General features: G+C 39.2%; 1 protein-coding gene across 8 annotated transcripts; it reads left to right on the top strand.

The window, feature by feature from the left end:
• Positions 1 to 19,786: 19,786 nt before the first annotated feature.
• LOC116904522 (solute carrier organic anion transporter family member 1A3) lies at positions 19,787 to 59,149 on the top strand. Of its 8 annotated transcripts, XM_032907305.1 has the most exons (15): positions 19,835 to 19,894; positions 21,802 to 21,887; positions 22,719 to 22,860; positions 27,440 to 27,572; positions 32,620 to 32,726; positions 33,143 to 33,289; positions 33,727 to 33,825; positions 34,886 to 35,107; positions 43,514 to 43,678; positions 44,446 to 44,641; positions 46,039 to 46,204; positions 48,298 to 48,470; positions 51,815 to 51,879; positions 52,962 to 53,079; positions 58,306 to 58,525. In XM_032907305.1, the coding sequence occupies exons 3-15, from the start codon at positions 22,728 to 22,730 to the stop codon at positions 58,523 to 58,525; spliced, it is 1,944 nt and encodes a 647-aa protein (XP_032763196.1). In that variant the 5' UTR covers positions 19,835 to 19,894; positions 21,802 to 21,887; positions 22,719 to 22,727. The 8 variants fall into 8 exon arrangements, with proteins under 8 accessions (XP_032763203.1, XP_032763195.1, XP_032763196.1 ...); XM_032907312.1 differs by lacking the exon at positions 27,440 to 27,572 and having other exon boundaries at positions 19,787 to 19,894; positions 58,306 to 58,921; XM_032907304.1 differs by lacking the exon at positions 21,802 to 21,887 and having other exon boundaries at positions 19,788 to 19,894; positions 58,306 to 59,149.
• The last annotated feature ends 12,940 nt before the right edge of the window (positions 59,150 to 72,089 follow it).

Raw genomic sequence — 72,089 nt, 5'->3', positions numbered from 1 at the left:
GAGCAAGGAGAATTTAATAGCAACAAAAGGGATGGAGTTGGAATCCTGACATATGCAATAATCTGAGAAATACTACTATACTGGTATTCCATGCTGGATCCCCAAGTGCATGCCAGGCACTCTACTCCACTTCAAAACTTGAAAAAAATATGGAGATTTAGTACTTGAGGGCTTCATCCCCTCTAACTGTAAGTTCAGTTTCCAAGCTCTTGCGTCATCATAAAGGAAAAAGAGATCATTAGCTGTGCTTGAAGGTTGGAAATGAATGGATATTGGGAGACTTTGCCATGCATAGAACATGTGAGATGAATCTCAGTGATGAGCAGGAATTTAAGGGAGAGAGGCCAGAGAAAAGTATGCAAGGCTGTAGGGCTGGCGTATGCGAAACATCTACCCACATGGCAAACACTAGCTTGATGAGTTGCTTGGCAACAGTGAAAGTAAGGCTAAGACAGTCAAGGACCCAGTCAGTGAGCAGCACACAGGCACAAGTAAGTTTTCATACGATTAACCCACAGGTCAGACCTTTCAATATTTTAGATTGTGACTTATGATCAGTGAAGTTTGTATCTGTCACAGTCATAGTTATACTCACAAATATACATATAGCTTGGATTATGCTATGGCGGGATAGAGTTTGTCCCTGCACGTATATTGTATTATTCATCTATCTTAAAACACACGGAGTAATCAATAACCTGAAGGGACTGATGGTCACTGAGAAGCTGGGATCTGAAGTTTGAAACTCAATTGGAAGTTTTAAGTAAAAGTAGGAAAATTTTATATATATATTATATATATATAATCATATACTCATATACATTAAGTAAAAGTCTTTTAAAAATAATAGAATTGAAACTAAAGGCAAAAGTACCAGATTTCCAGATTATGGGCTTTTTCTCAGATGAGGACACTGATGCTCACGTTAACAAAAGGAGGTGGAATGGGTAAGATCTTGAAGACTGGTCTCTATTTGTGTTGCAGCAAAACTAGTCTTAGGATAATGCTTTGATCTGCATTCCTTTCCAGTTAAAGAGCAACAGCTGAATGAATGGATATGAAAATAAGCCGGTGTTGGCAAAAACAGTGAGTTCAGGTTGTGATACATGGATGGGAACACCTTGTGCATGCCTGATGAAAATGCTGACCTGGTAAATTGATAGTCATCCAACATGATGATTGGTTGCCAAGAGCCATCCAAGAGAGGCTAAAAATTAGCCAGTGATCTTCCTAGGATGGTTTCACCAGAGATTGTTAATCTATGATAGATTTACTTCTCTAGGTAAGGCCAAGGAGATTATATCTGAGGAATGATTAATATGCATTTCTGTTATTATTAAATATATAACAAGCACCAGGTATTGACCCACCCTTTTGAGCAGATTTCTGTAGACCTACATAGATATACTATCTTGTAGTGATACTATACAGACAAGTTGATAATGATTCTATAAAATTTCTGATATGATTCAAATTATTTTAGGAAGAAAGTCTCTAGAGATGGTCTTAGTTGCTGGAAAGATGTAATAAAGATAGAACAAAAATAGAATGTGCCCACTCCTCATAATAGTAAGTAAATGATTCATAATAGGAAATAAAATGAGCTTTCATAATAAAAGGAGAATTAGATGGGACAATTTTGTGTTCAAGGAGAAACATTTAGGTTCCAGGATAAATTCACGGGTGTGCACTCTGATAAGGCAAGACCATGTAAAAACTGTTGCTTTTAATGAGTATATTATAATGAAACACTGCTTTAAACTTAATATCAACATCCTTCTGTAACTCCCATTCTTGTAGCACTTTATGCCTAAGAAGATTTAAAAGATGAGAGAAAAGAGATAAAATTGTTGGTTGAATGGTTTGTATTGGGGAGTTTTGTTCCATCCATCCATCCATCCATCCATCCATCCATCCATCCATCCATCCATCCTTCCATTCGTGTATGTCTGTTTGTCTCTATGTTTGTGTGTAGGTATATATGTATGTATGTAAGCATGCATGAATACTTGTGGAGTTGATTGTGACAGAGAGTAGAGCCTAGCTAGAGTGTGGGTTTATGAATGTTTGAATGTATATGTAGCTGTACATATTTGTCTGTATATAGAATCTTAATTTTTTCCTTTTCTTCCTGTCTTGTTCACAAAGAGTTAACCACCTTAGCCAGAGAGAGCTTCTGGCTGCTTCATCAGAGAAAGGAGCACCAGCAATAAATCTTTTTCCTTAATTCCCTGCTGCTAAACTCCATGTGTTAATCACCAGATACTAGTGGTTATTGAAGCATAAGTCAAAATAAAATAAAATATAAAAAATAATAAATAAAAAGTTAATAAAGAGTTAAGGTTTTAACACTTAATGAAGCCCAGAACAATAAAAGTTAAGTTCTTAGCACAGAGGGGTAAGAAAGAGTTAAGTTTCCCTAGCGCTTATTTTAGCATAGAGAGGTAAAGCACAGAGAATGTTTAATAAAGCAGGGAGTTAAAGAGAAAAGAAGCCTGTGACTTTTTTAGCCATAAAATAAACTTTTAGAAGTTACTAGCAGTCATTCAGTATAGTCAGAGAGTTAGAAGGCCAGAGACCATCGGTCTTTAAGGCCATGTCCGACCCCGTGTCCCACTTCCAGCCTATTCCTTGAACCTGGGCCAGGCAGGTTCAAGGGAATGGATGGATTTAATCCTCACAATGTGAGTTAACAAAGGGAGTTAGACTGAAGAGTGAGCTACAGAGATGTGAGCATTTTTTGTACTAGCCACAAAAGTAAAGTATGGGCACAGTGAAGAGGCACACAGAGATAAATGAGTTGGAAGAACAGAAAATAATGAAAATCAGAAAGAAGAAAGTTCCTCGTATAGTCAAATGTTAGAATAATATGGTATTAATATGGTGAAACAAGAAACACACACACACACACACACACACACACACACACACACACACACACACACACACACACACACACACGGGGAGGGGGATACCCTGATATCTCATTTCAGCACCCAGATTCAACAGTCATAAAGGCAAAGAAACATGCTATGAGACAAGTTGAAAATCAATATAATTTTAATTCTGAAACTGTAGCTACTTGCATGGAAATTATGAAGTGGGGCCTGGAAAGCTGTCCAAGTGTCTAGGGGCACCTGTTCTTCTTGTAGAACCATGGTGGGTAGCTTAGGATTGTCTGTAACTCCAGCTTCAACATAATCGATGCCTCCTTCCAGTCTCTGAGGGTATCCTCACAAACGTACACATAGATACACACACACACATACACAATGCTTTTTGTAGTTTGGTTTTTGATTGTTTGTTTGGGAGGTTTTGTTTTGTTTTGTTTTGTCTTTTTGAGACAGGGAAGTGGAATACTGAAAGGTACAGAAGGTATTAAATATCTTTTGCATCACAAATGTTCAGGGTTCATGAGGAAAGGCAAATGTTTTTTTTTCTTTCTGTAATTACTTTTAAAATACTGAGTTAAGTATGCCCAAAATCAAGTTTTAAAGAACATGTTTGAAATACATATGGTAAACAGTTGGAGGAAGATCTACAAATAAGGAGGTAAAAAAAGGAGCAGACGCAACAACCTTCTGTTTCATGAGGTAAGAGGAGAATCCCTTTGTGTAAGCACATGGAGCTTGGGCATCATGGGAGAAGATGCGAAAATCAAAATGAAGGCAACAGAGTAACATCTGCAGCGTTGTAGAGTGAACCCCATGGAGTTATAGAGCAGAGATCCAACAGAGGTCATTCCACAGCTCTTCTACATGTGACTCCAAATACTAATAGATTTTGCAGAAAGAACAGAGTTATTTCTGGTTGGAGAATCAGGGGTACAGTGCATCCTGAAGTCTGTTTTTCCTTTTTAAGTCTTGTTAGTAAAATTAATATAGGCATTCTATTCAGATTCTCTATCAATCGACCTAGCAAAGGAAGGTCGTATGTCAAATTTCCATTTTATCTGAGTGCTGTAACTTTTCATGATGATTGCTCCTAGTGCCTTGCATAGGTAGCTGAATGAGAAGGCTGCTAAAAATATCTAAGAAAAGAGTAGAGAGAGGGATAAATGTTAACCAAAGGATTGTTCATACAACTCAATTGCTTTTGTAATTTTCTTAAAGATAGAGGATTTTCATTTGTTTGTTTTTAATTGAAGACAGCATATCAATCTTTCCCCTGTAGCAGTTGACATTGCCATTGTATGAGGCATACATTGCTAACTTTGTTATCATTGCACTAGTACCTTTAACATTATTAGATCATAAAGTGATTTCTTAGTGGAGACTCATTTTAGCCTTTTTTTTTTTTTTTTTTTTTTTTTTTTTTTTTTTTTTTAGCAGAAGTCAGCCCTAGAGATTGGCAGGATGTTTTCAAAGGTGGTGTTTTGGGTTAGCCAGATGAAGGTTGCAATGTGAGGTGTCTATGGGGTCTCATAAAAACAACAACACTAATGACTGATGTTTGTTCTAAGGTGCTGTCTTGGCTACCTTCTATTGCTCCCATAAGATACAATGACCAAGGCAATTATAAAGAAGAACATTTAATTGGCTTATTTAAAGTTTTAGAGTTTTAGCATGACCACCATGGTAGGTAGCATGGTTACATGAAGTCAGGTATGGTACTGGAGCAGTAGTTGAGATCACATATGTTGAGACATCAAGAAGGCTGAGAATCACCTGGGAATGGCATGAACACTTCAAAACCACTTCCCATGACACACCTCTTCTAACAAGGCCACATCTCCTTATCCTTCCCAAATAGTTCTATTAATTGATGACCATTCAAGTATATGAGTGTATATGAGCCATTATCACTCAAACTATCACAGGTGAAAAGTTTATCAATATATAAAGTACCTTTTATTCCAATTTTGTCCATTAACACTGCAATTGTCTCTTTCTATCCTATGGCTCCCTTTCATATGTTCCTCTTCCAGGAACTATGGGCCTGCTCGATCTGCTTCCTTTTCCCTCAGTGTATAGATGATCACCTCCATACAGCCTATCCCTCTTCAATAGCTAATCTGACAACTGATTCATTCCTCAATATTCTCAGCTCCAGGTTTTTCACCAAAAATCACTTTCAAAGCTCAGTTCTGGTCTCCCCAAATCACCTATCTTAGATTCTCTCTCACTCAACACATACACATCTCACCTTGCCAATCTCTACTCCTTACATCTGCCTTGAAGAAAATCCACAGTGCTTTAAGTTTAAGGCATTCTTCTTTCTTTTTCCAATCTTTTACCTTGCAGAGCTACATAGGCCTTCTCATCGTCATACTTCTAAAGCGTATAAATAACCTTTAGAATTGATCTTGTCTCCTGTCTCTCCAAAACTCCAAAGAACACCATCCACAACTGAAGAACACCATCCACAACTGGCTGCCTTGTGCATGCACTCCTGCCTCAGTTTCTCTGCTCATCACTAAGTCTATTAAACTAATTCTAGGATCTACCGACACAACCTATTCTCACTTAGTCCATCTCTCTCTCAGTCTCTAAGTTATAAAGGACCTTAACCCCTTCCATGGTCTCAGATTCTAAAAATTCTATAAAGATTCTATAAAATTCTCTTCTCAAAATCTTGTCACATACATTTCTTTCCTGTACAGACAATAATTGCCCCAATATTAACAGCCGTTAAAGCCACCCTTTCATTCTTTAGGACTCATCTCACATACATGCATGCTACCCTACTACATAACCCAGACAACAGCACACCTAATCTACAATCCTCCTTTAACACCAGACATTAGTTTTTACTTACATCAAATATTCCACTCTAATACTAAATCCATTCTTTCCTTTCTCCAAATAAACCCGACTCTCACTCCAGCAGATAAGACCTTTTTTTTTTTTTTTTACAAAACAGCACACCCAAAATTGCAATATTTAAATGCAAGTTATAAGAAAATGCTTTAAGATCTGAGGATAAATAAATCTTTAAAAGCTTAATATGTGGATTTGAAAAAATGATTATTTGGTCTGAGAAAGTAATTAAGGCATATGAAAGGTGGTTTCAGATTTCTTCTCATCATTCTATGCTATTATTTGGGTCCCCAAATTTTTACCCTGATTTAAAAACATAAATTTACTAACTTTTCTACACGTAAATTTCAATACAGATAAAAATACCAATGGTAATGCTAGAATTTAAATCTTTACCTCTTTTTATAAACCTAAAATTTTTATAAGCTTCAGAAAATTAACTTAAATATGACTCCAGATAAGGACTCCTATCCGCCAACAGACTTATTGTACCCACATGTCTGTTTGTGAGATTCGGATGTTTTCCCCTTTCCTGGTCTTGGCACTCCCCCAACTACCAAGACCACAGCTGACAAAATTACATCCAAGATAATTTCGCCCTCAACTTCTTTACTGTAACAGTCTCTAGTCCATCTCTTCCCCACAGATTTCAAATCAATGCAGATTGCTCCAACTCCAGCCCCAGTGCTGGCCCCACCTGTTTCCTCTGATTTTATATCCTGGTCCAGCCTTACAAATTTCTCTTACCTAGCCTCAGATATTCCAACAGAACCTGACCATCAAGTGATATAACTCGACCCTCCCCAGATTGACCAACATTCCTGTTTCCTTAAGTCCCAAGAACTATGCCTCCAATGTCGGTAGGGAGTAGCCAGAGAGAATGATTCTCACTTATCCAACAACCATTAACCCTAGGAAACAGCTTTCCTAAGGTTTAGGGTGTTGCTACTTCAATGGCTTTTCAGAAATTTGTTTTCCTTCTGTAAATTAAAACTAGCCTCAGATATTCCAACAGAACCAGGACCATCAAGGGTGATATAACTGTTGTACACCACCCCAGCAATTGACCAACATTAGCAACTGTTTCAAGTTTAGGTCCCAAGAACACAAGTTAACATTGGGTCCAACTGTTGTACACAAGTTAACACAGGGTGGGAGCAACTGTTGTACACAAGTTAACAGAGAGAATGATTAACACAGGGTCACTCCTATCCAACAACAGCATCAAGGTTTAACACAGGGTGCATAGCAACTGTTGTACACAAGTTAACACAGGGTGGAGCATAGCAACTGTTGTACACAAGTTAAGAATGGATTTGTTTTCCTTCTGTAAATAAAAAAAAACAAAATACAGGGGAATGAAGGGCTCTAGTTAAAAGGGTAGACATAGCAACTGTTGCACATAGCAACTGTTAACAGGAGTTAACCAGGGTGGAGCATAGCAACTGTTGTACACAAGTTAACACAGGGTAGAGCATAGCAACTGTTAGCAACTCCTATACACAAGTTAACACAGGGTAGAGCATAGCAACTGTTGTACACAAGTTAACACAGGGTAGAGCATAGCAACTGTTGTACACAAGTTAACACAGGGTGGAGCATAGCAACTGTTGTACACAAGTTAACACAGGGGTGGAGCATAGCAACTCCTATACACAAGTTAACACAGGGTAGAGCATAGCAACTGTTGTACACAAGTTAACACGGGGTGGAGCATAGCAACTGTTGTACACAAGTTAACACAGGGTGGAGTATAGTAACTGTTGTACACAGGGTTTACACTTTTAACCTTTTTCTTCACCCTTGCTAAATGCTGTTATATTCCTAAATCTAACCTACAAGATCTATTCCTTTATTTTTCCATTGACTCATTTCTGAAGAAAAAAAACACCAAGGTCTAACAATCAAAGTTATTTATCTTGCTAATATGTCTTATCAGGGTTTACCAACTCACTCTGTCGCAGATTTCTAATTTTTCTCCCATCCCTGCAAAAATACCCCCATTTGCCTTCCTGAATTTCTTTCCTGCTCCTGTTGCAGTTGATGCCCTTCTTCCCCACACAGGCAACAAAGCTCCCTTGTGCTAAGAGTTTTATGTCTATGTGTATCCTGTACTGACCAGGGGTTCAATATTCCTTTCAAAAATTTTGTTATTTGCTCATGAGAATCATTCTTTTGTTTGTTTCTAATAAATATAGTGAAATATATTATCCAGATTTATAAAAGGATTAGCAGCTACACTTCTACACATTTGGTATCAACTCCATCCAAATAATTAGCTGGGTATACTTTAATGTGGAAAATTCATGTTCCCTAAAAAGTCAATAAAGGTATATTTACTTCTGACAACTTTTTAACTTTTTTTAAGATTTGAAAGTCTCTGAGATGATTCAACATGGATTCAAAACAGACTGATAAAATACCTTTTTGGAGAATTTTCTATCTAGATTGATTAGAAATTTTCTTTGTGATTCAACAGTGCTTAATAAAATTAGAGAGCTTACCATTCTCCAAAAAGGAGTAATTATCTTAAACAAAGGAAACAGCTTTCCTAAGGTTTAGGGTGTTGCTACTTCAATGGCTTTTCAGAACATTTGTTCTCCTTCTGTAAACACAGATGTTATGATTTTAGGAGTGCAATGAAATCCTCTGTTGGAAAATTAACTACAAAGCCAAAGTACTTGGCCCCTACTACATAGGACACTTGCAGGAATCTTGGCCTCATGGGAAGCAACCCGAGGAAGAGGCAGAGTAAATACTTTGATGAAGGGGAGGGAGAGAATGAACATTTAGTGAAGGTGAGAGATGGACCTTTCATGTGAAATGTGGGAAGAGATTATGCAAGAGGAGATTGCAAAGACAGACAAATATGATATCAAAACTGTGGGTACATTTTACATTGGTTTTCTAAGGTTTTGGTTTAAAGGGAACTGACAAGGAAGTTTCTTAAAGTTATTAATGACTGTGTCAGAAGGGGCAGAGACAGGAGTATCCTGGGAAGCCCACAGAGCACCTATCTTGGGTATGAAGCAGCAAAATATCCTGTCTCAATCAAACAAAAAGTGAGGACCAATACTGGATGTAGTCCTCTGTTCTGCACATATGAACATGTTCAAATACCCAAACACATACACAAACATGCATAGAAACTCAAAGTTGAGGAAGATAGATTCGTATAAATGTCAAATGAGCATCCTCATGGAGTGACGACCAAGTACTTGGTATTCACATAGCGTGGAGCAACATATGGCAGCTACATTTAACCCCAGTATTTGGAAATCAGATTCCTGGTGCCATGCTGCAAATATGACAGAAGAAGCTTCTGGAATGGTAACAAGGCTTCATTAGACACACAGATAAAACCGATGCATCTAATAAGAAGGTCCATAGTCTTATATTATATTATCCAGTGGAACTGTGGAGAGCCAGCAAAGAGAATTCAGCTGCCCTTGTAGAACCTGAGGGAACATTCTCTGCCCCTCCTGTGTCTGCGAGTGTGCTCACCTTTGACACACTCCACACCTTAAAACTGTGATTATTCCAGAGATATCCAAGAACCTCAATGATATTAAGTGGGTGCCCTTCACCCACACTGAGCACAATTGAATTCAAATCCTCCATGCAGTAAGGATCCTTGTTACAGAAAACTTCCAAGATATCCAACAGTAAAAGTGTAGTTCATGCTGACTCTTAGTCATGGATTGTATTTTTGTTTTTTTGTTTTTTGTTTTGTTTTGTTTTTTTAAAGAAAAGCAAGGTGTGAAATTCAACCTCCAGCACCAACTGGAATCAGAGATGCGTCAAGCTGGAATACTGCCCCTTTAATTCTTTGTGGGATCTCACCTTCATAAACCCCGTGGTCATTCTCCTTAAATGAAAATAAATATGTGCCTCTGTTTCCTATAATGAGCGGGAGGCACTGGCGTGTCATGCTGTGTCCAATGGGAGATAGTTCCTTATCAAGGACTGCTCACTCTTATTTCAAAGCCAATCCTGAAGTAGTGTGAAGTTTGTAAGATGTCAAAATTGAGAAGCAGAAGGTTCTTAACAACAAAAGGAATAAAATTTTACAGATGTTTATATGACTACAGGCAATAGAGATGAACATTTATTAGAAACTTGCTGTATACAGGACCATGTCATGATGCTGTGTAAGATCAGGTTTACTTTAACCTTACAACTCTTCTCCTACCTACCCCTCTGTAGTGCTGAGGTTGGGAAGGTTTATACTGCCTTCATCAATTCTTTCCAAAAAGACTCATTTTTATTTGTTTGTTTGTTTGTTTGTTTGTTTATGTGTCTGTGCACTTGTGTGCAGGTTCCCATGGAAGCCAGAAGCAGGATTTCACATCCATAGCTGGAGTGCTACATGTTTCAGGGCTACTTGATGTGAGTGGCAGTGTCCAGTGTGCAGTTCTCTGGCAAAGAAGTAAAAGCTCTTAACTAACAGACATCCAGCTTCTCCACCATTTATAACAGGAAAAACAAATCCCCAATTATACTCACAGGAAACAGCATAGAAATTACCAAAGGCGATTTAAAATAATTTAACTATAAACCCATTCATAAAATCCTGGCTTACCACTTACACATAGACACATGCTCCTTAGAAGGGCGAGACTGAAACACTTGGTAAGAGTCTACAGGGGTAAATATTGACTTTGCTCCTTAGATGGTTGTTTGACCCCTCAGTACTTTAAATGCTCTTATCTTTAAAGGTAAGTGACAGTACTCATGCCACAAGGCTTTAGGAGAATTGAATGAACAGGTGTGGCAAACGTTTCCAGAATAAAATATAAAATATGTAAAGCATATGTCAAGTTGATGTTTATTATTTATTATCTATAATTTCCCGTGATGTCCAACTTTATCCAAATAATGTGTTATCTAAATGAGACCAGAGCTTCTGAACTATGCAAGGAGCTATCATCTGATCAGAGTCAGAATAGCCCTGAGGACACTTAAGTCTATTAAGCCTCATCAAATAACTACCATTGCTTGGATGTTGCTTGCACACCCATTTTATAAAATCCATTAGGTATATTTAATTCTTACTGAGGATTATGTTTGTCTTTGTTGATGTTCATCTTGTTTCATGTTCCTTGGCATCTGCAGACTAACGTTCCCAGGTTCTATGCTCATCAAATTCTGTTAGGTTGCATTACTGGGGAATTTTTGTGTGACACTGGAATTGTGAAGAAGACAAGAAACATCAGGATCTTCCTAGCTTCCAGTGGTGGCTTTATGTCCTTGAGGACTCGAGCCTCTGCATCTCAGCTCTTTACCTTTCTGATACAGCCTTTAGCCAATTTGCCTTTCTAATTCTTCTTAAGCCTTTGTGAATTTTTCCCCCCACATTAAATCCTTCTAGTATATGTCACAAACTCGTCAGTATTTTGAGAAAGATAGATGTTGTTTGCAGCTGTAGCTAGAGAAATTGAGTTGCCTGTTCAAAGACATGCAGTTAGTTTGCAAAGAGATCTTTAGATTTGTGCTTGTTTTAAACTATGAGTGGTTAAACTATTGTACTGCACCTGAATGGCACTCATTTCATATGCTCATGAAAATGGTCTTCTTCAATCCTTTTGTTCCCTCTGAAATTAAGTGCACCATGGCCAAAGCTATTCATTGCCACTTAATGATTTTCTCTTCCAGTGGCTTCTGAGACCACCCAAGCACAAGTACAAACTATTCATCTTCCGATACCTAATACCTGCTACTGTGCTTGGAATTTAGTAAAGCCTTAATAAATATGTATGGAGTGAGTAGACAATAATTAGTACCATTGGCAGGTCTTAGATAGTTCCTACCTTTTTTATTTACAGCCTAAGAATTTCCCTTCCTACTTCCACTTTAAGCAAGTTGTACTTCAGCCTACATGGCTTCTTTCTATCCAGTGTACTCTATGGACTCACTCACTCACTCACTCACTCACTCACTCACTCACTCACTCTGTCTGTCTGTCTGTCTGTCTGTCTGTCCGTCCGTCCATCCATCCATCCATCCATCCATCCATCCATCCATCCATCCATCCATCCATCCATCCATCCATCCATCTATCTATCTATCTATCCATCTATCCATCTATCTATCCATATCTATCATCTATCTATCCATCTATCTATCTCTCTCTCTCTCATCTCTCTCTCTCTCTCTCTCTCTCTCTCTCTAAAAAATTTATCTTTATTTCCCAGAAGAAGTGTAGATTCCAGAGATTCGTATTCAAGCAATTTTCTCTGGAAACTGAAGTTTCTCAAACAACTTCCCTTTTCTCTATAATAGCACAGCTTGTCTCATTCCTTGTTGACTCTTGGTGCTTTATGTGTTGACTGGAACACTAGGTGTTCGGTAACTAATGTTGTAACTGCAAAGCAATGAAGAGAACTAGGGACATACAAGGTCACTCAGTTGTGACTTGGATTGGGAAGTTTGATAAAGGTTTTATAAACTTAGGACAATGTTGGATTGCATGTTAAATGAACATTCCTCAGAGAAATTTCATACATTATTGCTGTGGATATGCCTGAGAAATCATACTAGAAGGTCAAAGTAGATTTTCTTAAAAAGAAATCTGAAATTAAAATACTTTGATGGTAATGATAAATATCCTACTTTCAAAATACAAGGCAAAAAGGTTGGTGAGAATGGTACAGTTGAATAGAAATAAATCAATCACATATAAATACTTATATGTATATATCACCTATACAGAGGGGGGCATTTTTGTCCATACATAATAAATACTTAAATACTATGTTTAGATCTCTGCTTAGGTGTTTGGTCTTTTCCCTAAACCTTACATTTTAAAATCTTGAATTGTTGGATTTATCCCCTTATCATGGACTTGTTTGCTGTTTTTCCTTAGGTTGTTTTGTGATTTAAATTCTGAGTCTCCCTAAGTTTCTGTTAATCAATATTGTCCCAGAGTGATTCTCTTCTTGGGGCTCCAGGGAGTGTTGGAATGCAAAGAACTCAGGAAAGAAGCCTGGTCACACAGCCTTTATTGGCTCAGTAAAATGGAAGCTTAGTTAGTACAAACACAATGAATGTTTTCGTGTTTTATTATTTATTTATTATTTACTTTTTCACTTATTTATGTTTGTTTATTTATTTACATGCATTAGATCCTATCTACAATTTCCCCTGCTTCCATTACTCCCAGTCTCACTTTCCCTCTCTCTAAGATCCACTCCTCCTTTGATTCCTTTAAAAAAAAGGCCTGCAGGCATAAATTTTTTGTAACTTACTTTTAATAGGTGTTCAACCTCTCCTATAGCCCACCACTCAGCAGAGGTAGTGGAAGAGAAAAGCTATTAGAGTAGGGGGAAAGTGGACTTGCTCAGCAATAGTTCTTTGGAGGTGAGCTTGATCTTCTTGGGCAACAGTTCAGTCCCATAGCAAACACTAAATAGGATTTAGTAGCTGCAGACCAGTCCTCTAGGCAGGCAGACACCAGGCATGAACCAGCAGCTACAGTCTAGTCCTTTTAGAAAGCAGACACCAGGCAGCTGTAGTTTAATCCTGAAGAAACTAGCAGGTGTGCCAACCAGACTGAGGTGAGGCTGTGGAAGTGGGAAACTGCCACAAGAATCTTGTTACCAGTTCTTGGGAAAGTTTCTCTCAGTGGCTACATTACCACAGGTTGAATTCAACAACATGATGTAAGGTGAACCAATACGTGCATATCTTTAGCAAATAGCGAGGCAGAGCAAACCAAATCAATGCTCAGTGTTTCTCTCCCACTGTCTGTGAGGTCATATTTATACTCTTTATCAAGAGTCCTTTCATGTATTTATTATATCTAAACATTCTTTCGCCTGTGTCTGCTTTAGGAAAACAGTCTTCTACCTGTTTGCTTTAGCGATACATCCTTTCACCTGTCTACTCCAGCAAAACATCATTTAATATAACTAATTTTGCAAAGAACTAGAAGTTTCCACTTCACAGGCCTTCCAGCAGCAGAAGGGAATTACAAATAACAATAAGGTTAGGTAGAAATCCTCATATTAAGGCTGGACAAGGTGATCCAATCAGATGAAAAGTGTCTCTAGTTCAAGCAGGGTCAGAGACACCTCTCACTTCTGCTCTGGGTGTTCCCATAAGAATACCAAGCTACACAGCCTTGACACATATGCAGAGGTTCTAGTTCATACCCACACAGGATCCACGATTATTGTTCCACTCTCTAAGAGCTGCTGTGAACCTTGTGTGATCTATTCTGAGGGTCATATTCTCCTGGTGTCCTTCACCCCTCTATTCTGAGGGTCATTGCCTACCATTTTGGGTCTCTGTATCCAGTTGATGTATGATGGTTAATGACAATTAGGGGATGATCTATGCCTCTGGCAGAATACCATTGGGAATCCATTGACCTTTTTTTGACAATAGTATTTTGTTCTATCCTGGTTCTTTGGGATGACTAGCCTCTGGCTCCTGTCCATGCCCATAGTGTCAGGCATGGACTCCTTCTCATGAAGTGAGTCTCAAGTTGAACCAGTCATGTGTTGGCCACTCCCACAAGTTCTGCACCACCATAATACCAGCACATCTTATAGGAAGGACATATTGTAGGTAGAAGGTTTTGTAGTAGGGTTGATGTCCTAGGCCCACTACTGGGAGTCTTGCCTAATACAGAAGGTGGGCAGTTCATGTTCCATACCCAGTATTACTTTGGAGGCTTCATCATATCCACTCTCATAGATTCCATGGAATTTCTACTGCACTAGGTTTCTACATTCCCTCTGCCCCAGTGACCAATTTTGCAGTCGTCTCTCCCACTACTCCATCCCTTTACTTCCCTGCCTGAACCTTCCTGTTCCTTTCTCTACCTGCCTTCAGTGTATCTGCAAAATATATTCTATTTCCCCTTCTCAAGGAGATCCATACATCCCCTCTTGAGACCTCTTTGTTACTTAGCCTCTTTGCTCTATGGATTACAGCATAGATATCCTTCACTTAACCACTAATGTCTACATATAAGTGAATACATATCATGGATTGTATGAAGTTGGTACCAGGGACTGGGGTATTGCTGTGATAGGTCTGACCATGCTTTTGTTTGGAAGAATATGGATTTGGGGTCTTTGGATTTGGAAAGTAGTGGAATGCTTTAAATGGGACTTAATGGGCTATCCTAGTAAGAATGCGGAAGTCTTTGTTACTGAGAGTGATTTGAATTGTGCAGGCCTGGCCAAGAGGTTTCAGAGAAGAATTATGTACTGTGAAGACTGCTTTTGTGGTATTTTGGTGAAGAATGTGGCTGCCTTTTGCCCTGGTCTGAAGAGTTGGCCTGAGGCTAAGGTGAAAAGACTCAGATTAATTAAAATGACAAAAGAAGTCTCAGAAACACCCATTGTAGATTTTATTCTCTGATTAAGTCTCATGAAGAGCATTTTAATGAAAAAAGGGAAGATGAAAAAGGAAAAATATAAAATATATGGTTCGAGTATTAAAGGGACACCAGGAAGTGAAATAGAGCTGAATCCTGTGTCCAAGGATATTAAATTGAATTAAGGAAGTGATGGCCTTGGGGCAAGATCCCACCCAGCTAAGTTAGCTCCAGGCAACTAAGTACAAACCTTTACTCCCAGGAGACAGGCATACAGATCTCTAAATTCAAGGTCAATCTACAGAACCAGACGTGGAGAACCAAGCTTAGGCAGTGAAGGAGTCAGAAATGAGGAAGCTGGTGATAATATAATAGAACAAGGGGGCCATGTTCCAGCTCCTGCAAGCAACAGAACTCAGCAGCTTCATTCATGTGTCTCTGGCTCTATATTCAAGAGGAGAAGGAGACTACTAGGAAAATTGATGCTGACTAACTGGAGCTAAGAAAGAGACCAACGTCACTGAGGTGAAATCTTCTGGGACGTGTTTTCTGAGAGCACAAAAAAGCTGTGTTCCAGAGATAGTCAAGGTTGTACCTCAAGATGCAGCTGTGCTAGGTAATGTGTAAGAGTCACCCAGGTGGCACTGGTTTTGAAGGCATGAAGGCGTCATGAAGAGCAGTTGAGGCTGGGCACTGTGAGAGGCCGTGGAAGGCTATTGGTGAAGGTGCACCCGTAGTTGCAATTGACAGCCCAGGACTGAAGGGGTCATGCAAAGGAGTTGAGGCTTGGCACCATGAAGAGAGCCTGTGAAAGGCAACTGGTGAAACCTAGTTGCAGCAGAAGACCCCAGTGTATTGGAGATGCCAGGACCATGGGATGATCACCAAGAACAGCTGAGGCAGTGGAGTGGATCAACCTGAGTGCTACAGAGGGCAGAACTGGAGAAGTGAAGTCAGCCCTTTGGAGGATCATGTGTGGATCCAAGACATTGAAAAAAGCTGTAACATTGAAGCTGCCTTGGAGACCCAAAAAGGTTAATGATGCCAGAGTCACGGGCTATCTGCTGAGGAAAGCTGCTAACAGGGAGTGGAACCAGCTCAAGAGAAAGAAATTTGTTGTAGTAACAAAGATGAAAAAGGAGTTGAAGATCTGAAGACTGCTTTGACATCAGACATGGAGATGGCCGAGTTTGAAGTTTGCCCAGCTGGTTGCCTGTCTTAATTAGGGGATTACAGTTAAGTGATTGGATTGATCTCAGGAGAGACTTTGAACTTTGGACGTTTAACATTGTTGATACTGCTATAGACTGTGGCAGCTTTGGAAGTTGGACTAAATGTACTTTTTAATTATGTTATGTTTAGGTATGGCCTCCATAGACTCATTTGTTTGAACAAGCCTATGGAGGCCAGGGAGTGGAATGTGATGGGTTGCATATGCTTGGCCCAGTGGCATGATTAGATGTGGCCTTGTTGGAGGAAGTGTATCACTGTTGGGTGGGCTTGGAGACCCTCCTCCTAGCTGCCTGAGGATGCTCAGTCTGTTCCTGGCTTCCTTTGGGTGAAGATGTAGAACTCAGCTCCTCCTGCACCAGGCCTGCCTGGAGGCTGAGATACTCCTGCCTTGATGATAATGGACTGAACCTCTGAACCTGGAAGCCAGCCCTAATTAAATGTTGTCCTTCATAAAACTTACATTGGTCATGCTGTCTGTTCATAGCAATAAGACCCCAAGTAAGACAGGTATCTTTCCGGATCTGGGTTATCTCACACACGATGATTTTCTAGTACATCCATTTGCCTGCAAATTTTATGATGTCATTGTTTTTAAGAGCTGAGTACTACTCCATTTTGTAAATATGCCACATTTTCTTCTTGCATCTTTCGGTTGAGGAATATCTAGGCTTTTTCCACTTTCTGCCTCTAATGAGTAAAACAGCTATGAACATAGTTGAGCAAATGCTTTGTGGTAGGATGATGCATCCCTAGGGGAATAAATACCCCATTCTTCTGCCCCCATGTCCTCGCCAGCGGGGACCCAGTTATTCAGGGTCCCGAAGAGGCTTTCTACCTGTGGGCCAAAATGGGGGTGAAGAGAAGAAGGAGACCAAGCAAAAGTTCTGTTGTCAAGGTCTCTTGTAAATCCTGGATTTCTAGTGTAAGATCCCCCAATTCCTGCTGTAGGTGTAAGATCTGTTTAAGCCCAGTAATTTGTGCTTGAAGTGCAGTCTTAGTCTGAGTCAGTTCCTCAACTACTGCGACCGGTAGAGGTGCAGGTGGGGCTGACAATATAGGGGGTAGATAAGGTGGGAGGCAGACAGGCCCAGACCTCCGAGTGAAGAAGATCTGAGTCTCCTGTGGCTCGGGACCATATCTCTCTTTCTCATACCTGGCAGCTTCCTCCTCTAATTCGGCCTCGGAGGCGGGATCTAGACCTGACTCAGAGCATTTGTTTTTCCCAGAAAATTCTTTAAGAGAAGGATAAATGGTCTTTGAATTTTTGGACATCTTGGGGTCTTCTAGAGAGCATGAGGCTTTGGATGAGGGATTTCCCTCACCCCCAGGCATATTAATAACAATGGAAGGGCAGGGAGAATGCGGCTCCCCGTTTTCTTTTTCATTGTTAGATGAAGCCGGCCTGGAGGCTTGTAAGAAGTCCTCTGCGACAGCTAGGAGGCGGGCACTCTCGCCTCCTTCCTCAGCATCTATTATAATGTCTCTAATGATACCCCAGTAACTGAAAAAAGCCGCGGACACTGGGTCGCTGGCTTTCAAAAGCCTATTAATCTCCTGACCAACCTTATTCCAAGTATGGGGGTGAATATCGGGGCCACTTAAAATTAACCAAGGACATTTTTCATCTATGAAACAAAAAAATTTGATTAAATCCTTTTTCTTAACTCTTATTCCTCTCTCCCTGAGTAAACGCTGATTTTCTTATGAAACAAGCCTCCTTAGACAATACCTTCCCCCATGGCAATTGGGCGACAATTATTCGACCGGTCCTTACCTCCCTCTCCAGCGACGCTTGGGGAGCGACCCTGAAGAGTCCTCGATTCTGCAGCTCTCTTATCTCCGTCGTCCTGTAGTCGGTTTTGCTTGGGGTCCCTGTGTTGCCACTTGTCGCCAGCGGGGACAGTTATTCAGGGTCGAAGAGGCCAAAAAGGTCCCTGTGGGCCAAAATGGTGGTGAAGAGAAGAAGGAGAGCAAGCAAAAGTTCTGTTGTCAAGGTCTCGTTTATTGGGATGAACATTGCAGCTTTTAAGGCTTTCAGGTAGGGGGAGTGACCTTTGTGAAATATGAAGGAGGGGGAGATGAGGGTATAGGCAGTGATAGCTGGAGGCAAAGAAGTCAGGCGATGAGGTCAGTTGGTGGAGACACTGGGTGTTGACTGAGGAGATAACTGGTATCTGCTCAAGCTGAGGCATCCTTGAATGTTATACTCCTGTGCCGTAAATTCATGGGAGAGGCTTTATCCAACAATCTTAAGACTTATGGCAGTCATCTAAGGGTGAGTCTCTGTGGCCAAACAGCCCAGAGTCACCCTAGCCACTTTGAGCCAAGCAGTCAAAAAGCGGCTAGGCCCAAATCCAATATGGCTCTGCACCCCCAATAAGTCTGCTCTCCAAATCTATTCCTGGGTGTGTTCTTGCCTGGGTGCTCATTGCCAACCAAGATCCTGCAATGTATTTACCCATGACCAGCTAAATATTCTTCCCTCTAGTTCATCCCATTGCACAACCGACCTGGTTAACCCAAGACAGAAAGCAGAAATGGGATGGCATGTCCTCCCGATGTTGTACTTAAGGCAGGTACAGAGAAGCCCAGATTTTCACTTGGATGCAAAGAATTCGAACTCACCTCTTCAAAATTAGGAATTAAACACTTTACCCATTGAACCACACTCACAGTTGCGCTGCACGGTTTGACATCAACTTGACACAGACTAGAGTCATTTGCAGACCAATGTAACCTCTGTGGCCTTTTCTTGATTGATGACTGATGTGGGGACCCAGCTCAGTGTGGAGGGATCATCCCTAGGCAGGAAGTCCTGGAATCTGGAAGTCCTGGAAGAAGTAGGCTGAGCAAGTCATTAGGAGCAAAGAGATAAGCAGTATTCTATTCCTTCATGGTCTCTGAATTGGCTCCTGTATCCAGGTTCCTGCTTTGAATTTCTGACCTGACTTCCCTCAGTAATGAACTGTGTTATTGAACTGTAAAACAAGCCTTGTCCCCACCAAGTTGCTTTTGGTTCTTGTGCTTTATCACAGCAATAGAAACCTTGACTAGGACATCTTACCTACTGAAACTTACCTAGTTTTGCTTTGCTTTGTTTTTTAACGAATTATTTGTTACAGTTCAGTAAATAATTTAACAACTGTCCCCATACTGAGTTGCCTTCCTTAGCCCTGATGTAAGGATCTGTTTCTAGTTTGATTGTAACTTATTACATACGCTGTGTTGATACCTCTGGGGTGGAGGATGGGGCAGCACTGCTTTTTTGAAGGGAAATGAAGAGGAATGGATCATCTATCAGAGAAGGGAGGTTGAGGAGATGGACTGTGAAGAGTGGAGGGAGGGAACACTGTTGTTGGGATGTAATGCATGAGAGAAAATGTAAAAAAACTAGTTCAGTGTCAGAATCGAAAAAGTCACATTTCAGTAAATAATTTAGCTGCTTTCTCTTTTTTTGAAAAGTTAGCAGTGGAATTTTAAAGTACAGACATCCTTAAGTAGTCAGAAGATCAACATGGGAGACCTTGAAAAGGGGGCTGCAACCCATGGGGCCGGATGCTTTGCCAAGATCAAGGTATAGATTGTTTCTATGTACGCATGTGTATACTCACGGAAGTCTTTTTAAGCGAGCACTGGAAGTGACTATAATATTATCCAGTTTACATGAAGTTTTCCAAGAGGAAAACCATTTTAATAGATGTGTGGTTAATTTCTTGACTTAAAGAAATTAATTTAATATTAGGGATATCAAACCAGGATTATTCATCCAGAAAAGTTAAAGAGCTTTAGAAGGTATTAAAGAAGAATGTGCTTTAATATTTTTAAGTTATGTATTATGTTCTGCTAGAACTTAGTCTGAGGTTAGAGGTCAAACTAATACTCGGCCTTTAGGGGCTCCCAATAGAAGGTCAGAGGTCACAGATAGGAAACAGTTCCCTGCAGAAGAACTCTATTAATATGCAAAGACTTTATGAATCAATGAGAAGGATAAATATTTTCTTCAAGGTTTGGCAATACAACAATCATTCTTTTGTAAGAAAATTGCTTATTCTTTTAGCTGTATTGTTTGTTGGTTTTCAGTATTTTAGATACAATTATTATTCTCATAGCTCCAAAGTCATTTTTACATCACAAAATGAGAACTTATATTAACCCAGGAATTTTGAGTATCTGTCTAGTTTTAGAGAGTCCTGCAAACGTTCCTCTCTAAGATGTTCCTTATAAGTTATCATATTAAAAGTTCATTTTCTCAATTATACAATTTACCTATGAAAAGCTCATTTTATGTTATTATATTGGTGTTATGGAAAAATGCTAAAACAGTTCTTTTAAAAGACAGAAGTTAGAGGCAACTACTTAAAACCAATCAAATTTCCCTCCTTCCTTGAATTTAGAACTATCTAGAATGTTAGAGTGGTCAAAAGAAATACAATACCATACTGAAACTCCTGCTGCTTAAATTTATAAATATGATAGGAAAAGTTTTCCAGGAGAGGAAAAATTATGACCTTCATGGCCTTCAGTTATACATATATTGGCGACGTCACCAGACACAAATATTTGGTTCTAACCCAATGTTTACAGAGATGGTCCTGGTTAAGCTACATGGGTCAAAAAAAATGTAAAGCAAAATTCATGAACCTTAGAAAAAGACAGCTAGGTATAAGGGTCTTGATAGGGAAGAGAGGGGGAGAGGAGAGGAGGCAATGGATAATCAGAGCATATCATCTATATATGAAATTAGAAAACAGCAAATTTAATAAACTTTCTAAAAGAAAATGAAGGGGAATTTCCTAAGGGGCCTGGGGAGCTCCCTTGATTGATAACGGAGGCCGGAGGGCCTGAGTTCAGGCCACAATGCCTACATGAAAACTATTCCTATGTGTGGAGTCACATAACTTTGATTCCAGGGTGAGGAGGTAGGAGTCAGGCTGATAAATATACAACACTCACTGAAGAGCCAGCCTTGCCTCCTAGGTGAATTCCAGGCTGGTGAGAGTCCTTGCTGAAACAAATAAAAAAGTACAAAGCTTGAGGAATTATACCTGAGATTGTCTTCTGGTCTCCCTATGTACATACGCAAACATGAACTCATCCTGCATGCACATCTACACACACACGCGCGCACGCGCGCACACACACACATGCTTATCTGGTAAGAAACTTATCTAGTAAGCCTGAAAAGTCTGCTCTGAAGGGGTTTGCTGCAGACTCTAGAGTGCTGAGGTAAAACGTCAGTAGGATTCGCTATATAAATACTGGTGTTAGGTAGCACTGGGTCTGGATGAGCATGGCCACTGGTATCTTTTACTTTCTGAGAAGTCATGGGCTTGCTTTCTTCTGCAAAATGTAAGTGTATCAAGTGTTCTCTCAATTAAGATTCTTAATTTTGATAGATTTTTCTTTAAATATAAGAGCTGAATTATAAAATTCATGGGAAAGTTAAAAATTAAATTAAATTAAATTCATGTCCTCTTAAAGATTTACAGTGAGAGAAAAGAACATCACTGCCAGTGGAATTTGGAATTAGAAGTCAAAAGTGTATACTTTGAACCATACTGAACTTGGTATTCACTTTTTTCAATTTTTTTTGCATGTGTTTCTACTCAAGTTTATTCAAATTATTTGGTTCTTGTGACAATAGGTTTACAAGTAAGAAATAGTAATCCAATACAGTATTATATGCATATAATTTCGGGTGAGATAGTACAGAAATTCCAGTAGCTGGTTGATGACAAATGGACAATAAGTTGAGGAAACCAGGAAGCTAATTCACTACATCACTCAAGGTGAGTTGTAGGTGAACTATTAGTTATTAGTTACATCATTCAAGGTGAGTTATCATTCATCGGCAGGTAATGAGGATTCTTAACTGTACACAGCTATGCTGTCTAAAAGAATGCAGAGAAAGAGGACAAAGTGATAAACTGGCCCAGGACCTCCAGAGACCTGTCATTCCTGCTTAGAGAACATAGTAGGCTTGCTGCCGACCCAATGCCTTGATGTAATTCTGGGTTCTCTTCCTCCCGTTCCTTAACTGGACAGCACGTGTCCTACAGGTAACAGTGTAGTGCTGAAGCAAACCAATAGCTGTGTCTTACATAGAACAAGTCCATGTCACAACTCCATGTCTTTCTGTATGAATAACACACACTGATAAAAGATCAAAGCCATACCTATCAACAACACAACTGCTTACCTGTCATTCTAACTGCATGGCCAGAGCGAGGATAGCATGGTGGAGGAGAGATTACACTTTAAGGTTTCTTGGATATTCAAGGGATGTTTATGTTGGACACAGTCATCCATCTTATAGATGGCAATTTTGCCAGTAGATGACAGATACATAATCAGAAATCAAAGTTTTCTTTTTTTCCTTAAACATTGTTTCTTTTTAGGTGTTTCTGATGACATTAACATGTGCATATGTATCCAAATCGCTATCAGGAACTTTCATGAGTTCCATGCTCACACAAATAGAGAGACAATTCGGTATCCCCACAGCTATAGTTGGATTCATCAATGGGAGCTTTGAGATAGGTGAGTTAAATTTATATTTATTTATACTCATATATATTTATTTTATAGATAAATAAAATAAATATAAAATATTTATAAATATATATAAAATAAAAATACATGTATAAAATTTGGTAGTGAAGTAGCCACTTATGTAAATATCCTTATGACGGCACCTAATTTGTACAACATACACTGACATTGTACCTTTTTATGATAAGTAGAAGATAGACTATTAATATCTACTTCTGTCATTTGATAAGTCAAAAAGTGGTAAAGACTTTCCCTTTGTATTTTATTGTATTCTTTTTCTGTTACAAGTTTGTTTTATTGGATATTTTCCTTATTTACATTTCAAATGTTATCCCCTTACCTGGTTTTCGCTATGGAAAACCCCTGTCTGAGACCCCCCTGTCTGATGATCCCCCCTCCCCCTGCTTCTATGAGGGTGCTCCCCAGCCCACCCACCCACTCCCTCTCTCCTCCCCACCCTGGCATTCCCCTATACTGGGGCATCAAGCCTTCACAGGACCAAGAGCCTCTCCTCCCATTGTTACCTGACAAGGCCATTCTCCGTTACATATGTGGCTGGAACCATGGGTTGCTCCATGTGTACTCTTTAATTAGTGGTTTAGTCCCTGGAAGTTCTGGGGTGTTTGGTTGGTTGATATTGTTCTTCCTAAGGGGTTGCAAATCCCTTCACCTCCTTCAGTCCTTTCTCTAACTCCTCCACTGAGGACTCCATTCACAGTTCAATGTTTGGTTGCGAGCATCTGCCTCTGTATTTGTCTTGTTCACTCTTGCTGCTCTGATGTAATAATGCCATTCAATGTAATCATTCATAGAGTTTCCTTTTGTACCTTTCTAGAGGAATAAATCACATATTTTTCTAAGTATATTTTAGTTTTTAGAAAAATTCATTAAAAGCTCAAACATAAATTCAATCCATAAATTGAACAAGAAGTTTACAATAGAGACATTTAAATGTGTTCCCATTAAGACTAGACATTCATTATCTGTCACTAGCTTTATAACGTTTTGCAATATGTCCTAAGTTGTAAATTCCTGCTTTCCAATTCAGAAGCAATTAACTCATGATACTTGAAGATTGGCAGAATTTTCACTGCAATTTTTATATCAGAGAGAGTTTAATAGTAGTCCTATTTTAAAGGGCTTAATAATTTTAGGAATTCTTATAGGGTCATCATTAAGAATTAAGAAATCATCTATTTGTCTATATAGCATCACTATAAGACAGAACACCTTTGTCAATCTGCTGAAATCTGTCCAATAGGGCGTGCTATATACCTAGTGACATATACATATGCATACATTATATACATAATATTAATAGCAGAAAACTTTCTGAAAATGTAGTCTCTTCAGCCTTGCCTAGAAGGGTTCATCCATCTCAGTTTACATTTCAAAAGTTATCCCCTTACCTGGTATCCCTTATGGGAAACCCCTGTCTCATACCCCCTCCCACTGCTTCTATGAGGGTGCTCCCTTGCCCACCCACCCTCTCCTCCTCTCCTCCCCACACTGGCATTCCCCTACACTGGGGCATGGAGCCTTCACAGGACCCAGGGCCTCTCCTCCCATTGTTGCCTGACAAGGCCATCCTCTGCTACATATGAGGCTGGAGTCATGGGTACCCCCATGTGTACTCTTCATGGTGAAACCATCTCAGGAAGATCACCTGCCTCTCCAATATGAATCCTGGCATCCCTTTAATTGCTTTTAATGTGTTTAATAAAAATGGAAAGGAAAATTAGGATTGAGCAGAAGCTCACCCACACTAAGGATGCTCCATTCTGTCTTCTGGGGTCAAGCTCCTTATTGCTTCCCATTTCACCGGTGTTCTAGGCTTTCAGTGGAGTTAGGATGAATGCCTCACACAGACCTTTCACAGATTCTGCTAGTGTTCTATCAGTTAGGTTCAGCAAATATGGTCCGCTGACTTTCCAAGGTTCTACCAGACATACTGTGCTAGGGAAGGAAGTTTCTGGAAGGAGTAAAGGTTTTCTAGAGAAGAGACATGGACAGGTGAATATGGAAGGAAATTGTGGAGGGCAAAACAACAAATCATTTCTGTGGAGGTGGAGTTAGCCCAGTTTTATGGCAAGATGGAAGTCATTGCTACACAGGAATGAGAAATGAGTAAAGACTGGGGCTTGTGGGTATGTCTTTTATAACTCAGATGGCAGAGTGCCGGTATAGGGTTAGAAGTAGATATTAATCTTTCTATGCTCAAGGACTCATCATGAAAACCCACTGATACTTCAGGATAATAATCAGTTGCACAGAATTAAACTATATAGGTAAAGAGGAAGCTAGTTACATCAGATAAAATTGTCAGAACATTGAAACAGCCCATTAGACAGGAAGATTTGTGCTTTTAACCATCAAGGTGAATATTATCTAGTTCTGATTTTTAAGTAGTTATTGTCTCCATGATAGTTTGCAATATTTGCAACAACCACAATGTCATATACCACTATTTATAATTCTAATGGTGAAATATTTGTGACTGCTCATGTCACTACTGCTCCTTCCTTTACAGAAGTGCTAACACCAAGTTAATTATTATTGAAAATAATTCTCATCCAAGTTTATGGACAACTTTAATTTCTTGGAAAACACAAAATTCTGTGAACTTAATGGATTACAGACTAAAGGTTAAAAAATCTCATTAAAAGAAAATTATTAACTATTTACATCACCAGTCTCTATGACAGGTAACTTAAGGAAAAGTCTTATGTAGAGACAATTATGCGAGAAAGTAATCCACACTGGCTAGTGAAAATAGCATTTGCTGGGCATTCTGCTGGCAGTTTTGCAGCAACCTGCCAGCTTGGTCAATAATTTACCTCTCTCCATATCTTTGCACCATTATTTGAGGACATAGCAAGGCAGTACAAAAGTTAAACTCAGCTGCCAAGTAACTGAGGGGCAGAGCCTAGAAGGAATGCTAACAATCGTCCCCTTTAGTTTAATTGCAAAAAGGAAAAACTAAACCAGGACAGTAGTGAAGCAGGAATAGGATCATTTCGATCTTTAGCTATGTCCTGCCTACTTTGGGGCTACATGCCTCTGAGTAGCCTAAGAAAATGGGTCTAGTCTTAGGACAGCTGGCTATTTCCTTGTTGTCCAGGGTCTGTGGCGCCATCTGTAGAGAGAATGAATGGGTCCAGTAGAAGCATCTGTGTCTGTGAGAGTAGATTGGAGTATCTGTGGGTTGCTTCTTTGGATGTCTCCTGGATGTAGATTTTTGAGTAAATGGCCAGTCTTGAAAAGATACACACACACACACACACACACACACACACACACACACACACACACACACACACACACACACACACACATGCACACACACACACACACACACACACACACACACACACACACACACACACACACACATGCACACACATACACACACATGCACATTCACACACATACACATATGCACACACACACACACACACACACACATACAGAGACTATATAGATATACTAGAGGTAGAGAATGAAGTTAAGTAGGTTAACTCCTATATGTACATTTGAAACCCTTAGTTCTTGGTGGCTGGGATGAGGGGAGTCCCAATCCCAGGAACAGGAGGGGAATCCCACCCTGGAGTAGGTCACAGGTAGGAACTCAGGCTATTGGTTGGCAGATGTACTTATCTGGATGGAGTCTGTCTGTCTATGAGAGGTAGATCTGAGGGGGTTTCCTGTTGCTTATAGGTTTACAAAAGAGATAAATTTGTTGAAAACATGAGCTTGTTTTAAGGTGAGCTTAGGAAGGCAACTCACCAGCCACCATCTCCTCCCCTCTAGGGGCTGTTTTGCCTTGAGTCTGGTTATGGGTCTTAGAAGAAACCATTGGTGGGCTTTGAGAAACATCAATATTGTCTTGTCTGGCATTTCCCTCAGCAAAAGTCACTGCTGGTTTATCAGACACTGAGGGATTAATTTCCTCATGTGAAAAGGGCATTATTTCAAGGGGTGGGGCTGAGGGTACTACTTTGTCAAATGGGGTAAACTTTTGAGAATCTGAAAATTCAAAATTCTGAACTTTAACAGGGTCCTCCCACACATCCCATCCCAACTCATTGGATCCCATTATTTACCAATTAATGCCCTTACTTTAATTGCTGACACCCTCTGAGGCTGAGACTTGATTTTTCAAAGTAATTCAGTCAACTTTATAATGAGGTCTTCAGTTTGATTTTCTGCAATTGACCTCTGTGGCTGCTGGAAAGAGATTCTCTTCACGGGCACACTTGGAAACCTTTAGATTGTTTGCTTGCATGTGGAGCCATTCGACTTTACCATACAGTTCATTCTTTTCCTTCATTAAAATTTCCAGAGATACTAAGAGCAACAAGCCAGCAAAATCATTTTCTGATTTTTCCCTCAACATGTAGAAAGTTTTGTACACCAAATCACCTAAATCATGAAGACAATCAAATGCATTAGCTTCTTTAAGTTTGAAATGTAGTTTCAACCACAGGACTTCTACATGCTGGAGAAGCTGTTGACTAAGAGCTGCTAATACTTTACTGAAACGTACGTTCTCATTCCCTCCTCCCAGGAAATCTTTTGTTGATTATATTCGTGAGTTATTTTGGAATGAAACTGCACAGACCTATCGTGATTGGTGTTGGATGTGCAGTTATGGGTCTGGGTTGCTTCATAATATCACTACCTCATTTCCTCATGGGCCGGTGAGTATTCAACTTTAACCTACAGGAAATGAGATTCAGAATTTCCTTTCTGGGAGGATAGCTCTCCTAGCTCCATAGCCTGAATGACTACTTGAGTAAGTCCTTTGCCACCTCAGTCAATTGCCTTTGATCCAAATATTTTGCCAAGTTTTTGGTACACTTTTATTCTTGCTATTTTTCTCTTGCCCCTTTCCTTTCTGCTGTTGCTATTTGAGCATCGGCATCTTAGATTTCATTCATACCTTACAATTTTCTATTTTTAACATCTTGCCTTCTCATCTCTTTGGTATTCCTGGGAAATTTAACTTTGTCATCCAATCTCTTGAATATATAATTCATATCATTGAATATAATTGAATATATAATTCATATCATCATATTTTAAAACTTTTATTGTCAAGCATACTTCTCTATCTAATATATCTCTTCTGAGGGAACATCTTGTTATGTTCTCAAGAATTCAGTATCTTTTCCTGTGGGACTCTTCATCTATTTTCATTGTCTCTGGCTCCTTCTTCAAATGTAGGTTCTTTTTCTTTGATTTACTGTAATAGGGTGTCTCCCATAATGGCCTTGGTTATTTATTCATACTTAAGGGAGAATATTTAAGAAGATATGGATGATCAACAAGTGATTGAGCAGGGCCTGGTTAGTGATTGAGAAAGATTGGATTTTGAGCTGTTTTGGAAATGTGCGTAACTAACTTTTCATCCTGGGTGGGAATTGTCTGCTCTTGCTGAAGGGTTAGAGATTGGCTAACCTGAAAAAAATGGAATATAATCTTTTAGTATTGATAGTTTTAAAAACATAATGACTTTTATTTTCAGCCTCTGTATCCTCAGAGTATCCGTTTGGATCCTCCTGAACCTCTGAGCATTTCCAGCCGGAGAGATGAAGAGCAAGCCTGAGGATTTAGCTATTCCTTATGTGCACTTTAACGCTCATTTTAGACTTAGTTCTGTGTGCCCAGCTGGGCCCTGCAATGGGAGAATCTTCATGCAGCTTTCCAAGGAGGCCTAGAAGATACTCTGTTGTGCCCTGTAGCATGGTTATATTTCCCCTTCACCTTCTGAGGCAGTGGCTGTTCACATATTCACAACCCAATCTCAAAATTTTATGGACCTTAAACCTCATTCAATCTCTCATTTGCATTTTTAAAATTTTTTAGCTATTTTTTATTTTGTGTATATTCTGTTGGTCGAGCGTGTGTGTGTGTGTGTGTGTGTGTGTGTGCACGCTTTCTTGTTAGGTCAGGCAATACTCTCAGGAGTCAATTCTCTCTGACTATCCTATAGGACCTGGGGTGGAAGCTTGCATTCAAGATCTTTACCCATGGAGTTATCTGGTATTCAAGAGACCATCCATTTCTTCACTCTTTTCTTTTTTCCTTTTTTCCTTTCTTCCTTCTTTCCTTTTTCCCTTTCCTTTCTCCCTCCTTCCCTCCCTCCCTTTCTTCCTTAGCTCATAGTGCCCTTAAACTCACTATGTAATAAAGAACAATCATGACCTTCTGATCCTCTTGTCTACACTGTCTGACTGCTGGGATTACAGGGATTTTCCACTATGTCCGGTTTTTATGAATGCTCAGGATCAAAGCTAGGATTGGCAATTATAGCAGTTTTAGCTCCCACCCATCAGCCTCTCTTCTCCATCCCCAGATCAATTCCTCCCACTGATAAGAAAAGGGCCAGCCTTGCACAGTCATTAATCAAATATGGCATAACAAGCTACAATAAGAGCAGGCACACATTCTCACATCAAGGCAACACAGAAAGGGGGAAGCAGTCCTAAAGTCAGGCAAAAGAGTCAGACAATCCCTGCTCCTACTGTTGGAAATCTCATAAGAACACCGAGCTACACAACCCTAACATATACACAGAAGTCCTAGGTTAGGCACAATCAGGCTCCCTGACTTCTATGAGCCCATTTGAATCCCAATCAGTTGATTCTGTGGACGATGTTCTTATGGTTTCCTTGAACCCCTCTGGCTTATCCAATCCTTCCTTCCATTTCCCCCAAAGACTCCCTGAATTCTTATTATTTGGTTGTGGGACTCTGCATCTGCCCCCATCAGTTCCCGGATGAAGTCCCTCTGGTCTCTCTGATGATGATTACGCTAGGCTGAAATCCCTATATATCCTACAGGCACGATAGATTATAGGTTGGAAGATATTTTCTAGTTCATTCCATTTGCCTATGAATTTCATGAAGTCGTTATTTTTGATAGCTGAATAGTACTCCATTGTGTAGATGTACCACGTTTTCTGTATTCATTCCTCTGTTGAAGGTCATCTGGTTTCTTTCCAGCTTCTGGCTATTATAAATAAGGCTGCTATGAACATAGTGGAGCATGTGTCTTTGTTGTATGTTGGAGCACCTTTTGGGTATATGCCCAGGAGAAGTATAGCTGGGTCCTCAGGTAGTGCAATATCCAATATTCTGAGGAACCTCCAGACTGATTTCCAGAGAGGTTGTACCAGTTTGCATCCTGAGTGAGGTAACCCAATCACAGAAAAACACAAATGGTATGCACTCACTGATAAGTGGATATTAGCCCCAAAACTTGAATTACCCAAGATGCAATCCACAGACCACATGAAACTCAAGAAGAAGGATGACCAAAATGTGGATGTTTCACTCCTTCTTTTTTAAAAAGGGGAACAAAAATATTCATAGGAGCTGATAGGCAGGCAAAGTTTAGAGCAGTGACTGAAGGAATGGCCATTCAGAGCCTGCCCCACATGTGGCCCATATATATATATATATATATATACAGCCACCAAAACTAGATAAGATGGATGCAGTTAAGAAGTGCATACTGACAGGAAAGGATATAGATCTCTCCTGAGAGACACAACCAAAACATGTCAAATACAGAGGCAAGTGCTGGCAGCAAAGCACTGAACTGAGAACAGGACCCCCATTGGAGGTATAGAGAAAGGATTGAAAGAGCTAAAGGGGTTTGCAATCCCACAAGAACAACAATGCCAACCAACCAGAGCTTCCAGGGACTAAACAACTCCCCAAAGACTACACATGGACTGACCCATGGCTCCAACTGCATATGTAGCAGAGGATGGCCTTGCTGGGCACCAATGGAAGGAGAAGCCCTTGGTCCTGCCAAGGTTGGACCCCCAGTGTAGGTGAATGTCGGGGGGAGTGGTAAGGGTAGATGGTGAGGGGAACACCCTTATAAAAGGTGAGAGGGAGGGGATAGGGGGCTTATGGACAGGAAACTAGAATGGGGAATAACATTTGAAATGTAAATAAAAAGTATCCAATTTAAAAAAGAGAGAGAAAAAAATTGTAGGTTGGAGGATTTGTGGCTGAGTTGGTAATTCTATGCCTCCACTTGAGTCCTTGTCTGGTTGAACCCTACTTTTTACTGCCATTTTATTGTCAATTGGGAAAATAAATGGACCTCGAATGAACAACTGAATTTAAAGTGGATATTGAACCAAATGAAGGCTATTTTATCTTCTCAAGCGTTTTTGAAGGGAACAGAAAGTCTGTGAATAGAATCTATCTATCTATCTATCTATCTATCTATCTATCTATCTATCTATCTATCTATCTATCATATCTATATCTATATATCTAATCATCTATGTATTTTTCTTTATTTTCTATTCAAATCAATGTCATGAAATATTTGGCAATTATTGCATTTTTCCATCGGCCAAAAGAGGTAATTCTTTGAAGCTGACCTTTTCTCCCACTATCATGAATTGAGAGACATAGGCCTTTGCCCACCACTTCTCTGGCCACCATTTTGGGGACATCCAGAGAGGTTTTATAAGGAAGAATTATTCTGAGTTGTTTGCTATATCGTGCAGAATAGAAATTAGAATGTTGGCGAATACAGCTCCCAACTACTGCAGACTTGAGCTGCCCAGGCTCATGCTTTCCTCTGGGTGTCTCTCCTCTAACCAAGGTGAGCAATGTATCCAGCATATTCTCTGATGCAGAGACTTAGATGGACAAATTTTTCTACCTCTCTTGCATTTAGTCATTTTCTTTCCTGCTCCTTGGTGATGTGCTCAAGTGAAATTAATATAGTTTGTTAGTAATTTTAGTCCCATGGCTCTATGTAGTCAGGTGATAGTTTCTGTCACCTCTTGTTATGAATATGTAGAGTTTTTCCTCTGTCAAAGTTATTGAACATATGAAAGAATGATTGTTTCAATTCACAGAAAGGAAGGTTAGGGCTAAAGCTCAGAGAACCCAGGGTAGGTGTCTTGCTTTGTGTTTGTGTCTTTCTAAAGCTTTGTCTTCTTAATTCTACATTATTGAGTTTTTCTTTTTCTTTTGTCTCTGTTCTTTATGTCATGACAGTTATATCTAGGAAATGGTAATTTAGAAATCACCATGAGGTGCCATTAGAGAATCTGAAAGTTTTGTCAACCTATGTGTACTTCAGAGCTAACGAACCATAAAGTGACAAGTTTTTGGTGATTATCAAGTTTTTGCTTTTGGTAATATTGATTACTTCTTTTTATCATCCAGGTTGTTTTGTTATTTTTGACAGAGGCTATCTTAAAGCTCAGCCTGGCCTCTGAATTGCAGAGTTGAGGGTGGCCTTGAACTTCTGATGCTCTTGTCTTCACCTCTCAAGTGCTAGGGCAACTGGCATGAGACACCACGCCCATTTCATACAGTTTTAGAGTTTAAAACTAGAGCTATATGTCCAAGCTATTGACATTGATTTCGGCCTATTTGTGTGTGTGTGTGTGTGTGTGTGTGTGTGTGTGTGTGTGTGTGTGTGTGTGTGTGTGTGTGTGTATCAGGGGACACTATGCTGCGGTCATTATCTCCTTCCACTTTCATGGGGGTTTCCGGGATTGAACTCAGGTCATGAGGTGCAGCACGTACTTTACTTGGCGCATCATCTCACTGGTCCTGCCTTACGATTCCTGATGATTAGACTGACTGCTCTGGAGATCACTGGTTCTAGATGCCCTGTTTTCAGGGAAGCAGGAGTCAGTAATGTGCAGATGCTCTCCTTGTGGTCAGCTCCTCACTGTGAATGTTTCCTGTGTCCACACAGATATGAATATGAAACAACGATTTTACCTACAAGCAACTTGTCCTCAAACAGCTTCTTGTGTATGGAGAACCAAACACAGACCTTAAATCCAACGCAAGACCCAGCAGGTTGACTCCTGCTTCTCATTGCTTTCAGCTCAGAGACTCAGACACAGAATGTTCTTTTATGAAGGGTTTTAATATGACACTGGGTTTAGTAGACATGTGAGACAAATGAACACAATTTATTTCCCTCTTCATGGAAGGGAGATGTCTAATAACCTAGACTACTCTTCCTCCTGAGACTGCTTATACTTATTAGAATCCTTTGCTTCTTAATCAACATTCTGATAGTTAGTCCCACATGGGAAAAAGACTTAGAAGGATGGATTTAGACCCAGGCTGTGATCTATATGGTTGGTCTTATGTGGTTTTCTGTTGCTGTAATGAAACACTAACTTGAAAATTTATTTACAGAAAAATTTGAACTGTCAGTAACACTTGGTTGACAAATACTCATGAAGCTTTCTATTGTTTTAATGCAGAGTGTATGAAAGAAGTGAAATCACTAATGTGGATATATGTACTGGTAGGAAATATTATACGTGGAATTGGTGAAACTCCCATCATGCCCTTGGGTGTTTCCTACATAGAAGACTTTGCCAAATCTGAAAACTCTCCTTTATACATTGGTAAGTTTCAAAATCAGGGTAGAAATCAATTATTTATTCTTACCATTGCTTTATGGTTTCCAGAATAGTGGGCAGAGTACTATGGCACAGTTGGTTATAAGACTGTTCAAATGATTGGAGCTTCTTCCTCAATGTTTGAAGTAACCAATGTATGTATATATAACATACCTATGCATATGTATATGCATATGTACATGTCTCATAGATACTAAGGTTATTTTTTACATGTTGAATATATAAAAACACCTGAAGTAGGGTAGTATGTAGCCAAATGATAGAGTACTTTTCTAGGTTCTTTGGTTTGATACCCAGATCTGCAAACGGAGGAAAAGCAATCTAAGATTAAAAATAGTTCAATGTCAAGGCCTTTTTGTGTGTGTGCACAAGCAAAAATTCTTTGTATGGTTATGTAATGTCCTGTCTCTGTTTACTTCCAGGAATTTTAGAAACAGGAAAGATGGTTGGCCCATTATTTGGACTTTTGTTGGGATCCTTCTGTGCAAGCATTTATGTAGACACAGGGTCTGTGAATACAGGTAACAATGCATTTTGTTTATACAGTCCAGTGCCTGGGTGTGGGAGAATGCTCAGGAATGCTATAACACTGGCTCCTTTGATCTTCAGTTAGGTAAATTATCACCACTTACAGATGGCAGACCTAAGAGGAGCAGAGGTAAGGGTAAAGTGCCTCATTCTGATTGAAGATCTTCCATTCTCCCATTGTATTTCAGCTGCATATTTTGTTTCAAAAGATTTACTCACATGGGTTTTATTCAATGAGGTAGACACTGTGGATGACACAACAGACCTTTTAGTTATGTGGTGAGCACAACATTATAAAGGTTGCACACAACAGGCAGAAATATTGAATTAGTGCTCTCAATTATATCACCAAACAGTGCTATATAAAATTAGTATTTTCAAAAATAAATACACAGAATGTAAAATATATGAGGATACCATGAAATTCACTATATATATATATATATATGTGTGTGTGTGTGTGTGTACATATACATATATATATGTAGGGATGGGGTGGGTAGTTCACTGTGTGTGTGGGTGCTTATCGAGGTCAGAAGAGGGTATCAGATCTCTTGAAATCAGAGTAATAGGCAGTGCTAAGTTTCCATGTGGGTTCTGAGAATAAAGCTCACGACTTCTGAGAGAGCAACAATGACTTTTAGCCATGTAATTGTCTCTGCAACCCCCTTCCTCACCTACTGTGATATGTTGAGACAAGACTACAGCAGGGTAAAGCTATTCTTAAAAATGTCTCAAATAAATATTGTTTCTGTCTTTTTGAAATTTAGGTTTCAATAATATTCAATGTAGTACTCTGGAACCTTTCCTTCTTATTTAATTTTAACTTCACCCTATTGATCAACCTCAGACATTTTTTCTAAATGTCTGAATTAGCCAAGCAGAGTGGTAGATGTCAGTACTCCCAGGATGTGGTTATCACATGCTCAAGTCTCAAAAAAGAACAAGAACAAATTGTGACTAGATTACAATGATTAAGAACGTCAATAATTTTCTTCAGCTTACACAGGAAAGAATGATGCCAGCTAACGCAGTATCCGTATTTCTTCACAGATGACCTGACCATAACTCCCACAGATATACGCTGGGTCGGTGCTTGGTGGATCGGCTTTTTGGTCTGTGCAGGAGTGAATATCCTGATTAGCATTCCCTTTTTCTTTTTTCCCAAAACACTCCCAAAGGAAGGATTACAGGAAAATGTGGATGGAACTGAAAATGCCAAAGAGGAGAAGCACAGAGAAAAGGCCAAGGAAGAAAAACGAGGAATCACTAAAGGCAAACATGGAAACTAAACTCTGTTTGGTTTAGATGGATCTGTGGTTTGTGGACACTTGTCACCTGTACTGAGATAAGACAGCTTGTCAGTAATCATCCCTACTGTGTTAGATGTCTTCCTCTTCCCCAGTCACCACTTGGAAACAACTGACATGATAGGGAACCTGACTTACCCTAAATTAAACTTTATAGAAATTTCAAGTCAGTCTGAACACTCAATAAGCAAATATTTTTTCCTATCTGTTTTGACAATCCTGTTTTACAGTAAATATTAGTCCAAGTTAAAAAATAACTGGAATAACTGGAAATAGATATCCAAGCTGTAGATAGTGGCGAAGGAAAACCTGTTTGATAAAGAAAATGTTAGTTCAGCTATGAGCATCCTTGAAAACAAGACTGGAAGGAAAAACATGACAGTTGACATAATCCTTGGTATGGAAGGTGTGCAATAGTTTACAGGGCAATTGTTGTTCCCTTAGAACAGACTGTTGTACAGTGAGCAGGAAGGTTCCTAAGCAGCCATGCAGAGTAGAGATGCTTCTGTGAGAAGCTAGGGTGGGACCTTGGAGTGCTCAACGACACACGTTCTTAAAACTTGGCACTGCTTCCACACTGGTGTGTGTTGAGACCTGATTACTGTTCTCCAGAGATCAGAGATAGTGCTTAAGGGATGTGGTTTGAGCTCTGGAATTCTGACAGTGTATAGTTGGAAGATGGGAGGGGCCAGCGAATTCTATCACTCATATCCTCCAACACCACTGTGCACTGAATGGTCACTTATCTGCCTTAAACACTAGAGACCATGGCTGAGCAGCCAAGCCACACTGGAAGACAGTGCAGAGGCTTGAAATTTCTCAGACTCATGGTCATGTGACCATTTCTCCTGAAAGGGGAAATATTGACTCTACTGTGTGACTTCGGGCTACCAGGTCAACCTAAACTTCAAAACTAGGAAAGAGCTTAGCAGAGAGTAAGACATAGAGAAGACACTTGTGAGCTGTGGAGACTCGATTAGGAGGTCAGGGATTTCAACAGTCATGAGTGAGTTCCAAAGCTCCCAGGAATACAGACTGCAACCATCTCACTCATAGCGATGGCTTTTGCCATTACAGTCCATTTCTTTTCATTAAACTGTTCCGCCTCCACTTCTAAATGGTGTCTTCTTGATTCTTTTCTCTCAATAAAATTTTAGACAATTTATTAAGGCAAATATAAAATTAGAAAATCAAGACAGAAGACAGGAAGACATGAAAAGGAAAGAGACCATGAAGAGTGAATTTCAGCCAACCCATTTAGCAGAGACAGGCTACAAACTGGGCTCAGCTTTTTAAACAGGGAGAAGCTTTAGTTAAGTTGCTTAGAAGGTGAATACAGCAACTTCATCAGCAGCACTCCTTACAATGCAACCTTCATATTGAGATGCTTGCTTTCATCACGAGGTGCTTCTAATGCATGGTCTGCTGTGAAGCTCTGCTGAGAAGCTGAGGTTGTCTGGGCAGCAGCATAGTTGCTGGAGCTCTCCAAAGGTTTTTTAGCTTATCCGTTCTTGCCTAAAGGAGTGACAGCATCAGTTTCTGAACTCAAACTTCATCAAATTGAGTCCTTTGTAATTTTCAAAGAACAGACTAGGTACTCTAGCGAGTGGTGGATTATTAATAGAGGGAAAGGGGAGAAAAAGAAATGAAAGTGTGCGTGTGGCCACAGACTTGAATCCATCTCCTCATAGTTTGGCTTGCTGCACACTTGTTTTCCAGTTCTTTTTTAAATTTAACCATTATATTTGTTTACATATCAAATGTTATCCCCTTCCTTGTATCCCTTCCACAAACCTCCACCCCTTCTCCCTCCCCTTTGCCTCAAGGAGGGTGCTCCCCCATCCACTCATCCACTCCTGCCTCACCTCTCTAGCATCCCCCTTCTCTGGGGTCCTCAAGCCTGCACAGGATTAAGCACTTCCCTTCTCACAGATGCCTGATGAGGCAGTCCTCCACTACATATGTAGTAAGAGCCATGGACCAGCTCATGTATGCTCTCCGGTTGTTGGTTTAGTTCTCTGGGAGCTCCAAGGGATCCAGTTTTCAGCTCTTTCAGTCCATCCCCTAACTCTTCCCTTAGGATCCCTAGGCTCAGTCCAATGGTTGGATGTGAGTATCTGCATCTGTCTTAGTCAGATGCTGGCAGAGCCTGTCAGAGGACAGCCATACCATGCTCCTGTCTGTAAGCACATCTTGGCATCAGCAGTAGTGTCAGGGTTTGGTGTCTGCACATGAAATGGATTTCAGGGTGACGTGATCTCTGGATGGCCTGTCCTTCAGCCTCTGTTCCATTTTTGTCCTTGCACATCCTTTGGACAGGAACAGTTCTAGGTTAAAAAATTTGAAAAAGATGGGTGGCCCTATCCCTCAACTTGGGGCCATGCCTATCTATGGGAGGTGGTCTCCTCAGGTTCTATCTCCCTGCTATTGGGTATTTTGGTTAATGTCATCCCCATAGCATACTGGGAGCCCCTTGCATCCCTAGCATCTGGGACTTTCTAGTGGTTCGCCAAGATTGCCCTCCCTGACAGCTACTTATTTCTATTTATTCTCCTGGCCCTCTGGACCCGTCTCCTGTCTTTTCCCATACCTGATCCTGCCCCCATCCTTTTCCTCTCTCTTACTCAAGTCCCTACCTCCCTCTGCCTCCCGTAATTATTTTGCCTCTCCGTCTAAGTCTGTTTGAAGTATCTACCCATTAGCCTTCCTTCTTGTTAAGCTTCATATGGTCTATGTGTTGTATTATGGTTATTTTGAGTTTGGGGCTAATATCCAATTATCAGTGAATATATAGCATGTATATCCTTTGGGTCTGTGTTTCCTCACTCAGGATATTTTCTAGTTCCATCCATTTGCCTACAAAATTTGTGAAGTCATCCATTTTAATAGCTGAGTAGTATTCCATTGTGTAAGTGCATCACATTTTCTGTAACCATTCTTCTGTTGAGGGACATCTGGGTTGTTTCCAGCTTCTGTAAATAAAGTTGCTACAAACATGTGTCCTTGTAATATGTGGGAGCATCTTTTTGATATATGCCCAGAAGTGGTAAAGCTGTATCTTTAGGTAGAAGTATTTTCAATTTTCTGAAGAGCCTGAAGATTGATTTCCATAGTGGTGGTTGTACCAGTTTGCAACCCTACCAGCAATGGAGGAGTGTTCCTCTTTCTCCACAGCCTTTCCAGCATTTGCTCTCACCTGAGTTTTTGATCTTAGCCATTCTGATTGGTGTAAGGTGGAATCTCAGGGTTGTTTTGATTTGCATTTTCTTGATGACTTGTACATTTCTTTAGGTGCTTTTTGACCATTCAAGATTCCTTAGCTGAGAATTCTTTGTTTAGCTCTGTACCCCAGTTTTCAATTAGTTTATTTGATTTTTTGGAGTCTAGCTTCTTGAGTTCTTTTTATTTTCAATATTAGCCCTCTATGTGATGTACGATTGATAAAGATCTTTTCTCAATGCATAGGTTGCTGTTTGTCCTATTGACAGTGTCCTTTGCCTTACAGAAACTTTTCAGTTTCATGAGGTCCTATTTGTTGATTATTGATCTTAGAGCCTGAGCCATTGATGTTCTATTCAGGAAATTTCCCCCTGTGACAATGTGTTCAAGGCTCTTTTCCACTTTCTCTTCTATTATATTCAGCATATTTGGTTTTATGTAGAGATATTTGATCCACTTGGACTGGAGCCTTGTACAAGGATATAAAAATGTATCAATTTGCATTCTTCTACATTCAGACCACCCGTTAAACCAGCACCATTTGTTGAAATGCTGACATTTTCCCACAATATGGTTTTAGCTTCTTTGTCAAAGATCAAGTGACTATAGGTGTGTGGGTTTATTTCTCGGTCTTTAATTCCATTCTATTGTTCTGCCTATCTGTCTCTGTACCAATACCATGTGGTTTTTTATCACTATTGCTGTTTAGTACACAGCTTGAAGTCAGGGATGGTGATTCCTCCAGAAGTTCTTTTATTGTTGAGGACTGTTTTAGTATTCTGGAGTTTTGCTATTCCAGAAGAAGTTGAGAATTGCTCTTTCTATCTCTGTGAAGTTGGAATTTTGATGGGAATTGCATCAAATCTGTAGAGTGCATTAGGTAAGATGGCCATTTTTAGCCTGCTGATTCCTGAATGTGGAAGATCTTTCCATCTTCTGAGGTCGTCTTCGATTTATTTCTTCAGAGGCTTGAAGTTCTTATCATACAGATCTTCCACTTGCTTAGTTAGAATCACACCGAGGTATTTTATATTACTTGTGACTATTGTGGAGGGTGTTGTGTCACTTATTTCTTTTTCATTCCATTTATCATTTGTGTAGAGGAAGACTACTAATTTTTTGAGTTAATTTTATATCCAGTCAGTTTGCTGAAGTTGTTTGTTAGGTGTAGGAGATTTCTGGTAGAAATATTTTTTGCGTTGCTTATGTATACTATCATATCATCTGCCAATAGGGATACCTTGCCTTCTTCCTTTCTAATTTGTATCTCTGTGCCTTCCTGTTGTTGTCTAATTGCTTGCGCTAGAACTTTGTGAACTATATTGAAGAAATAGGGAGAGAGTGGGCACCCTATCTCTTTCCTGATTTTAGTGGGACCGTTTCAAGTTTTTCTCCATTTAATTTGATGAGGCTGTTGGTTTGCCATACATTGCTTTTATTACACTTAGGTGTATGCCTTGCATTTCTGATCTCTCTAAGACTTTTAACATGAAGGGTTTTTATTTTGTCAAAGGGTTTTTCAGCACCTGATGAGATGATCATGTGATTTTTTTCTTTGAGTTTGCTCGTATAGTGGATTATGTTGATGGATTTGGGTATATTGAACAATCCTTGCATCCCTGGGATGAAGCCTACTTGATTGTGGTGAATGATGGTTTTGATGTGCTCTTGGATTCAGTTTGCAAGAATTTTATTGAGTATTATTGCATTGATATTCATAAGCTAAATTGGTCTGAAGTTCTCTTTGTATGGTTTAGGTATCAGAGTAACTCTGGCTTCCTAGAGTGAATCAGGATGTATTCCTTCTCTTTCTATTTTGAGGAAAAGTTTGAGGAGTATTGGTATTAACTCCTCTTTGGAGGTCTGGTTGAATTCTGTACTAAACCATCTGACCCTGGGCCTTTTCCTGTTGGGAGACTTTTAATGACTGCTTCCATTTCTTTAGGAGTTATGGGATTGTTTATATAATTTATCTAATCCTGATTTAGCTTTAATATTTAATATCTCTGTAGAAAATTATCCATTTCATCTAGATTTTCCAGTTTTGTTGAATATAGGCTTTTGAAATAAGACCTGATGATTTTTTTTTAATTTCCTCATCTTTTGTTGTTATTTTTCCTGTTTCATTTCTGCTTTTGTTAATTTGGATATTGTCTCTGTACCCTTTATTTAGTTTGGCAAAGGGTTTAACTATCTTGGTGATTGTTTTTCAAGGAACCAGCTCTTAGTTTTGTTTACTCTTTGTACAGTTCTCTTTGTTTTTAATGGTTGATTTCAGCTCTGAGTTTGACTATTTTCTGCCATTTACTCCTCTTGGGTATGTTTGCTTCTTTTTGTTCTAGAGTTTCAGATGTGCTGTTAAGCTGCTAGTGTGGGATCTCTCCAATATCTTTATGAAGGTACTCAGTGCTATGAATTTTCCTCTTACCACTGCTTTCATTGTGTCCCAAAAGTTTGGGTATGCTATGTCCTCATTTTCATTAAATTCTGCAAAGTTTTTAATTTCTTCCATTAGCAAGTTATCATTGAGTAGGAGTTATTCAGTTTCCATGAGGATATAGGTTTTCTGTTATTTTTGTTGTGAGTGAAGTCTAGCCTTAGTGCATGGTGATCTGATAGAATGCATGGGATTATTTCAATCTCCTTGTATCTGTTAAGGCTTGTTTTGTGTCTAATTATATGGTTAATTTTGGAGAAGGTACCATGAGGTTCTGAGAAGAAGGTATATTCTTTTGTTTTAGGGTGAAATGTTCTGTAGATATCTGTTAAATCCATTGACTCATAATTTGTTAGCTTCACTGTGTTTCTGTTTAGTTTCTGTTTCTATGATATCTCCATTGGTAAGAGTGGGACACTGAAGTCTCCCGCTATTATTGTGTGATGATCAATGTGTGTTTGAAGTTTAGTAACACTTCTTTTACAAATGTGGGTGACCTTTCATTTGCAGCAGTACAGATGTTCAGACTTGAAATTCCTCTTGGTGGATATTTCCTTTGATGGGTCTGAGGTGTCCTTCCTCATTTCTTTTGATATGTTTTGATGCAATGTCTATTTTATTGGATATTAGAATTTCTACTCCAGTTTGTATCTTAGGACCATTTGCTTGGAAATATTTTTCCAGTCTTTTAGTCTAAGGTAGTGTCCATTTTTGACACTGATGTGTATTCCCTGTTTGCAACAAAATTCTAGGTCCTGTTTACATACCCAGGTTGTTAGCTTATGTCTTTTTATTGGGGAATTGATTCCATTGATGTTGACAGATATTAACAATCAATGATGGTTGGTTCCTGTTATTTTTGTTGTTAGTGGTGGTATTATGTTTGTGTGGTTCTCTTCTTTTGGGTTGTTGTGAAATGATGAATTTCTTGTTTTTTCTTGGGTAGTGTTTCCCTCCTTGTGTTGGAGTTTTCATTCTATTATCCTCTGTAGGGCTGGATTATTGGACAGATATTGTTTAAATTTGTTTTGGTCATGGTGTAGGATAATGTCACAGGTGAGGCAGATACAAGATAGAAGGAGGCCTGTCATTGGACGAGAAGGAAGGATGGGTGGGAGAAAAGTTTGAAAGAAGAGGAGGATACTGAAATGGAAAGGAGGAAGAGACAGGAGGAGGAGTAGACAGGACAATATGGCGGGTGACGTTAAGATTACATGCTGTATCTTTACAGGTTGTTACAAACATTTTTAAGGGATGGATGTATACATGGCTTTGTACGTTTAGGTGGGCAATTATATCTTACAATTGGGTCAAAAGTTATTGTGTTGTGTGTTCTTTTATGTGTAGATTTATTATTTTTTATATTTTTACAACAACATCATGGAATATCTTGGTTTCTCCATTTATGTTGACTGATAGATTTGCTGTGTATAGAAACCTGGGCTGGCACTTGTGTTTTCTTCTATGTTTTTGTTGAAGATGTTTCCTGGCATTTTGCATTGGGAATCTCTTCTCTCTTCTATTCTTATTATTCTTACTTTGGTCTTTTCATTGTGTCCTGAATTTCTTGGATGTTTTATCTTAGGATCTTTTTACACTTTGTATTTTCTTTGACTGTTGTGTAAATATCTTCTATGGTATTGTCCTCACCACATTCTCTCTTCTATCTCTTGTATGCTGCTTGTGATGCTTACATTTGTAACTTCTGATCTCTTTATGTTTTCCATCTCCAGGGTTGACTCGCTTTGTGATTTCTTTATTGTTTCTATTTCCATTTTTAGATTCTGAGCTATGTTTTTCAATTCCTTCACAAATTTGGTTGTTTCTTCCTGTATTTCTTTAAGGGATGTTTGTCTTTCTTCTTCTACCTATTTACTATGTTCTACTATATTTTCTAAGGGAGTTATTTATATTCTCCTTAAGGTCCTCTATCATCTTCATGACATGGGATTTTAGGTCAGAATATTACTTTTCAGATGTGTTAGAATATCTAAGGCTTGCTGTTGCGGGAGAAGAGGGTTCTGATGGTGTCTAATGGCATTGGTTTCTGTTGTTTATGCTTTTGCTCTTGCCTCTCTCCATCTGCTTTTCTCAGGTATTAACTGATTTTGATGTCTCTGACTGGATCCTCTTCCTCCTGTGAGCCTGTTTATGATAGATGTCCTTGGATCAGGGTGTCTTTGCAATCATGGTTATGATGGACCTCCTGGGAGTTGATCTGTCTCTGGATGTGGGTGTTGGGGAGTTAGGGACTGGGACAGCTGATCTGCTCCTGGGCACAGTTGTGGACCTCTGGATTGGAAGATTGATGTTTCTCTAGCAGGGTGGATAGGTCCCACCTCTACTGGGCCCTGTGGGTGTCCCAGTTAGGCCAGGTATTGGGACTGGGAGTGTTTCATCTGTGAGCCTGGTCATGATGGACCTCCTGAGAGTCAAGCTGTCTCTGAGTGTGGGAGAGTGTCTGGAGAGATGGCTTTGACCTGTGCCAAGTGGGTTGGCTGGAAGTAAGCTCCTTCTGGTTTTTATATAGCCAGTTTTGTCACTAACTTCCAGAAGTGACTTAAGCAATGTTATAGAATTTTAACTCCAAAGGGGTGAAGATTTATCAAATGCATTTGTCTTGCAGCACAGAATCTGTGAGATTTTTTTAGGGAACACTGGACACAAAATGTAAGGCCAAGTTAGCTTGATGGGCTCTATACATTCTCATTTCAGATTTCTTTCCGTTCCTGAAGAGCCTCTCCTGCAACCCGATTTACATGCTGTTCACACTTATAAGTGTGCTCCAGGTCAATGCATTTAACATTTACTTTAGCTTCCTGCCTAAGTACCTTGAAAACCAATATGGAAAATCCACTGCAGAGGTCATCTCCCTCATGGGTACATACTTTCATTATTTCCTTCATAGCACTTCCTCCTCCCATGATAGCTTGGTCAACCCTATAACCAAGGGCATGGTAAACAGTAAAATAGTGTTACTAGGAAATTACAATGAAATGCAATCTCTTAGGATATTTTTGTAAAATTCTTCTTTCCAGGCTCCAGGGAAATCAAGAAAGTGGCCACTCCCCCCATCTCCCTCCCCCCAAAAAACCAAACCCATTTTGATTTCTCTCCAATCAAATTGGAAAATCATCATAGTTATTGCAATCTTGGGAGAAGCTCATATCATTCAATTTTCAGACACAAATATATTAATTCAAAGACAAATACAGAGTTAAGTCACTGAGAATCTGTACCTTACTTCCACATTTTACATCTGGGCTATGATTCTTGCTCTGCACATTCCTTCCAATTCAGTCCCTTGAAAAGATTAGACTCAGTACAACTTTCAAAGCCACCTGAAACTAAACCAATTTCCCAATAAACAGAGTGGAAAGAAATACGTGAAATATTTAATATCATAAGTGAAGCTCATAAGGTGCTTATAACTTGCTGCAAATGATTAAATAAATGTTAACTGTCTTTTAAAATTGATGTTATGGGGCATTTGAGAACACCTTTGTATGTGACATTTGAGCGAGTGGGGATTAGAACTGCTGTATACTAGAATTGAACTAAATGTTTTCTTAAGTAAAATGTATTAGAAAAATTATAACCTTTATTTTTCTGCTGTCTTTATAAATACGATTTCCTTGCATTTATAGGTGTTTATACCTTACCTGCAATATGCATTGGATATTTAATTGCTGGCTTCATAATGAAGAAATTCAAGATCACTGTCAAGACAGCTGCATGCCTCGCATTCTGCCTATCCTTGTCTGAATATAGTTTTGGTTTCTGTAACTTCCTAATTACCTGTGATAATGTCCCAGTTGCTGGTTTGACTAACTCTTATGAAAGGTATGTTGTTTTCGTAATGTTGTTTCCATAACCTTTTCACAATTTCTAGTTAATTTTCTTCCAGTATTCCATATGACCAGATCACTTTATTATGAATTAATGACAGTGATCCATGGCTAGGTTATATTTTTTCCCATCCATCAATCCTATACCACCCAACACTATGTGTAAACTTATTAAAAAAGGACTGCGGAATGCGTATGAGTCACTTTTTGATTCCATGTACTGTAATGGTTGTCATGGTAATATCTTAGTCAGCTTTATATTGCAATAAAAGAAAGTAACCTGGAGCTTTTAGCTTAAATTATCCAGGTATTTTATACTCCCATAGTGAGAGAGCTTTAAAAGTTGACTATACAAGCCAACAAGCCTTCACAGGTTCTTACAGTAGGCTTAAATCTATAATAATGAATCTAATACGTGGTAAGTCAATTAATTCATCTATTTTATATGCCACTGGTATAGTTATACCTCATATAGTCTGTGGTCTTAGATTTTGTATTTTAAGGGATTTCTGGTCAGATTCTGTATTAGTATAGGGAATTTGTAACTCAGTTTAGGGCTTAGTTACATAATTAATCAATGGGTTTAAATCAAATCAAGCATATACTCATAGCTTTTTTTTTCCCTCAAAAGTCTGAGGAGATAACTCAGTAAGAAAGTGTTTGCTGAGCAGACAGGAGGTTTTGAATTCAGATGTCCAGAATCCATGGAAAGTGTAATATTGTTGGGTATCTGTAACTCCATTCTTAATACTGGGAATTGACCAGCATAGTCAGGAAACCCTGAAAGTTAATGGGCCTGCTATTCGGGCCTTGCAGCAGTAAAAAACAGGACTGTGTCTCAAACAAGGTAGAAAACTATTACTAATGTCTACATGCGTGCTGTTGTGCACATGTGTGCATGTGTGCACAAACACACACACATATACACACATGACAGATAGAGAGACAGAGACAGAGAGAAAGAGAGACATAAAGAGACATCGACATAGACACAGAGAGACATTAAAAGTAATATTCTTTCAAAATTCTTAAGAGTTATAAGATTTAAATAATTTCGGACATAAAATTCTAAGAAATTATATATGTCATCTGATTTGAATCATGTGACCACTGGAACAGATAATTGTGAAAAAGCATAGTATAGAGATGACATCTTGATATGTGTATGATTTCTTTTTTTCTGTTCTGAGAGAGATCCAATGCTTCTCTCTCTCTCTCTCTCTCTCTCTCTCTCTCTCTCTCTCTCTCTCTCTCTCTGTGTGTGTGTGTGTGTGTGTGTGTGTGTGTGTGTGTGTGTGTGTGTGTGTGTGTTCACATGCTGAGATGAGAAGAAGAAAATAAAATGCTTGTGTGGGCTTTCAGCATCTGTAACACTATTTCAAATTATTTCAGAGATCAGAAACCTCTATACTTGGAAAATAATGTTCTTGCTGACTGCAACACAAGGTGCAGCTGCTTGACGAAAACATGGGATCCAGTGTGTGGAGACAATGGCCTAGCATACATGTCAGCCTGCCTCGCAGGCTGCGAGAAGTCTGTTGGAACTGGAACCAACATGGTAAACATCATTTCAGTGTGTGGGATGATAGTTTGTGTACTGCATTAACATGGGCTGTGTGACCTATGCCTACATTTGCTAAAAAGAAAAAAGTAGTCCTTTCTTAAAATAGATTAGTATGTTTAATATATTAATAATAGATTAATATTTTTAAAAACAACACAATTTACTCAGTGTATGCATACTTGACTTTACAACTCCTAGATGTTATATGTAAAACCTTGCAGAGTCTGAGCATTGTTTTGTAATTGCAAAGCAGTAGAGAGCGTTAGTCAAATGAGTTAGAACGCTGTGGTCGGGTGGAGCGATAGCTCAGCTGTAAAGGGCACTCGCTGCTCTTTCAGAGGATGTGCTTAGTTCCCGGCACCCACACAAGGCAGCTCCAGACCATCTGACTCTCCTCTGCCTTCCTCAGGCACCTATACACATAGTTACAGAAGCATACACATAAGTCAGCATTAAAATTAAAACATTAAATTACTCTGAATAGAATCTGTTCTTTGTGGTCATAGGGTTTCATGTAGTTGAAGTGGACAGAAGCTTGGTTTTTCATATCACAAGCTTCTTTCTATTATTTATTTATCTATTTGCTTATTTGTTTAATTATTTTGTGTGTTTATGTATGTATGTATATTGTATTGTATGTATGCATACATGTATATATGTAGTGTGTATGTATGTAGTGTATATGTATGTATGTAGTGTATATGTGTGTATCTATATATGTATGTAGTGTGTGTATGTATGCATGTATGTGTGTATGTATGTAGTTTGTGTGTGTGTGTGTGTGTGTGTGTGTGTGTGTGTGCAGGTACCTGTGCACATGGAGGCCAGAAGGCAACCTTAGTTGTGGACTCTCAGGACCATGCTCTTTGTGCTTCTGACAGGTTTTTACTGGTCCGGAATTTACTAGTTCGTTTAGGCTGCCTAGCAAGTGATCCTCAGGGTGTTGCCTGTTCACCCCGCTTTCAGATCCAGTGTTGCAAGCACATCCTCTTGCATGCATTTCCCCTACATGTGCTGGGATGAGAATTCAGGTCTTCATGCTTGTACAAGTCATCATTGACTGTCTAATTCCCCAGCCCCTCATCATGACAGCTTAGCATCCTCTACCGTTACACAGTTTTGTGCCTCGGACTTATGATACCGAGTCTTAATTGGTAATCAAAGTGAAATAAAATTTGATCCTTAATCAGACCTGGAAACAATAAGTATTTGGAAAATATGTGAAATATAAATTCACACTCTTAATCAGACCTGGGAAAATAATTTACTTATTTAAATTTTTGGATACTTATAACATTATAAAAAAATAAAAAATATATTTAAGTAAACTCTTTTCTTGGGGAGATGACTTTATTAGTAAGCAAAAATATATTCCATTAACATTCTGAAATACATTTTGTTTTAGCAATTAATATCAAAATAAAACATCAAAATAAAGCATCAAAATAAAACAAAGTCAAATTTATTTATTTTTGTGCAATATTTATTATGTGTAGATTATAAAGTTGGCTGAGTTGGGAAAGGGATTTTCTACCAACTCTTTACACCTGAATTATATCCTGGGACCCACATGATACAAAGGAAGAACTAACACCCATAACTTATTTCCTGAATTCTACACATAATCCATGGTATCCATTCCTGTCCACACTTAGATACACGAGTGCACTCACATGCACACACATACACACATACATATACATATACAAGAAGTGCAGAACAGACAAGCAAACAGATATCAAAAGTAAAATAAAGAGTGCATTTAGAATAATTAATATTTTACAATTTATTTGATGAATTTGAAAAAATGGTACCATTAAAATGTATCTCTTTATGTTTTATGGTAGAATTCTGAGATGCCAAAGAAAAAAGAGAGATGAAAATAAAGAGGACAGGTAGCATCCGTTTTATTTATTTAGTGATTTTTATTCAATGGTGTTTGTGCCCAAACTCAGGTCCTCCTTTAGATTATGTGAGTGCTCTTCCTCTGAGTCATGTCATTGACCTAACGCTCTCCAGTTTGATCCAACTGTCTGTGCAGACAATACTGAAATTTTAAGCCTAATATTGTTGTTCTTTTTTGACAGGTGTTTCACGATTGCAGCTGCATTCAGTCACCAGGAAACTCGTCTGCAGTCCTGGGTCTGTGTAACAAAGGCCCCGAGTGCACCAACAAGCTGAAGTACCTTTTAATACTCTCAGGATTTCTCAGTATCCTCTACTCATTCGCAGCCATACCTGGATACATGGTTTTTCTGAGGTAATAAGTAACTTCATTTAGTTTTCCCTCTTCCTTTCTTAGTAGTGTGTGTGTGTGTGTGTGTGTGTGTGTGTGTGTGTGTGTGTGTGCATGTGCACATGCGTTCATGTGCTATATGGGCTCCCGTGTGCCTCTAAGAATACAGGATGTCAGAAAACCGTGTTGGGGAACCTGCTCTCTTCATCTCCTATGTGAGTCAGGGCTTCAGTATTTCTGCTTCTGTGCTGCCTGCGTACTTCAGCCTATACCTGGCTCTCAAGTTCGCAAGAAATTCTGGTTTTGTCCCCTATTTCACTGTGGGAATGAATGCTGGGAGTATAGTTGGATGCCTTCCTTTTCCTTCTTTCTCTCTCTTTTCTTTCTCTCTTGGACCCTGGAGGCCTGCCTCCTCCTCGCCCAGTGATTGTCTTCTTGTCATCTTTATTATTCAATTAATTAGGGGAGAATTCTGCAACAAAGCAGGGCAGATAGGACAAGATGTTCAGGTGCTTTACGGTAGGTGCTGCCATGTTGACAGGCGTTTCCTCCACAGGAATTAGAGGCAATTTCACAAGTCAGCCCTTTGTACCCAGGAGGACATTAGCAAAGGAAACCCCTTTCTCTTGGGGTAGTCATACAAGTGGCAATTCTACACAAATAGACTGGAGAAGCAAGGTTTTTTTAGGTAGACCTTCACAGTCTTTATCCAAATTATTGGATATAAGTGAGCAATCATTGTTGTCCTGTGGAAAACCCGTGTGGGCAGGATTGCTTTGGCAAGAATTTAGGAGACACCTGATGTTTTGTTTTTTGTTTGTTTGTTTTGCAAAATGAATCCAGACAACTCAAGTCATTGCAGAAATAGGTATATCCTTTCCCTCTGAGGTCAGTCAAGATAGCCCAGTTAGGGTAACAGGCTTTCAACAGAGTCACGGTAAGTCCCTGCTACAATTGTTGGGGGACCTGCATGGAGACCAAGTTGGACATCTACTACATATGGGGTTGTGCCTAGGTTTAGCCTTTTTATGCCCTTTGTTTGGTGGTTCCGTCAATGGGAGCTCCCCAAGGGTCCAGGTTAGTTGATTCTGTAGGTCTTCTTGTAGAGTCCCTCTCCCCTCCCAGTCCTTCAACCCTTCCTCCAACTCACAACCCTGCCTTTGCATGGGTGAGCTTCAGGTGTGGAAAACTGCGGCAGCCATGCTATCAGCCTCTGTAGCCCTACTCACACTTCAGGGGCCGTGCCTCCTGTCTGAGTGGGATGCCACAGCAGCTTGTGGCCTGGGAAAACCTTACCCACCCTGCCTACCACCTGGGACTTTTTTTGCCTAGTGCCCGAATTTAGTGTCCTAAGCTTGGATTTCTAATTACCACATTAGACGCCAAATAAAATATTGCTGGACTTTCTGGACCTGCCTGCAATTAAATAATGGCACCGAACCTTTTTTTTTTTTTTTTTTTTTTTTTTGCATAGCTTAGGTCTTTAGCTGCAGAAACTACCCAACCGGTTCATCTAACTTAATCTTATTATCCTAGGCCATGGCCATGCATGTGGGTAGTTCTCTACCTCATTCTCAGTTCCGATACTTGGCACAATCTCCAGATCCCACCAACAAATCACCACTTCTCTGATTCTTCTCCCAAAGACTGTCTCTCAGCCCAGAGGGCCCACCTCCCCTTTCCTGCTTAGCTATTGGCAGATAGCTATTTACTACAGCCAATCAGAGAGTGCCCTAGGCAGGTGAGGAAGGATGGAGATACACCTTCACACTGTGTACCTCAACACTTACCTATTCATATTCAATTGCATGACGCTGTATGGGAGATGTGGTATATGCCTTGTTTCCGTCCATACATTCACAGAATATAAAGGTACCAAGTACTGCTAGTTGCTAAGATTTATTCTTGCAAATGACGGATATTCGGCTGTGACAACTGTAACCTCATTACCTGCCAGGCAGATTCAACTGATGTGGTTAAGTGGGGCCTCGTTTCTCCCTCACCGCTCCAGGTGCCTTAGTTCCAAAGCTGCATGTTCAGTTGATGAAAAATTTTCCTTAAAGAGAATGGTTACAGATGAAGGGCAAATGTCCAGCTGAACCCTCCCATTTGAGCCTCCATGCATGTGCTCACGCGATGCTCTCATGTTTACTGCGCACTTATTCCCATTTCCATCCTTTACTCACGTTTCTAATTATCTTAGTTCCTGAGAGTTGGCTGTTCCACAAGGTGTAAGGAAAACACATGTGTGTAGTGTATGATTATTTGGAACATTTTGTGTGTACCTGAGTTTGTATATGCACGTTTGTGTGTGTGTGTGTGTGTGTGTGTGTGTGTGTGTGTGTGTGTGTGTGTGTGCGCGCGTGCGCTATGGCATGCATGTTGAAATACAAGGACAGCTCATAGTAAGTAGTTCTGTTTCCACCATATGGGTTCTAGGTATTGAAATCAGTTTCAACCTTGGTGGCTGGCGACTTTGCCAACTGAGCCATCTCATAGACCCCACTGTATGATTTCTTGGTATAATGAGGTTAAGGTCTATTCAAGATATTTTTCTTGTGTTTCTTTTCTCTTTCTTGCTGCATTTGAAGATTGCAATGTAAATGATGGGTAATTCAGTATTACTGTCAGCACACTATCATTATTCTTCTAGCCTGTTGTGTTTTCTTTAAGTCTTCTAATCACTTCTAAAATGAAATCCCAACAGTTGCTTATATTATGGTTTTCTTACACAATGGAGTATTCTGTGAGAATACATCACATTTTTAAAAGGATTCCTGTATTTCTAAAAATATCTCTAGTTATTGTCCTGACTTGCTTGTAGGCTTTTTGTATGTAATTATCAAAATCTCTATGGTTGCTAATTCCACATAACCCAGTAGTTTTCTTAATGTCATGGTTTACACAATGGATTCTTTCCCTGTTTATCTGTGGAACTGCATTTATAATATCCCAAAGTTTTATATGACATGTAATAGCTTTTTTTAACCATCATGACAAAATGCTTGTAAACAACTTGAGGGAAGATTTAATTGGTTTGTGGTTTCAAAGGTGTAGGTCCTTTATAGTGGGTATGGCATAGTGGTTACCAAGGAAACCAGAAAACTATTCATCTAGATTAGCAGACAATCTCTAACTGTTAAAGGGCTCAGTCGTTCTTTAGATGTGTGGAGGTCAGGGGACAGCTTTCAGAAGTCTTTACTCCCCTCTTCCATGGGGACTTGACAGAGTTAACTACGTATCATTCTGACTTCAGGGTGAAAAGTTTAACCATCAGGACCATAAACTACCACTGTCATTGGAAGGATGCTGTGGCAGATATGGATTGGCAGGATAAACTTTTATACATGTGTGTGTGTCTGTTTCAGGTGTATCAAGTCTGAAGAGAAGTCACTTGGGATTGGAATACATGCATTTTGCATAAGAGTATTTGGTATGAAGACTTTCCCAACATATCAGATTAATTGCTTAGTAAACAAATTATTTATCTCTGTAATAAGAAGACAGCAAATAACTAGTCACCCCAAAACAGAACTCTTACCATCAATGGAATAAGGGTTTATTCTGGAAGTGACCATAACATGGGAACACAAATTCACATCGTTTAAACATCATGTTACAATATGAGGACAGTTCCATGATATTTATACTTAGAGAATGAAAGAATCCATGAACAAGGTTCTACCCCAATATATTTGTGGAAATGTAGGGTAGGATGGTTACAGCAAAGCAAATAGTTTTGTGCTGTAGGCTCAGATGCTATCTGATGGCATTCTTAGTGTTTGACTGGGTCGAAGTCGAAGCTAGCGAGCTCTTAAGTCAAGATATCACTGAAGGCTTCATGGGATAGTCATATGGATTTAAGGTCAGACACAGGGATGGGGCAATGACTAATCAATACAAAGGTAAATATAACTTGTTTCTGGATCAGCAATATCCCCAAATCAGGAAGTTTCATGCCCTTGTAGTATCATTAACATGGGTGTGCTCTGCCCACTTTACCTGAACTTCAGTTTACAAGGCTTTGTGTTTGGAACTGACTACTTATAATTAGTCTGAGAATGAAGCAGCTGCAGAGATGAAGAGTGCTTCCCCTTGTCTTTAAAGACCTTAGCTAGACTTAGTTATACCTTTCATCTTTTGGAAGGTTTAAGAATAAATGAGAAGGAAACTGTTTTATTTGGGGGTGTACAGAAAACCAATACATTTTTAAAAAATATATGAGAATCAAGATTATGAACTCTAGGAATGGTGTTTTTAGGATCTTTCCTAAGAACATACAGCTCTCACTTGTGATTTAGAAACTTTACATTAACAGATAATTCCAAAGGTCAGCTTAGAGCCTTTGATTCATAATTTGTTATATTGATTTTTAAAAGACAGGGAAGTGGAAGTACTTCCAAATATAATTGTGTATCTCTCCTTTTGCTTTTGTCCTACCAGTGGGATGGTTTTTGTTGTTGTTTTAATTATTGTTGTTGATTTGTTTTTGTTTTTTCTTTCTCTTCATTGTAGCTGGCATTCCAGCACCTATTTACTTTGGAGCTTTGATAGACAGAACCTGTTTACACTGGGGAACTCAGAAATGTGGTGTGCCAGGGGCGTGCAGGATGTATGATATAAATAGCTTCAGGTAAATATAACTTTGAGACTTGCTTTTCTAGCATAAAATTCTTATATAACATTCCCCTTTCATATAAAACATTGTCTTGAGTGATATGATTACATATGGTTTCATTTTCAGAATGCTATATGGTATAACTTCCTTATTTATATATGTTAATATTTCCTCATTATTTCTAAGTGCTTGATACTTACACTCCTGAGTTGCTTTCCTAAAAACCCTTCAAAATATTTTAGAGAGCAAGCAGGTATTGGCATAGTGGCCTTGGAGTAGCAGAGGAGAGCTGCATCTTGAGCTGAACTATCATGGCTGAAGACTAAAGATAAACAAGACAGCGAGACTCAGAGACTTAGCACAAGGGTTCTGTAGGGGAGAACAAAATCTCTCACTTCTTACCACCCTTCTGCAGAAGCCTCCCTTTGGCAGAGGTGGTGATGACAGAGTCCTGTCATATTCGGGTAGCATGGATTCTGGCATTGTAGCTCGAGGAAGGTTCACAGCCCTCTCCTTCTTGCAGTCTGCCTTAATGAGAACCTCGAATCTGTATAGTACCAGTTTAACAAAATGTGTCAGATACTATAGCCAAGGGCTATCTTGAAAAGGGACCTGGTATTTACATTTCACTGTTGGTCACATCTCTGGGAAACCCAGAGTTGGCCTCACTGGACTAACTGGTTAGCAGCCTCATTAAAACAAGTTGGCTTCATAAAGTGATTATGCTACAAGCCTGCTGAGGGGGATGATATGATAACTGGAGCCATTACCCTCAAGAACCGGGAGACCAGGAAGCTTACCTTCTGAGATCAGGGTGCATCCAGTTGCGTGTAGTTTTATGCTGCTGCTTGGACTAAAAGCAGTTACTTACATGGTTCCCACCATTCTCAGTGTTAGGCAAGCAGCTGTCACTGAAGCCCTAGTCAAAAATCTGTGGGTTCCCTGCTGCCCTACCTCCAGGGGTCAGGCCAGGTTTATCTTAAACCAGGCTGTTACCTTGCTTGCCCTCTAACCCAGGGAGAAATCTTGTTTGCTACAGACTACACAGTTGCAAAAACTCCTTGTTCCTTAAACTTTTTCAGCCAAAAGTAATTTTTCCCCTCTCTAGGTATGACCTATGTCTTCTCTGTTTCTGGGTGAGCATTGTACTAGAAAATTCTGGGAGAGAAAAGTACTAGCTATTTGCCTTATCTTATGTGTTTATGACTAGGGGTGGTTGAGACTCAATTCCCTGCCTGCTATACTCACAATAACTGTGAAAGGACAGGACTACTTTTGTCTTCGTATCTATATGTGTCAAAGTTCTAGTGGCCTTGACATCCACAGGATGGTGGACTTTATTCCAGAATTGTGAGCAAAGTAACTCTTCTTCATTACCTTGATTTTGTCAATCTCTTATAACAGTGGCAGGAAAATAAACTAAGATATCTGTTACTCTATTATCCATTTAGAAAAATGCTTCACTCATATGTCTACATTGTTGTATCTGAAGGTTTAAGCATCTGCAGTTATATACTATGCCTATTCTTCCCTTCTGTAGAAGTAGCTGTGGTCATTTTCTCTATTCCTTTTGTTTGTTTGTTTGTTTGTTTTGTATTTTGAAACAGGGCTTCTTTCTGTACAACCCAGGCTGTCCTGGAACTCATTTTATAAACCACGCTGACCTTCAACTCACAGAAATATGTCTACCTCTGGCTCTGCCTCTGCCTCCTGAGTATTGGGTTTCAGGGTGCAGACCACAAAACCCTGGGTTCATTTTCTCTATTCTTATGTGCTGAGGGCCAGCCCTGGTGGGTCTTCTTTCTTCTTGGTTCCTTTTGAGGCAGCAGAGGGAAACAAGAAATAGCAGGGGTAAGGAGTGATCTTAGGAGATATTTAGAGTTGCTGCATAATAATAAAACGTTTATCTATCTTACATCTAAGTAACTTTGCTGCAGTAGCTGACCTGCCTGACTGAGTTCCTCTGAGACTAGAAGCTGCAGTCTCTGGCATTAGAACCTTAGCAGGGGATTAAGTAATGGATCAATTGCTAGAACATTTTCCTTCTTTTCCAGATGTCTCTTGCTTGTCAGGTTAGGGGAAAGTTTGGAGCAATAAACTTCTATTAATAAACTAGAAGAGTCACACTCACAGAAGAAAAAAACTTTTATACAAGCAAACATGGATTACACTCATATAAATTTATATACAGATTCATGCATACATATTCTTAAATCTCTATTCAAACCAGTTGAGTCCAGCTTTTACACGATCTCACAATTATATACTTACACACACACACACACACACACACACACACACACACACACACACACACATCCATACTTACATATGTATATGGAGTAAAAGTCCAAGCACCAGTGTAGAAAGAGCTCACTCATTCTGGAGGGAAAATGAGCTCCCGTCTTTATTGCATAGGGAAAGAAGAAGCTTCTACCTTTTTAATGCTAAATGAATTAAAACCAAGTCTGTAAGAAGGAAGTTTTGTTCTCTTTAGTAAGATTGAGCCTGCCTTGCTATTAAGAAAAGACCTGATCTGTCCCATGGTAAGGAGAAGCCTACATGCTCTCCCTTTATTCTGAATATTCATCTCTTAGTCTTTTAAGTTGCCTTATAGTTTCTAAGTTATTCCACTCTGCATTTTCCTTCTAGTCTTGCTTTCTCCTCCTGCTCTGATGTAACTGTCTTAGGGTTTTACTGCTGCAAACAGACACTATGACCAAGGCAACTCTTATAAGGATAACATTTAATTGTGGCTGGCTTACAGGTTAAGAGGTTCAGTCCATTATCATCAAGGCAGGAACATGGCAGCATCCACACAGTAATAGTGCAGGAGGAGCTGATAGTTCTACATCTTCATCTGTAGGCTGCTAGCAGAATATTGGCTTTTAGACCACATCCACAGTGACACACCTACTCCAATAGTGCCACTCTCTGGGCTGAGCATATACAAAGCATCACAGTAACAATGTTCCTACTCACAATGCCTTTTTTTCTAAGTTATTCTTGAGTTCACTTTTATTTAAAAATTTCTCTTCAGTTCTGTCTCCATTCTTTTTCTTCAGCACTTAAACATCTTGTGACTACAGGAACACATGGTAAAAAGTTAAGCACAAGGTTACACATAAATTCAAATCACAAATTGAACATGGAGTTTACAACAGAGAATGTTTACATGCATATCCATGAGGAATAATTATCTGACTAAACATTCACCACCTGTCACCAACTCTGCAGGTTCATGGAAAGTTAAAAACCATAATACTTGTGACAAAGGTATTAGTGAAGCTTTATTTAGATAAACCCAGTGAATATTTTATCTTCTGTTCTTGTAACTATAGTAAATCATTAGTTCCCTTTTTATGACCTTTGGTTAATGCTTTATAACCTCTTGGAATATGCTTTCTAAGGTTCAGATGCCTGCTTGCTGTCTCAATATTAATTAACTCCTGACACTTGAAAATTGACAGAGTTCTTAATGCAGTTTTGACATCAGAAAGAACATTAATAGCAAACCTATTATAAAAGAACATAATAATTACTAATATAATTTTAGGAATTCTTATAGGATCATCATTAAGGATTCAGAAATCGGCTATTTGTTTATATAGCATCACTACAAGACAGCACATTTTCATAGTTCTACAGAGATCTGCTCAAAAGTGTAGGCTAGTACCTAGGGATTGTTATATATGTTTAATAATAATAGGAAAACCATACTAATAGCAGGGATCGTGCCTAAAATGAAATTTCCTGGGCCTTGCTTGGGGGAGCAAATTCATAATAGATTTTAACCAAAGGTGAACCCATCTCAGGAGGTTCACCTGCTAAGTTTTAACTTCTCCTTCAAGGTTCCTGACACTTATGTAGTCCAGGATTTCTTGCCAAAGTCATGGTATCACCCATTGGAGTCTGGGTCTTGTCACCTCACTTACTGTAATCAAAATAATATCCCATGAACATGTTCCTAGGCTAACATAATCTACACAGGCCTTCACTGAAATTTCCTTCCTCAGGAAGTTCTATATGGTATGAAGTTGACAAAATGATCTGTCACACCAGATTTTAGTATAAATATATGGAGAACATGAAATACCACTTTCATAGTTATTTAAAAATGTACATATATCAAGAATACCTATTTCCTAAACATATAAAGTCCAGAAACTTTAAGGGACTGTTTTATTAAATTTATAAACAACAAATGTTTACAACAGTATACAAGTTATTGTAAGAAATACTGAAAGGGAAAGTTATCTAATTCATTTCAGTAAGCTTTTGCAGTCTTCATGCTTACCTGGACAAATTCAACAAGAGTCTGGGGCTAAGGTGATGGCTCAGGGCTTACAAGAACATGTCAAATGTCAACTATGCAGTGATCATTAGTTCAATTCTCCTATCTCACATTGGGCAGAACAAAACCTCTTGTTACTCCAAGTAATGGGTATCCAGGGCTTATGAACACATACTAACAGAGGTGCAACACATACATATTGTTGAAAGTAATAAATATCTAAAATAGATTACTTTATATGCAAAACTGTACATGAAAATGAACAAATTGAAGTTCTAAAGTACAAAACTGACTAATATAAACATTTTAGACATTCCAGGATTTCCATATCACAAAAATCTACTAGAGGAACACAGCATACAATTATTGTGTAGAAGAAACCTTGAAAAATGACCTTGTGATGCTTTATACATGTGTTATCAAAATGTAAGCAAACGAAACAGAAAGAAGAAGTTTCCTTAACTTGATTTGGGGTTTTATTTGTTCAGTATTTAAGAGACCAGGCAATAACGGCAGGAGAGGTATGGTGGTGGAGTGTGAGGAGGCTGATCGTGTTGCGTGCTCTGTCACTAAGTGCTAGAAGCCTAGAGTATAGTGTTCATACTCATGATGGAAATTCGTCATCAGAAACAACTTTCTGAAAACATTCTTATAGACACACCCAGATACTTATTTCAATAATGTTCATAACTTCAGTCAAGTTGACAATGGAAATGAGCCATTGCCAACATGAAGAAAACATAGAAAATATATTTAAATATTTATAGTGAAAATTTTTCTACATTTCAACAAACAAAATGAATAAATCAGCCAAGTAGATTACATAAAGAACATGGGAAAATAATTACCTGACATTTGTCTTCAAAGAATAAATGATTTTTAATAATATACAAATTTAGATTCACTAAAGACATTAAGATTTAATACAGATTAGTTCTTTTCAATAGGCGCATTTACCTTGGAATGTCTGCAGCTCTAAGAGGATCAAGCTATCTCCCTGCATTTGTTATTGTAATACTTACAAGGAAGTTCTCTCTTCCTGGGAAAATCAACTCTTCAGAAATGGAAATTGCAGAGATGAAGCTCACAGAGAAGGAAAGCCAGTGCACAGATGTGCACAGAAATCCTAAGTTCAAGAATGATGGAGAACTGAAAACGAAGCTGTAATGAGTTTTCTGCTGCCCTGTGTAAGGCCATGAACAGAATGCTAGAATTCAAAACACTTCACTTTTGAATCATGAGATAAACAACAGGAATGCTTAACTTTAAGAACCTCAACAATTAGTTTTACACTCATGATAAAAGTAGCATTTTCATGAGGCTGGTGTAGGGCTTAAGTTTTTCCCAGGATAGATTTCTATAGAGACCCCCACATTGAACATTAAAGCTTCCTTTATTTGCAAACAGCATTTTCTATTGTATCAAGGAAAGTATGTATTTCTAAGATATCTTTAAGTAGCTTTAAAGCCTAGTTCTTAAACACTATTTCATTCTGTTGAACTTATGTTTCGATGTGGGGGGTATTTAGAGAGACAAATATGCATTGTGGCTGTGCCACATCAGAAAAAAAAAAAACTATTCTTTCTATGCACAAGCTGTCTGCATACGTTTATATCTAGAAGTTATTAACCCTTATTTTTTATTTTAGTCATGATGCTTCCGAGATTAGACTTCTCTCTCATGTGCCATCTCCTGGTTTTAGTTCCATTTTTCTTTATTTATGTCACACATTTGATCATTTATCTTACAGTACTGACAAACCTGATCACATTATTAAAAAATTCACATTGCAAAGATTGTTGGACCTATTTTTTTTCCTAGCAATTCAAAGCTGGTCACGAAACCATTTCTTAAAAGCCTGTATTTGAGAAAGCTAGTCCTTTCAAAGGCCCTTTGTGGAAATTGAATTGTACCTCAGGGTTACAATGTTCGCCTAATACATGTGAGACCTTGAGTTAAGATCCAAGGTACAGTAAAATACTGATATAAAAAAAGGGTGGGTGTAGTATAATATGTCATTTAAAGGCTACCTTCTTATAGTTAGAGAAGATTTTTGGCCCAGGGTTCACTTTATTCATGTAACCTCAGAGCACATTGCAGAAGAAACTCATAGGACATAAGTAAGCTGCTGACTTCACATTGGCTGGGAAGTAAGAAGAAAGAGAAGGAAGGGTCCAAGGACCTAATATCTCTTCCAAGGGCTTATTATTATGGGCCCAAATTCCACCTCCCCCCAGGCTTCATGTTTTCATGCTTTCACCACTATTCAAAAGCATCTCGCTGAAGACTGAGATTTTAACACATGGGCTAAGGGGTGTAGGCCAAACCCAAAACCACAGCAAAGAGAAAGCAGACAACCTAACTGCAGAACTTTTTAGAATTATCTTCCAATTGTTGTGATTTACTGAATTATTTAGTGTATTACAAAAAGAAAAGTTTTATGGGGATGGAGAGATAAGTTAGGAGTTATGAGAATGTGCTGGCATTGCTCAGAATCTGAGTTTGGTTTCCATCACCCACATCAAGAATCTCACAATGACTTGTGATACTAGCTCTGGGTGATCTTCCCTTGTATTTCTACACACACACACACACACACACACACACACACACACACACACACACACACACACACACACACACACACACGGATACCAAAAGCATCAAAATAACAGGAATTAACAACCACTGGTCATTAATATCTCTTGATATCAATGGATTCAATTCCCCAATAAAGCACACAGGCTAACAAAATGGATGCAAAAAGAGGACTCATCATTTTGATGCATATAAGAAATATACCTTAGCAATAAAGATAGATATACCTCAGAGTAAAAGGCTGGGAGAAATTTTCCAAGCATATGGACACAAAACAAACTGGAGTAGCCATTCTAATATCTAATAAAATGGTCTTGCAACCAAAATCTATCAAAAGAGACAGGATAGGACACTTCATACTCATCAAAGGAAAACTGTACTAAGATTATATCTCAGTTCTGAACATCTATGTCCCAAATACAAGGGCAGCCACAATCATAAAAGAAACACTGTTAAAGATTAAATGATACATCAAACCCCACACATTTATAATGTGAGACTTCAACACTCCATTCTCACCAATTGACAGGTCACCCAGACAAAAATAAATATAGAAATAATGAAAATAACTTGCTAGGAATCAAATAAACTTAACAGATATCTACAGAACATTTCACCCAAACAAAAAATAATATATATTCTCACTACTTAATGAAACCTTTTCCAAAATTTTGACCATATAGTTGGTCTCAAAGCAAGCCTCCAGAGAGACAAGAAACTGAAATAAAACCTTGTATCTTATTAGACCACAATGGATTAAAGCTGGATTCTAACAACAGAAGCACCAGAAAGCCTACACACTCATGGAAACTGAATTACTCTCTACTCAATGATCTCTGGGTTAAGGAAGAAATAAAGAAATTAAAGACTTTCTAGAATTCAAAGAAAAAATCACAACATACCCAAATTTGTGAGACACAATGAAAACATTGCTAAGAGGAAAGGTCATTACACTAAATGCCTATATGAAGAAATTAGAAAGTTCTCATACCAACAATTTAAAAGAACACCTTTTTCTAGGAAAAGAAAAAAATAAGCAAACACAGGGACGAGGAGTAGAAGGCAGAAAGTGATCAAAATCAGAGCTGAAATTAATCAACTAGAAACAAAGAAAACAAGAATTAATGCCAACATTCTTCAAACTATTCCACAAAATAGAAGCAGAAGGAATACTACCTAATTTATACTATGAAGGCACATTTACTTTGATACCTAAACTACACAAAGACCCAACAAAGAGAACTTCAGACCACTTTCACTTATGAATAGTGTTGTAAAAATAGTAAAATTCTCAAAAAAAAAAAAAACGAATCTAAGAACACAACAAAAGCATCATTCAGCACAATCAAGTAGGCTTCACTCCATGGATGCAGGGATGGTTCAATATACAAAAATCTGTCAATGTAATCTACTATATAAACAAATTCAAAGAAAAAAGTCACACGAATATTTCATTAGATGCTGAAAAAGCCTTTGACAAAATCCAATATCCTTTAATGGTAAAAGTCCTGATGGAGACATCAGGAGTCCATGGCACATACATAAGCATAATAATAGCAATATTCAGCAAACAACAGCCAACATCAAATTAAATGTTGAGAAACTTGAAGCAATCCCACTAAAATCAGGAACAAGACAAGGCTGCACATTCTCTCTCTATCCGTTCAACTTAGTACTTGAAGGTCTACCAAGAGCAATAACACAAATAAAGGCGATCAAGGGGATACAAATTGGTAAGGAAGAAGTCAAGGTATCATTATTTGTGGATGATATGATAATATACTTATGGAACTCCAACAATCCTACAGGAGGACTCCTAAAGCCGATAAACAACTTCACCAAAGTGGCTGTATGTAAAATTAACACAGACAGGAGCCTAGCATGATTTCCCTCCCAGAGGCCCAACAAGCAGTTGAATGAGACAAATGGAGATTCTCACACTCATCCAAGTGGACAGAAGCCAGTAGCACCCCTGTGGTTGAATTAGGAAAAGGCTGGAAGAAGTTGTGGAGAAGGATGATTCCACAAGAAGACCAGCAATCTCAACTAACTTGGACCCCTGAGATTTCTGAGACACTGAGTCACCAACCAGGCAGCATACAATAGCTAGTACGAGGCCACCAAGCTATATACAGCACAAGACTGCCTAGTCTGGCCTCAGAGAGAGAAGATGCACCTAACTCTCGAGAGACTTGAGGCCCCAGGGAGTGGGGAGGCCTGCTGGGTGGGGGCTGAGGTAAGGATATCCTCTTGGAGATGGGGGGTAGAGGAAGAATGAGATGAGGAACTGCCAGAGGGTGGGCTGGGAGGGGGATAAGGACTGTAAAAAAGAGAATCATTGAGTCAGGGTTACTGGGAATTTATCATCCTGGCAGTACAGAGACAAGTGGCTAGTTGGTGCCAAGATGAACGCTAGCAAAAAATGGAGGGGTTTGATGTTGTTGTCTAAGTTATCACATTCACCCCTTGCTCTAGATCACATGAATCAAATAATTTATTCACATTTGTGTAGGGCTAATGATTTTTTAAATTATGTTATTATTATGTTACAATTATGTTAATGTATGTATGTATGTATGTATGCATGCATGTATGCATGTATCTGTGTATGTCTGAATTTATCTATTTGTAATATTGGAGGGTCCTGAAGGCCAGCATGGGCTCTGGTATATTAACAGACACTATAAACAAACATTTGTTTCTTTTGACAGTGATAGGGAAATAGTTTCTTTGGTATAGGGTAACTAGTTTCTTTTGAACCTCACTCTCCAGCCTTTGTTAACAATAAGAGATGACAAACTCTCTTTTATAATTGCTTTTCAGCTGAAATGAGGATGTGGTTGTCATGGTCCAGGAAGGCTGAAATGTTACTCAAAGGCCAGAAGGGGACAGAGGACATCTACATTCCTTCTTAGGTTCTGTTTAACCATATGGAAGTATTGAAGTACAGGCTGCTTTGGAGTTATCTGGAATGCTGTTCCAAAGCAGAAGCCCAAGTTGCTATGAAAGCTTTCCAGAAACATGTGGTTTATATCAGCAGCTTTCAGAAAGCCCAGGTTGCTAGTTTGGAAAACTGAGGCCAAGGCTGGTATTTCTGAATAGTTTCCCGTGTTTAGTTGATTGGAAATCTGCTAGAGGCAGACATAGACTGTAGACAGAAGACGAAGTTGAAGAGATTATGAGAATATCATTACCTGTGGTGTATATTTGAAACTACCTAAACATTAAAAATCCTCCCCCACAGCCTATCCCCCCACCAAAAAAGCCCAGAGCCAGGTGGTTTTAGTGCAGAATTCTACCAGAGTTTCAAAGAAGAGCTAATACCAATACTCCTCAAACTACTCCACAAAACAGAAACAGAAGAAACACTCCCTAATTCATTTTATGAGGCTAAGTGCCACACCAGCTCCAGTGGAGTCTATCTGACATGAAACAATCGTGGTCAGCAGGTCACAGATATGTGTTCCTTGGAACTTGGTCTTCTGGAGACACTTGGCCACTTCCTCCTGGACTTTCTCCCTAGCTGATTCGAATAGGTACGAATGAGAGTTACATATTTGCCCTTTTGTTTCTTTCTCTACTAACAGGAACATTGAGACCTGATTTGGTCTTTATGGACTATGCCTCTTTTGAAAGCACTAGCAAAAATTAAGTAGAATCAGAATGAAACTCTAAGAGATGTGATCAGTGACTTACAACAGGAAGAATTAAGGTGCTAGTTATTAGAGGGGAAGTCTTGTCAATTACAAAAAATCCAAACATTTAGGAATTCCTATCAAGTAGTTACATGGAAGAGAACATTATTTAATTAGAGGAAGGTGGTGGGCCCCTCCTTTAGGTAAAAACAACATGTAGATACAGGACTACTGCAGAGCCATTACCCTACACAGAAGAAGGGGATAGCTGGGTTAATATTGATGGAGAGTACTATATTATTCTTTAAATTTTATAGAACGCTTGGCTAGATCATGTCCCCGTGCTTGCCTATTATCAAAAGGAACTATCCTATCTTTAAAAAGACAATTACATGAATTTTGGCTAAGAGAGAGTAAAAGACGAAAGATTCCTTACAGCTGGCAGTCCTGTTGTTATCTGAGAGATGATATTTAGAGATTGAGGTAAATGAGGCTTTTGATCACCATCTGGCACCAGTCTGATTCTCAGGAAAATTTACCTCCTGTTTCACTTTCTGAACTCATGTAAACTGTTAAACTTTTTCTTGGTTATTGTTTGAGTGTACCCTGGTAAGGGGTCAAAAAATTAGCTCCTGTTCAAGCATTGTATATAACCACAAAGCAGATTTCAGTAAAATTGCAGCAGATTCAAACCTCCCTGAGTGTGTTGTGTCTGTCTGTCATTACGCCGAACCTGTGCCTTCCTGAGTACCAGAGCCCTGCTTCTCCCGAGGTGTCCTCTGTCTGAGTGGTCCGTGGCAGCTAAGTTACACTGAAGACCTAAACAAACATGAAGACCTAAACTATAAAGAGTACTTTGGACCAATTCACTTATGAATTGATGCAAAAGTACTCAATAAAATTCTCACAAACAAAATGCAAAAACACATCCAAACCATTATTCACCATGATCAAGCAGGCTTTATACCAGGAATGCAGGAATGTTTCAGTATATGATCATCAATCAGTGTAATCTACTATATAAATAAACTCAAAGAAAAAATTCAAATGATCATCTCATTAGATTCTGAAAAAGCCTTAGGCAAAATATAACACCCCTTCATGTTCAAAACCTTGGAGAGATCAATGATTCAAGTCACATCCCTAAACATAATAAAAGCAATATACAGCAACCCACTAACCAACATCAAATTACATGGTGAGAAATTTGAAGAAATCCCACTAAAATCATGGCGAAGACAAGGTTGTCGACTCTCACCATATCTATTCAATACAGTACTTGAAGTTCTAGCTAGAGCAATAAGACAACAAAAGGAGATCAAGTGGATAAAACATAGAAAGGAAAAAGTCAAGGTATCAATATTTGTAGATAACATGATAGTATACATAATTCTACCGGAGAATTCCTACAGCTGATAAACAACTTTAGCAAAGTGAATGCATACAAAATTCATTCAAAAAATCAGTAGCTCTCCTTTATACAAATAACAAATGGACTGAGAATGAAATTAGGGAAATAATACCCTTCATAATAGCCACAAAAATTATAAATTACCGGTCTCCATCTGTGCCTTGGAGCTAAGGCTGTCCTACAGCCCTCTGTACCCAAATCCTGCCCGTAGAGAGCTGGTCTCCCAGGAGTGCTCTCACTCCTAAGCCCACAGCTGAGACCCTACTTTAACTCCAATAACTGTCCAAAGAGTGACCTGCCAGGAGCTCACAGGGGACAGGAAGTATGAAGCAGCCTGGGACAGGATATTTCCAGTTTCCATCTGTGCCCAAGGCTAAGGGTGTCCCACAGTCCTCTCTATACCCAAATCCCATCTGAAGAGACTTGGTCTTGCAAGAGTTCTCTCACCCCTAAGATCACAGGCTCATAGGAGAGAAAGGCTCCATTCAGAGACAGCAAGACCAACTAACACCAGAGATAACCAGATGGCCAGCAAGTCCTGGATACCCCAACACACAGGAAAAGCAAGATTTAGATTTAAAATCACATCTCAGGATGATGATAGAGGACTTTAAGAAGGACATAGATAACTCCCCTAAAAAAATACAGGACAACACAGGTAAATAGGTAGAAACCCTTGAAAAGGAAACACAAACAGGTGAAGAAATTGAACAAAATCATCAGGATCTCAAAAAGGAAATAGAAACAAAAAGAAATCACAAATAGAGACAATCTTGAAGATAGAAAATCTAGGAAAGAGATCAGGACTCACAGATGCAAGCATCACCAACAGAATACAAGAGATAGAAGAGAGGGGCAAAAGATACCATAGAAATCATTGACACAAGAGTCAAAGAAAATGCAAAAATGCAAAAAGCAGCCCCAGTTGCAGCAGTTTCCTCTGAATGTGCATCCTGATCCAGCTTCACAAACTAAACTTCCCTAGTCTCAGGCAGTACCACAGACCCTGGACATTGAATGACCCAGCCTGCCCTTCCCAAAATTACCCATATTGCAGTTTCTTTAGTTCCCTAATAATGATGTCCCCAGTATCAGCAGGAAGCATCCAGAGAAAAGGCGCTTACTTGCCTAACACACAACTCAATAATAAAACAGAAAGTGGAAATGAAGGGACTCTAGCAAGCCCAAGCTTTGCAAAACCCAAGCCTGAACATGGCAAATGCTTGTCTTTTTACCACTTTTGGTTGCCCTTGCTGACAATGTTTTATTCTGAAACCTAGGTCACAAGGTCTGTTCTCTTAATTGGCCACTTGACTCATTCCTGAAGAAAACACCAATCACAGTTATTTGCCTAATATGTCCGATCAGGATTTACCAACTCACCCTAGCACAGATTCCCCTCCCCCAACCCTCTTCTTAAAAACCCAATCCTGCAGAAATACCTTCTCTTGCTCTCTTGCTTGTTCTTGTTTGCTGCTGCTGCCATTAAAGCCATCATTTCCCCCTCCACCTTACCTCTCTTCTAAAGATGAAGGAGAAGGCATACATTGAGCATGCTCAGCAAATTGTGTCCTGAAACAGCCATTGTGAAAAGCAACAGTGAACATTCATTGGTGTGTGCTCACAATGGTGAGGTACACAGGGCTGTCTCTACCCATATATATTCCAGGACCTAAGTAAGGCCTGCAGCATTTTACCAGAAGTAGCGACTAGAATCTCCCAAACATCTGGACCCATGGATGTTCTCTTTTTGTTACTATTTGCTCAGAAGTATTGGAATCAAGGTGGCACCAAGCATGAGATCTGTTGAATAATTTATTTCAGTATTCTGTGCTTGGAACCTTGTCATAATATTTTAGAATGCAAGAATATGTTATTATTTTTGGTTGTGAGCCTCACCTTTAATGACTGAGCCATCTCTTGATCCATTCTTATCGCCGTGTACAAAGCTTAAGTCCAAGTGGATCAAGGACCTCCACATTAAACCAGATAGCACTCAAACTAAAGAAGAAAAAGTGGGGAAGAGTCTTGAACACATGGGCACTGGGGAAAATTTCCTGAACAAAACACCAATGGCTCATGCTCTAAGATCAAGAATCAACAAATGGGACTTCATAAATCTACAAAGCTTTTGTAAAGCAAAAGACACTGTCATTAGGACAAAATGGCAACCAACAGATTGGGAAAAGGTCTTTACCAATCCTACATCTGATAGAGGGCTAATATCCAAAATATACAAAGAACTCAAGAAGTTAGACTCCATAGAGCCAAATGACCCTATTAAAAAATGGGGTACAGAGCTAAATAAAACATTCTCAGCTGAGGATTACCCAATGACCAAAAAGCACCTAAAGAAAATTTCAATATCCTTAGTCATCAGGGAAATGCAAATCAAAGCAACCTTGATATTCCACCTCACACCAGTCAGAATGGCTAAGATAAAAAACTCAGGTGACAGCAGATGCTGGCGAGGATATGGAGAAAGAGGAACATTCCTCTATTGTTCGTGGGATTGCAAATTACAACCACTCTGGAAATCAGTCTGGAGGTTCCTCAGAAAACTGGACATTGCACTACCTGAGGACCCAGCTATACCTCTCCTGGGCATATACCCAAAAGATGCTCCAACATACAACAAAGACACGTGCTCCACTATGTTCATAGCAGCCTTATTTATGATGGCCAGAAGCTAGAAAGAACCCAGATACCCTTCAACAGAGGAATAAATTAAAAAATCCATTCAAACAAAACCATATATACTTGAGACCTCTCATTCTGGGCATGAACCCCAGGGTCCCTGCACACTAGGTTCCCTCAACCACTGAATGTTAGCCCTAGCCCTTAGCATCAATTTTGTTCCAGACACTGATCAAGGGCTGAAGACATAGCTTACGAGCAGACTGTTTGCTTTATATGCATATGGGCCTAGGTTTGATCCTCACTCACACACACACACACACACACACACACACACACACACACACACACACACACACTCTCTCTCTTCACATTGAAGAGTCAGTTGGACAATGTAGGAGGAAGTTTTGGTGGAATGGAAGCACATGGGGAGAGATTATTAACGATATGTGGGTCCAGCATGATGCTGCATAACTTGACATCTTCCGTTGTTGCTTACAGATCTTCAACATTAACATTGTCCTGATGTTAAACTATGACTCACATTGGGAAACTGAACAAAGTACTTGGACACTATTAGACATGGGAAAGAACACACATGATATGCACTCACTGATCAGTGGATATTAGCCCACAAGCTGGGAACACCCAAGATACAATTCACAGACCACATGACACTCAAGAAGAAGTGGATGCTTCAGTCCTTCCTAGAAGGGGGAACAAAATACTCAGAGGAGGAAATATGGAGGCAAAGTGTGGAGCAGGGACTGAAGGAAAGGCCATCCAGAGACTGCCCCACCTGGGGATCCATCCCATATACAGATATCAAACACAGACAATATTGCTTATTGTGCATGCTGACAGGAGCCTGATATAGCTGTCTCCTGAGAGGCTCTCCCAGAGCCTGACAAATACAGAGGCGATGCTCATAGCCAATGATTGATTGGGCTGAGATTGGAGTCCCCAATAGAGGAGTTAGAAAAAGGACTGAAGGAGGTGAAGGGGTTTGCAACCCTTAGGAAGAACAACAATACCAACTAATCAGAACCCCTCCCCCCACTTCACAGAACTCCCAGGGACTAAACCACCAACCAAATAGTACACGTGGAGGGACCCATGGCTCCAGCCACATATGTAGCAGAGGATGGCCTTGTTGGGCATCAATGGAGGAGAGCCCCTTGGTCCTGTGAGGGCTCAATGCCCTCATAGAAGCTGGGGGAGTGGGAATGGGATAGGGGTTTGCCAGAGGGGAAACTGAGAAAGGGGATAACATTAGAAATGTAAATAAAGAACATATCCAATAAAAGAAAAGAAAAAAGGAAGAAATGGTGCTTCTGGCCTCCTGAAGATCTATCCTTAGTGTGTTCTGAGGTTTAGTGATAACTTTGATACCCATTCACCTATATTAATGGATCAATTCATCCGTCTAATTATTGAAAGTTATCTTGAGTGACTGTGATATAAAAGCCACTTTAACCAGGTCTATTATACCCTCAATATTTCTCACTGTGTAATTCCCTTTGCTGACAGGATCTCACCTGTAAAAAGGCCTTGTCCTAGTGAGATACAACATACTTGGACAAAAATTTGAACCCTAATAAACACTTATAAAGTAATAACTTGAGCAGCCTCTAACACTGTTTCATTGGCAGCCACAAACAGACCAACATGCTAAACTTGATGCTTGATATAGACCACCAAATTACAGGATACCAGCTATCCACAATCCTTCATTATTTTCAGAGTTAAAATCTCCATTTGAGTCTCAGGGAGCCCTTTTATACATTCTTTCTTTTGTTTTTAGAGATTTATTCATTTTTATTCATTTATGTGTGCATTTTATCAAAATGTATGTCTGTGCACCATGCACATGCAGTTCCTATGGTGGCCTAAAAAGGACATTGGGTCCTCTGCAACTGGAGTTACAGAGCAGTATTGGCCACCATGTGGGTGCTGGGTAACAAACCCACGTCCTGTTCATGAGCAGCCAGGGTTCTTAACTGCTGAGGTGTCACTTCAGCCCTAGGACAGCATCCCTCAGTGCCATCTGTGGTCATCAAGGACCAGAGTCACTGAGGTTCTCAGAGTACTCACCAGAGTGTGCTTGGGATTCTACTGTAAGGGCCTGATAGGGGGCATGGATGCGGACCTTGTTTGTATGTTTTCTGGAACAGGCTCTCACTTTTGAGTTTTAAAATGGTCTCTTCCCTATTATCTCCTTTGGGAATTCAGAACTTTTTTTTTGAGAAGTCTAAACTTCTTATTTTATTTAGTGTCCATTATCGCATTCCTGAGCTTTCAAGAGTTATTGCAGAAGCATGCTAGCTTTACCAGGGCTAAATGTTAAACTGATTGATACTTTAAGCAGTCGTGGGGACAAAGGAACATATAAAAGCGGTTTGTAATGCGAGGTGAGAACACATCCTTTCCAATGCTAAGTATATTTGACGAAAGCTAACTTTATAATTCAACACTTCCAGAGGGCCTGTTTGGAAAACTGTTTTGCTTGGAAGTATTCCATGTCTTTTGAAACAGGTATTCGGTCACTAGAAATGCTGACATTTTCCATATCAGGGGGCTCTCAACAGCATTTTAAATTCAAAACAAACAAAAAATATGTTTGGGTTTCAATTGGCCTTGCCCTCTTAAACAATTCTTACTTTTGAGTTATCTAAACAACTCAGTACATACTCACACCAAACAAACATGCATACTGGAGGGTTAGTCCCCAGAACCCATGTAAAAACAGGACAGATGTGGTAGCAGAGAGTCCCTGGAGACAGATCGCACTGTCAAACTGACTAGCTAGACTAGTGGTGGGGTTCACTTGAGAGAATCTGCCTCAATAAAGAAAGTGCAGAATGATAAAGAAGATTCCTAACATCAATAGGCATCCACATGTACAAGTACATGACAGACAGGTATGTTCCCACACAGGTGATCACACACACACACACACACACACACACACACACACACACACACAAACACAGACAGGTATGCTTCCACACAGGTGATCACACACACACACACATACACACACACACACACGTGTTCACACCCTCACACTCACATGCACAAGCACACACTTTATTCACTTTTCATGTCTTTACCAATAAATAATTTCACATAGATTTCTGTAAGGTTGTGTTGTATTGATGTAGTTGTTTAATGTCCTCAATTATTCAGCTTCTCATATGCATCGTGCAACTCAACCTGTGGTTTTCTCTGTAATTCTTAAATAAATTACTTGATTCTTCTTTTCTCCATCCATTAATAGTTGACTTTACCGTTAATGTTTTAGCTTTTTACTTACTGGACTTATACATAGGTTTTTTTTTTTTTTTGCATCTTTCTTTTTATTTTTTTTCTTTTTTTCGGAGCTGGGGACCGAACCCAGGGCCTTGTGCTTGCTAGGCAAGTGCTCTACCACTGAGCTAAATCCCCAACCCCATAGGTTTTTTTTTTTTTTTTGATGGTTTGTTTGTTTGTTTAAATTCAGTGCATCAATGTTAAAATGAAGTTGTCAATTTATAGTTTGAGGTGAACATCTATAGTCACTTTTTCCTCCTCCTTTTCAGTCAACTAAGTGCTTCTTGCACACTTCTCATGTTCTTGATTAACTTCTCTGCTAAGCACCTCTTACTCACATTGTCAAACTCAAAAGTCAACTGGATTCACACATCTCTCACTCCTGCTTTAATTTCTGTTTTTAATCTTCATCATAGTGAGTATAGTTGATTTTATTTATTCTCCTTGGGCAGTCCATGATGACTTGATCACCTTGAGTTCTGAAGGTCACTCATTTCCTTTAGCAAGAGAATGATGACTATACACATGTTCTCTTACATCCCTTTACGTCAAAATTTCTTCTGCTTCCCCTTATTGTTTCTGTAAATTATTATTTATTTTATTTGTATAGGTATTTTGTCTGCATTTATATCTGTGTGCCATGTGTGTATAGTGACCTCAGAGGCCAGAAGAGGGTGTTGGGTTCCCTAGAACCACCTCATAGCAAGGTGGTTATGAGAGGGTGGGCTGGGAATTGAACGTGTGTCTTCTGCGAGCACAGCTATTCTTTTAATCACTGAGCCAACCATTTGACTTTAGCTATCCCTTCTCTAACAGAGCCCATTACCCCTTCTTATACAAGGACTATGCATGGGAACATATGCATATATATATATATATATATATATATAATTTTACTAAGATGCGAAAGAATTAAACAGGAAACTATCCATGTGTGTTCCCAGAGACATTGTTTTATAGCTGGGGGACACTATAAGAATCTCTATGTTTCCAATAAATGAAAGGACAGTGTTGTATTGAAACCAATATAGCTAATATTCTGGAAAAAAGCAAATTGAAAAGCACAATGAAAAACAAACCAGAAAAAAAATCAAGATTTTTTTCCTTTGCTATAATCGAGTGAACACAGAAGCAAGCA

Source organism: Rattus rattus, chromosome 6, assembly GCF_011064425.1.
Source record: "Rattus rattus isolate New Zealand chromosome 6, Rrattus_CSIRO_v1, whole genome shotgun sequence".
In the NCBI taxonomy this organism is placed as follows: Eukaryota; Metazoa; Chordata; class Mammalia; order Rodentia; family Muridae; genus Rattus; species Rattus rattus.
Note: the sequence above shows the minus strand (reverse complement) of the source record. Positions and strands in the feature narration are given on the sequence as shown.

What these genes read in the sequence shown, in the direction of transcription:
- LOC116904522 (XM_032907304.1), top strand. Translation starts at nt 19,835, where the DNA reads ATGGGAGACCTTGAAAAGGGGGCTGCAACCCATGGGGCCGGATGCTTT. An exon ending in GATGCTTTGCCAAGATCAAG is followed by an intron (nt 19,895 to 22,718) that starts GTATAGATTGTT and finishes GTTTCTTTTTAG; the next exon opens with GTGTTTCTGATGACATTAAC. An exon ending in CCTCATTTCCTCATGGGCCG is followed by an intron (nt 27,573 to 32,619) that starts GTGAGTATTCAA and finishes GTGTCCACACAG; the next exon opens with ATATGAATATGAAACAACGA.